Genomic DNA, 69,933 nt, shown 5'->3' with positions numbered 1-69,933 from the left:
AGCTCAAAGTGTGGGATCCCATCTGGAGTGTCTCACACCAAAAGCTGTCAGGCCAGCAAAGCTGCTCCAGCAAACTTTCAGCAGTTGTCTCAACCAGGTCCCATGTTGTGGACTACGGGGCTGAGAGAGACAGAAAGTCTGTGGATTGTAATTCTCCACGCAGATGGCTCACTGAGTGCACCAGAAAAAGTAGTCATATTATTTGGAAAAGTCTTTAAGGGGAAAATTAATGAATATTCAGCATGGATGTAGTGGACAGGAGCTGGCGAATAAAAAATGTATTACAATGAAATGAGGTTCTCATATCAACAGAAAAATAATTCCCAAAGTATGAAAAAAATGTATATCTCCTTCCAGCTTTTAATTATTTATCCATATCAAATTGCCAATCATTACGAAAAAATCCAATTGTTACTGATTAGCATAAATAAATGAGAAGTAAATATTGACACTTGGAGCCTTGACAGTTATGCAGGCCTAAAAAACTTTCCATTTGTAGTCACGCACAGTAATGTCATCACTTAAAGGGAATTTAACCCTCCCGAGTATTAACAATGCCAGAAAGTTTTGCAGAGCAGGTTCAAGCACCTGACGTCACAAGCTGTGGTGGGAGTAGGGTCTTTCATATAGGCTGGCAAGGGTGTGGTTCTCTGAGCCCAGAGACCATTAAACTGTCACCACTCTATTTCTGTAGTGGGACTACAGAAGGGGTTCTCTCGTCCCCTGCAGCACTGGTAATGATGAGATTTGAGGCTGGGCAGCCACTTTGCCATGTGTGCAATTTAAACTCAAGATTGTATTTGCAGCTACTGTTGAGCTGTGGCAAGTGCGTGCATGCAAGGTGTTACGGGCACACTTTGCTTGCATGTTTCTTTTGCAGATGCATGTTCAACACTTTAAGAAAGTTGAATTATAGTTGTTCAAAAAGGGGCAATTAAAACCGATTGAATGTAATTGCCAGGTACTGTATGTGAGTATATCCACAGGCATCTCTGTTACACACTCTGTTAATCGGTGGCTATAGCAACCAATGTTTTTGTGTTAATCACTGTCAACTTACAGTTTACAATTTACTCCAATCAAGGGTTGCATTGCAAAGAGCAGTTTTGCTCTTGTTATACCTTCTTATTTTAAGACTGGGATGTTGTTCGTGAAGCCTTTAATTTTCTTACAGGAATGGAAATGTAAGTTTAATTACACAAAAGGACACATATTGAATCTATGACTTCATAAAAAAGAAACCTTGACTGAATGAAGAAAAGCACGAAACTGTAACCATTGAGAATATTTTACACCAATGGCAGTATAGTCTTCAGTACAGGAACCTTTAATAATTTTGCTCCTCTAAGATGTTGAATTGGTTGCTTAAATTAAACATAAGCCCTGACCTTAAAGACATGGCCTTTACCCTGTTAGTCCTTTGTCTGCTACATCAGCAAAATAGCACAAAGATACTGTAGCACCCCCTTGTGTTGTGACACAGCTAAAGGTTAAAAGGTCTAAAACAATGGGGGTTTTAACGTTATCAAATGTAACGTTCAAAATTAAACTAAATCACATTACTGCATTATCACTGCTGATAGGGGCAGGGAGGACATTAAACATTGTAACTCAAAGACTGAAAGAGACCACAAACATAATATGTAACCTCACGACTTGGTTATACTTTTTCAGCACATTTCGCTCTGGAGAATTTCACAAGCACTCAGTGACGAAGCTGGGCGGTATGAGGGCATCCCCTTGGCCTTTATGGCTTACGCACAGAGAAGAGTAGAATGGCTTGTGTTGGCTAATCCTCTAGCCAAACACAGCCAGACACTGAGTTGTTCTGGCATAATTAGAACCTGCTGTAGATGTCTGAAGTATTACCTCATTGCAAAGAACATGGCTTCCCCAGCTAACAGCCCCAGCTGGCTGGATCTGGATTCTGTTCCACTACTGATCAATGGGGAGCTCCCTACAATAACATTTACCACTGGTGCTGTATATTGACCAAATCGAACAAGAGGAGAGGTATGGTGGGCAAGATTCGCTTCTCCGTCAAGCTCTTTGCTGAGGGGAGGCCAGTTTTCCGTGTATGAAACTGGCTTTCATGCAGTTATAAGGGTCTTACCCCAAAGGTCATGCAGTACAAATGTATATGGATATGGACTCTATCCAGAGCTGGGACTGGGCACTCCTCGTTTTTGATGGATGTTTTTCTAGTATCCCAGTGTTGTAAATGTGCTTACACTTTTATACTCACCAGGGGAGACTGTAAAGTGCAGAGTAAAGTCGGACTTTGCAGTGAAACAGTATTTTCTTCCATAACAGCTGATAAATGTTTGATGTATTAATAAAGGAATTATTACAGAACTTATATCACATAAGACTATGTTCTGTTATCAATACACAAACACAATACTATTTATGGGTGCTTCCCACAGCTCTGCAGAGTCTCAGTCAAGCACTTTGGCTGAATTGTTCCTGTGTATTTACACTGCAAATAGCAATACAAATACCAATCACATAGGCTGCTAGGGATTGATTTTGTACAAGTTACAAATGGGTGATAGACATATGCATGCCTGCAAGAGATTTATCTTCATTTCTTTCCCCAGTTTCATAATGATTTCACTGCTAGTCTGTCTGAAGCACATTTTAATAATTTTCATATCTCAGAGGAAATGTGTAATTACTGGCTGATATTTTCTCAGGGATATGAGTGTTTTTAATATTCGAGACGTGGTGTCATTGACATCAGGCACATATTTGTGGATGTGCTTTGCTGGTTGTGAGTCATGTCATGACTCGTCTGTGTGCGTTCCATAACCCCTGGTCCCAACAGAAAACCACATCACAAAGAAAATGGTGGTAATTGTTTTTGTGACGGGAAGAAAAATCACATTTGTCAGGAATTCTGAAGTGTGCAAGTCATATTAATCACCAGATATAGCCAGATATAGCCTAATGCATTGGTGGTGATGTCAGCTCAGGTCAGCTGCAGAAGACATGGGTCCGATTTCTCAAATCTATCACTAAATGATTTATATCTGAGGTATGCCTTGGTGGGAAAAATTCAGGATTTGGCAGTGATTGTACACAACTAATGGGAGAATGAATAAATTTACATGCATCAGTTGGATGGAACATTAAGAGGACTCCCTTGGTGTTTTCTCCAAGCGGCAACTTCTGGGACTGAAAAATTTAGTCAATGGAAAAAGTCTTCACAGGCCCACGTTAAAATGCCAATTTGGCCTGAAACTAACATGGTATAAAGACTAGCTTACCAATTCATAATAAATATATGCATTTGTTTTTGTTTCTTTCTTTTCTTTAACAACTGAAATTTTTAAGATTTAGCAAGTCACAGGTGCTGCTAGACCTCACTAGCACTAGTCTCCATTGTGTTTTGCCATTGTAAACTCTTTTTAGTGTGGTTATTTGACAAATATTATGAGTTGCTGTGTGGTAGAGCAAATCCAAAACATCTTTCCTGCTGTTTTGGTAAGTCTTATTCTAGTATTTCTTTATTTTGTTGGATGATATCTTTGTATAGATGCAACTAGCTAACCAAGCTTGCTAGTGTTTGATGGAATTGCTAAGGTAACCATTAGCACTAGCACTGTAACACCAACACTGTATCACAACACACAACACAGATATCTGCTAAGTTATTAGTTAGTGCTTAACCATCTTATCGTCTTCTATCTATCTATCTATCTATCTATCTATCTATCTATCTATCTATCTATCTATCTATCTATCTATCTATCTATCTATCTATCTATCTATCTATCTATCTATCTATCTATCTATCTATCAGTAAGTCTTCAAAATGGAGTGGGGCACAGAAACCAGTGGGCAACTTTATTGTGGTTCTATCCATCTATACTGTCTGTGAATTTCTGTGGTATATTAAAATGTTTTAGTTGAACACTTAATGGTCACTTGGTTTAAAAATACATTACTCAAGTACATAGTTCAGACTGTAAATCCATTGGTGCACAAAAGCTCATGTGTAGCAATGAATTTAGCTTTATTTTAAAATGAACATGGTCCTTTACTATCGAAAACCCCTTGACAGAGGATGTCCATTTTGATTTATGGAGAGGAAATAGCAGCTTCCTCCTTGCGGGTGGGCCTGTAAAACGTCCCACCTCATTCTGGTATGGTGGCCTTGTGTAAGCAGCAGCATAAGCCCAAATCACAAGAGGTCACAGTCTCCAGGAGTGAGTCGCAAGCCTCGGATTACAGCTTAGTCACTGTAGAGAAAAACTCCCAGATGTAGCTTCACTTTGACAGGCGAAACAGAGCGAAGATACTTGATCAGCGGAAAGGAAGGGCTGTCCTTTGCATATGTTTAAAGGCCATAATGGAGTGAATCCCTCAATGATTGAGAAGGTAACAGAAATGTCTGATTGAAGCAAGATAGTTTAAAATCATAGCATGCGTAGAAGTTACTTTAAATGATTTGGAAGACAAAAAGCTCTGGTATTCTGGTATTCTTTATAAGGGAGTAATGAGTGAAATGTCATATGAAGGTAATAATAAAACCAGACATGGTCTCATAGCTGAGTGCTCATTTACTGCTTCGCTGGTTCTCAATACCTTTTTCAGTAGACTATAAAAGTGCAAAATGAATTCACATAATCGATGGTGGTTACTACCTCCCCAAAGACTTCAAGGAGAATGTATCAAGCACAGGTGTGCACATGTAAAAACCATAACAAAATCACAGTATGTGACTTTATAAAATGATAACTTTATTTGACACCTGGAAAAAAAATTTAATATCACTGCTCAGTGGGCATATAAAACTAAAACAATCATCCTAGGAGGTTAATAGGGGTCTATAACCATGAATATTTTTGCAAAGCAGTCCAAAACAGTTCAGATCTCATGAGTGCCTACAACAAAGCAACTAATTTTCTTTTACATGGTCAGGTTTGCTGCTTACGCAAAGCTGTGACGTCTATGCTCGGTTGATTTCAGCATCACCTCAGCGAGATGTTCTCATGCCGTCATTGAAAAATATGTTTCTGTAGGACTGGAGACTGTTATGTCTCTAGCTGCTTCATAACACTGCAACTGAGCTAACAACCACAAAATTGACTTTCTCAGAGGTCCGTCATATCTCTCCGGAAAACAAATTGTGAGGACCAAACTAATAAACTCAAGCTCTTAAACACAGTGAAACGTTAGAACGCAATAAATCAAGTTAAGGATCTTGACAACAATGGGTGTGAACAAGTAAGGGACCAAGCAAAACTCTGGTCTGTCACTCATTGGAGTTTAAGAATGAATTGAAGTGCATTAAATGCAGTGTATCGTCTGTAATGCTTGCTATATAAAACTGAATGTAAGTTTCTGCTCATAAATATGGGAGTATATTGCTTTTAATACTTCTTTTAAAAAACAACAACAAAAAAAACAATGAAACGATAATGATTGTGTGCTGTAATTCTACGAGGCATTTTCCATTACTATACCAAAGGTTGTTCATTTTTCAATGGCCATAATCACTACAGAGCTGGATGAACTCCACTGTAAGAAAAAGCAAGCAAAGCATTTGGAATGATCTGCCTTTAAAATTATAATTTAATTTGTTATTTGGTACTCAGCTAAATCCACCCTAAAGTCATAAAGGTAAATGCTTAATGAGGTAAGGAGAAGAAGCCAGATCTTGGCGCTTGATACCCATTAAAACTGTAATTGCTGGTGTGATGTCATTATTAAGCATGTTATTAATATTTAAATGAAGATGAGCATTTAAAAAAACGAATGCAGAAAGCTGGGGAATCCTGTGTCTAAATACATTATCTTTCCCCTGTATATGTCAGCCAGTTGTTTTATGAAAAGGGAAAGACTCATTATACGTCTTCCTGTTTACACATGAAAGCAATTTTTAATGATTTACCCCTCTAATTTGGAGATTGAAGCTTACCACTAATGACAGAACACAGTTACATACGGATCTCACTGTAGTCCTGAAAACCACAGAGGATGGTGGAAAGTGACTCATTTTGTTACATATATAGACATAGTGATTCCACCTCTCTTTCACCAGAATGGAAGGAATGTTTTGATAGACCCATCCCACACACGCATCCATACAGAGTGAAAAACAGCCACAAAAGAAGGCCCTAAAATGATTCTGCAGACACTCTTATTACACTGTTATTAAATAATAATATCATACAACTACAATACCTTTAAACGTGCGAGTTCAAGCCTAAAAAAATCATTTTAGGATTTGCATAATGGCAAACCAGCAGACACCTAAACAATGCAGACAGAAAGAACATACCATAAAGGAAACATAATGTTGCTCACCAACAAATGCTGCTCAGTAATTGCATTTTCAGATGCAGAAAGTGGCGTGATAAAGTAAAGCAGTGACCCTCATAGTTTTAACAGAAAGTTGGCAAGAATTGTTGAAGCTGTTAGAACACAGACAGGAAACTCTGGCTTCCAACTTGAGGTGGACTGACAGCAAATATGAAAAATGGTAGATGAACAAAGTGTATCAGTGCTGACAGCAGTAGTAGGGAATAAAGCACAAACAGGATTTCCTTCACAAAGCCACCCTGAAACAACAATACTGGAATGCTAGATGGTAGTAGCAGCTAATATTGAATGCCTTTTTCTTAAGGGTATGTTGAGTATACGTAGCAAAGCAAGTCCAGAAATACTCAAGACCCAGTGCTTCAGCGATAAAGAATACATCAAAGAGCAAAGTAGATGATTGTACCATCATTGTCATCTTTGTCATCTTGGAACATTTAATGTCTGCTGGTATTAAATATTTTTAAATTCATTTGCAATTCAAGTATCTTGTGGTAAATTAATGGTTAAATAGTTGGTCCGTGGTTGTGATAAATGACAAATTATGCTGCGCCATGAGCCTGAAAAACTCACAACCAATTTGTTCCAGACAATCCTACACATCAGCTCCAGTCTGGAATTGTTTTTTTGGATAAAGCCGGGCTCTTTCTCAGAAGAAAAGAACGCAAATATTCAATGCTTCTGACTTTCAAAACATTGGTCTACCACAGGTGCAAGTTTTCCATACCAATTAGCAAGTGCTCCACCCACAAATTTTCCATCAAAATAAACTGGGAACACATAAAAATTGCACATTAAAATGGGAGTGATTGTCTTTGATATTCAATGCTTTAATTGAAACCAGGCAGCTAAATTACAGAGCTCTGTTTTGACGGCTTCATGGTTTCCATCAGTAAAAGGGGATTCCTGAATGATATCCTGAGGAACACTAGATTTCCTTTTAGAGGAAAACCAAACAGGGTAGCACGTCATTGTTTTGCACTGGCTCCATGGTCAACTGGCATTATAGTTTTTCTTAACCTGTAATGGACACTGGGTCAAAGGTTCATAATGTTTCTGTCTGCCAGTCACACATGTTGTGCATAGGTTTAGTATCCACTTCACATATGGCATGGCTGGGTAAACATCTGTTAATCTTTGTTTCAGCTTCTCAATAGTTCACCAGACTATGGTCTCGCTGTGTGTACTCAATCTTCTCCAATTACATAGTTGCTGGCTGCTCCCTTGAGGTTACGTGGACAAAACGTTTGGGTATTGCGGAAGGAGTTTCCACAAAATAGGTGTTGTCCAAAAATTCCTTGCACTTATGGAAATAAACCCACAAAAAGAGGACACGTTATAGAGACTGAGAAAAGTAGAGAGAAGAAACTTGAAATTTGGTTGAATCAACTCGAGTTTGTTTTTTTCTTTTTTTCATTGGTAGCTTTTCTTTTGCAAATTCTGATGAAATCAAATAATTTATGAGGAAACCTCTTTCAGCAGACATTCAAGTAAAAACATACAGAAAATCAAATCTGTCTCTTAGTAGTTGAAGGACATGTGCACACAACAGAAGTTTCACTTCATTTCTAAATTAAACGCATTCTTAAACCAAAATGATTGCAATTATTCTTTCCATTGTGGTTGCGTTGACTTCATAAATCACAAGTCCTGGATGGTATTAGCCTGGCAGCTTCCTTTTGGAATTTTCAAAAGAAAATGTCACAATTATTCCAGTCTCAACTCGATGGTCCCCACCCTCATTACAGACCCGGTCTATTGTACTGGCACGGTTTAGTCAAACATCCTTCAAGCTTTGTGTTGATGTAAAGCTATCTGCGTTCACAAACTGTAGCATATGGACAGTAACTTCACAGGCCCCTCTGACAAGGCTGTTTTTACCATGTTGGCAGGAAGCCAGACCAGGCTGTCAGCCCTGGCTCCTTTTCCCAAGTTCCACCCAGACGCTGCATGCGCCGTCATCCTGCTGAAATGTAAACCCCAGATTCAGCTGTGTTTGTTATGGTTGCGCCGGCCCTCGGTGAACACACAACGCTGTCACAACGTACCTATAACAGCGGGGCAATCTTTCAACAACAATCTATTTGGTCAGCTGCAATTACATCACTAGGTGGTCAAACGCATAAGTTAGCTGGAATGATAATTAGGATTATTACATGGGCACTCTTAGAGAGGGTCAAACACGAAGTTTTTATTTTCTAACACACCTCGACATTTAACGCAGCGCTTTAAGTCAAATGCTTTTAAGTATGTATTCACAGGGGCTCAACTTGACCCCAGTGGACTGTGTTCACAAGAGCACCATCATCATTGTTTTTGCTATTTAAAAGCATGTCTCCTGTACCCCATTGGTGCTTTTAATCATCCGACTATAGCATAAACAGTAGTTTAGCCTGAACACTAGTGTTGCTCTTGAGATCATTGGCCTGCTGCACTAATGGCTATTTACTTTGCAGAGAAAATGAGTAACCAACAAAGTCTATTTTTATCCCGAAATGACCCCCGAGTCAGACCCACTGAGGTGACGGGTGACACATCCGTAACTTTAATCAAACCATTGGGCCTGCAGGCTGCACGCTAGTGCAACAACCTTTGTGTGATTAATTTTCTTTTCCTCTTTCTGTCCTCTTATCGGTTCATGGGACCCAGAGTCACCATAGCATAGCAAATGCCAAGAGAAACTAATGTTGAAATATAAATCCATAGTATGTCTGCAACTAGCTGGGGGTCTGTGCAGTGTGGCATCAGTCGGGTGGGTAATTTATCGTGGGAGCTAAGTGTTTCCATTTGCAGTAAGAGCCACTAAAAACAGCCTCGCTGAAGATTTCTGGGGGGCCTGCTTGTAAAAGTTCTGATGCGGTACGAGCTGGCTTATGGCCTGACAACCTGTTTGGGGAGCTGTATAGATGGACTTTTAATGAATACATAATCCAGTCATCACAAAAAGGAGCCCTCAAACTTGCCAAAGCTGCAGGTCTGGATTGTTGTGTTCTCATACACCTTAAGCAGAAAAATGAAATGTATTTAGAGATTTGGTTTTTCCAAAGAAAATAAACAAGACCTGCAATGAAATTTTTATTGCTACTACTACTACTACTATAAGTATTACTATTGCTATTATTACTGCTGTTAGGGCTATTATCATTTTTATGAAAAAAGCGTGGAAAAAATGTACTGACTTTAAAAATAAAACCATTTCTATGATGATATACTGTATAATAACAGAGTGTAACGTAAACATTTAAATGCATTTCATATACCTGGTGGACACTCCCCCAACACACACTCTTTCCAACACAACACCAACCAAATAAATTATGGTAAATTAATTTTTTTTATTCAATGAAAATTTCATGCTGTGATTGACTGGTAACGAGACCAGGACCAGGTTCTCCTCTTAGGCTCCAGCACCCCCTGTGACTCTGAAGCTGCTAAGAAAATGGATGGATCAATGGATGGAAAACTGACCATCAGCAACCCACTCCTGCCATCTACTGATTCCCATGAGTACACATTAAGGATCATTTTGCTAGAACAATATTTTCGTTTTTCACCATATTATCAGACCCTGTATTCGTGCGTGAATGAGAGAATGCAATCCTACATGAGCACAGAAATCATGATAGATAAGAATATGATCTGACGTACAACTTCTGAGTAATGGCACACAGTGCTTTTAAACACTTTACATTTAATATAGCCCCCCCCCCCCCCCCCCCCAACCCAATTTGTGTTCTGTACAAAATACCGTCTAAAAAGTGCTGCAATATCTAATATCAAATTCTTGTTTACATTTTCATCTTATTCAGTTATAGTTCAGTAAGTAAGAAGAGCTTATTTATGAAGCAGTTTTCAAAGTCAAGCACTCACAATGAACTGTACAGAAAAAAAGAGTAAAATAAATAAGAAAATGATGTACCACACTAGCATAATCAAGTTGAAAACTGTTGAAAACTGTTTCAGTCAATCAGTACATACATTTGTAGTCTGTTAGCTGCACATTGCACTCGATATAAACTGAGCCATTCTCAGGACTTGCGTGTATATCACTATAAGTAATATTATGCAAGTTATATAACATTCATACAAGAAATGCAAACACCTTGGCAGATTTCAGGTAGATTGTAATGTGGGGTTTCTCTTGGAGTTCATTTGAGGCTGATACTACTGTATACAACCACAACCATGTTTAGTTTGGCCGGCTAGCTGTTAACTCTGTCTTGCAGAAATGGGAAAGGTTGGTGAAACAAAAGCCAGAAAACCAAAGTACCAAGGAAAGCATAATGATGTGCAATGGCATATGATATCATCATGCAGCTCAGCATTTGGGAAAGTACCGCATAACCAAAGCACATTTATGATTGTACTAAACTGAAAGAAAGAACATTTCCAAAGAGCAGCTTCATAAACATTGTGTATTTCTATTTTTAAAAATAAAACTCAAATTCAAATCTACAGGTTACCTCATCCCTGCAAAAAATGTTTGTATCTGACCTAAGCAAAAGAGGCAAGGTTATCAAACTGACACGCACAAACAAGAAGAGGATGTTTGATGTCATCTCATTTTCTGTTTGAGACTACATACACACCGCCTAGTTGGACTCAAGCACCTTCCCTACAGGAATGTTTTCTCCCAGTTCTAACATTAACCAACAGGCCTTATTTCCTGAAACCAGAAACTCCCTCAGCAAAAGGAAACCCAGCAACACCTGCACTAGAAACAGGCTGTCCAGGACGTGAGTCAAAAATCAGGCCATTAGACTCAGACATGGTCTAATAGAGCAGTGGAAGCTAAATTTCTCTAATATTTTATTTATGTATAGTAGATCTGCTCCTCGTCAACAATTACTCATGAAAATAGATGTGTAATACTAAAACACATTTATATAAAAACCCATTAATTTCAAACTATAATTGCTGCATCATTTACACATTGCCAAGCAACACAAAGAAAAGTGCTTCAACTTTAACATAAATATAAAACACTGAAGAGCTGGATGGTTTTTTCTGGGATGATGAATACACCCTTTTCTCTTGCAGTCACATGACTCCATATTTTGGAGTGCAGTGCAACCGACTTGTAGCCCACAAACTTTGGCTGGTTTTTTTTTCCCTGCAGCAGTTGATTGATTGGCCATCAGTGCAGACACGCTCCTTGAATGAGAGCGCTCACCACAGAACTATCAAGTAAACAGATTGGAAGTCAAGGCCAGCAAAATCTCTTGTGTCTTCATACCATCCATTGGGAAAGTAAAGCCGGATCTCGTGTATCTGTGGTCAGACAAGACCGCCACCACTTCCTCGTATTGCTAGGCTGCTTGAAAACCACGCCAGTGTGTGTTCTATTTCCCCTAACCTTTTTTAAGGATTGGAATTCACATAACCATGTGGTATGCTTCTGGAGTTTGGGACTTTCAAAACTCTGTTTATCACAGAAATCAACCAAAAAATGACCCACAGTAAAAACATTCTCACTTGTGCAGAAGAAAGCATAACATCTCACTGAGGCCTTCCTTTTTTTGTTTAGTTTTGAGTGTCACATCTTTCCTGGTGGGCTCTGTTTAATAGAAGTGATAAGTTCATGCTAACTGGGACCAAACTGTTGAATGAGGCTGCCAGTCTTTCAAACCTCTTTATGAAAGACTTCTTCCTGATTCATAATTAATTACTCAGACACTTGCCAAATCAAATGTGGTCTCCTGTTGACATGAAGTAGTCCCCCCTTCTGGTAAAAGCAGTCCAGCTGGGGTGGTCAAACCAATGCCAACAGCCCCGGTGCCAACAGGATGTTATAATATTAGAGGGAATAAAGTGAGCGACTTCCTCACAACAGCATGCACAGCGACCGATACCATAATGAACTGTTTTCAAGTCTTCTGTTACAGTTTGTCACATGTGAGCTGACTGTGAGGGGTGTTTCCCAATTACTTTCTGTTAAGACCTAAAGCCTGGTTAAAACTCATTTCACTGGCCCATTTCACAAGTCCCCACAAATAGTAATCCTATTTTTTCATCTAAAAAAAGTCAGTCGTATCTCATTCTTTAATGGTCATTTTCTCTCTAGACGCTATATAGGGGAACACTTTTTAGAAGAGATGCAAATTGTGATGAATATAGTTCATGGGTATCATGGAGCAAAACACCCTGAAAAACTACATTTTCAGACGTTTGCCATTTCCCATCATCAGTAGGCTCCAATGTGACATTTTATAGCTAGAAAGAATGACATATACGTTGGTAAATTAGATATGATTAATGCGTTGGTGAAGTGATGTTTTTATAGCAGATTTAATATTACTTTGTTTGTCATTTATTTTTTATTATCAGAAAGCTCCATCTGGTCAGATGGAAAAACAGACAAATGTGGGAGAGTGGATTTGCACAAAAGGAAATGGCTTTTAATGGACAGATGCAAGGTTATCAATGGCTACATCCAAATGCAATTAAGAGGATGTATGTTGTATCACAAGACAACTGATCAGTTTTATTCTCAAAATGATCAACAATATATATATATATATATATATATATATATACATATTTAAACGTGGCCCTAATACTCCCCAGAGCTTGGACATCAACATCATTGAAGCAGTGTGAGATCGTCTTGAGAGTGAATGGAACAAAAGGCAGCCAGTCTTCAGTTCCTATTTCCCTAAAAAAAAAGGGTAACCCAAGACATTTGCACAGCACTATAGCTAATGCCGTCACCCCGAGTGCAACTAACAAGCATGTTGGTGGTTGTGTGGTGGAGAAAAATGATAAAAATGAAACCAGACTCGTTAAACAGTGAACGGAATAATATACAGTAGTACAGTACACATCTTAGTCTGGACAGTATACATTACACTTAGTTCAAGGGGGTGTTATTTGAGGTAATGAGTATAACAAGAACATGCTGTAACAAGCTGCTTGTCGAAGTAATGTCACCCTGCACTGCTGACAAAAGTACTGAGGGTGAACCAAAACAAAAGACTCAAAGACGCTAAGAGGCCTGCAAAGGGAGACTGCAGTGTGTGATCGTATAATTGAAGCACACGCCTTTGACAAGCACAATGACACAGATTACGGCAACTGTAAGCAGCAGTTTCAAAAAAGAACAAACAAACTACTTGTTTAACTTCAGTTTTATTTACATTATATGCTTTCCAGACCTTGAATGGTGAAAGGAATTCATTCATTGCTTATAATGGTAGTATAGTGCAGACGGTCTTCCCTTGTATTTAGAATGAGCGGTTTAGTTTCATTCGTTGTCACGGTAATTATCACAGGAAAAAGTAAACATTGATAAGATTTTTAAACTAGACATATATTTAAATTAACCTAGTGTCTAATTACACATTCACAGCGACAACAGACTGTTATAACATTACAGAATTACATTGTATGTATCATTTACAGATAATACAGGCTTAGAGGAGAATAGAGGTATATACAATAGATGTGGATCGGTAGTGTTTTCTGTTTAAAGGTCCAAGAACTTGTTGCAAATTTACATTTTTCAGCAATATATTGATATTGATGGAAGATTTTCCCTCGATGTTATGCAAAGCAGCATTATTGGGACATGCAACACTAAAAGGGATACGTGATACACAGAACCTGAGAAAGACAGAGACGGTTATAAAAGGAAATAATGGCAGTCGATTATCAAAGAGAGACCCAACATGCAGCTTGTTTTAAATGAGTTACTGCAGAATGAATGTACAATATATTCTCTTTTCATTTCAGGATGTCTTGTTCTGTACTGCTTGTATCCGCGATCTCGTTCTTTCGGTCACTACCCACAGCTCGTGGCCATAGGTGAGGGTAGGGACGTAGATCGACCGGTAAATTGAGAGCTTCGCTTTTACACTCAGCTCCCTCTTCACCACGACGGACCGGTGCAGCGTCCGCATTACTGCAGCTGCAGCCCCAATCCGTCTGTCCGTCTGTCCGGACAAAGCGGATGAAAATGGATGGATGGATGGATTGTTCTGTACTGCAGATGTGGAGGGTATATACTGCTGCCTGTCTACCCTGAAATCATCTGCTTATTTTTCACCTGCCAACTTCACAGGGAGCGCACGACGTGCACTTGAGATTCCTGCCAGCTCCCACTCAGGTGACATGACTGATCAGTATGAATCACTGGGGCATTAAAATCGATGGGCTCCATCATTGGGTTCCCACTGGTAATATTTTAAATTGGGGTTAACTGGCTACATTTTTTTTCTGTCATGTGCTGATTAGGCTTATATACTAACACCTATTTGCCAGTATTCAGAGGACATCTGTCTTTCAAAATGTTGTGCAGCTGAGAGAATTAAAGCCAAATGCAAAGGCCACAGCTGAAAAATATGCATTCACAGGGAGAGCATTTACTCGTGCTATGGCCAATTAAATGTTTTGACCATTTCCAACAGAGAAGGGCAAATTTAGAATTGATAAGATGCAATTTAGCAAAAAGTTCAAGTTTTCTCATGTAGAAATGTGCACAGCCACATGTTATCTACTTTCTCTAAAACAAACAATTGTGTTCTTTTTAATACCAAAGTGAAAACTTTAAAGATGTCTTGTTTTAAGTGGCCATTGCTGTACTTCCCAAGAATTGGTGGCCATCAAATGCAACTAAATTAATTTTGAGACTACACACAAGTCCTTGTTGATGTGCGTTTTTCATGGTTCTCAAACTGCATGTGAACAGTAAAAAGGTGTACGGTGTTTTTCTCAGGACACTGAGCCTATGTGCATCTCCTTAAGCGTCAGGACTACAGGAGTCTTTTCATGCGACAGGTGTGCTTCTCTATGTGCATGGTGGCCCGGTCTGTGGAGCTCGTCAGGACATCCAGGGCTTCATCCTGGCGTTCCAGCTCAGTTTCAGCCTCCAAGGCAAGGTTCTTTAGCTGCATGAGCATCTGAAAGCACACCCACACACCACAGCACAATAAAAAGACACAACGTTTTGTGTTAATAAGAAGTAAGGCACATTAAAACAACACCACATATGGAGAGACATAGACATTGGTCCTTTCTAACGCTTAAACCATCTGATTTAAGCGTTAGAAAGGCTTGCTGTTAATTGTGCGCTGATCAGAAAGGAACAATGGAATTCACCACAATAATAGCTGTTATTCATTTTGCAGATGAAACTTGATGACACACAGAGGGGGAAGTCTTGGCTTGATTCTTGGGATCGGTGATATCATACTGGGTTTTTTCCCTCACTTTCAGTGACTTTAAGGGATATCACAACTACATGACCATGATCCAGCAACTACATATGCTGTAGTTGATGGAACAGTTTTAATATATTGTGATGTGCCAAGCAAAGCCTAATAAACACTCACCTCAAACCCTACCACTATGGTTACTTAACTGGTAGTATTTTATGCTACATGATCTGCCTCACGCACGCACGCACGCACAAACACACACACACACACACACATTATGTCATTATGTTCTCTGGCTGGTTTATGTGGACATTTCAGCTGAGCACAAAAACAGCTCGAGTTAGCAGTTTGAAAAACAGATAATATGTCAATACACACCAAGGAACAACGATATTCATTCACTCAGGTCTGTGACTTTACAATTTAAACTGAGAGGACATGACTGAATCACACCTTGCAGTTAACATTCACAAGAGCTTCGGTGTGTCATAGAAAAACAGTAAAAATGAACACTTCTTGCCGCTGTTTATATAATGGCTAGGGGACTTAAGTCATGTAGAAACCCTTCAAATCAAACATTTAGGCTAGAGCTAAAAGAAAAAATATATTAGCAAAAAAAAGTCTGAGTGTCTTGTGTATTAGGTGCGGTAACTTTGGGACTGTGCATTAGCAGCACACTCAATTTCATATTCTTACAGCATATTTTTAGCAAGTGGGAATTTCCAACCACAAACAATAATAAAACATACAAATGCTGACACCAAAAAGACTATTTGGCACGGCACTTAGGGCAGGACATGAAACTGAGTACAAGTTATCAGTACCAGTTGGCCCACAGTGATTCTAATCTTGACATGGATTACAGTAAGAGCAGGGTGTGTACAAAAGCATAGCATTAAGGCAAAACTGGCACGCTTTGAAATGTAACCCATTATCAGCCGCAGATAACATGCCATTTAAAGCACAATAGGCTAGCCAGTGATTGGCCTGGTGCTATTATTGCTATGGTGTGCTTGTTTCTTTTTTATATTATTATCCATCCATCAATCTTCTTCTGCTTATCATGAAGAAGGTTGGAGGCAGAGGAGGGGGCTGGAGCCTATCTGTCATGGGGTGAGAGGTCAGGTCAGCAGTTTACTGCAGAGCGAGACAACCGTTCACGCTCATATTCACCTCTACGTACATTTAAGAATCACCAATTGACCGAACATGCAGAGCAGTGGTTAGCACTGTTGCCTCACAGTAAGAAATTCCTGGGTTTCATTCCACTGGCTCGCTGGGGCCTTTCTGTGTGGAGGTTGCAGGTTTTCCCTGTGTACATTAGTTCTTGCCAGGAATGTTGTTAGGTCCTCAGAGATATTATGTTATATACTACTATAAGGCTGCAAGCAAATCTTAAATGGACTGGTTCTTATATAGTGTTGCTTTAATCTACTGGAGCACTCAAAGCGCTTTATACAACTTGCCTCATTCACCCATTCAAACACATTCATATAAGCACTTTTTTCTATCCCTCTATCTATAAAATTCACACTCCAATAAATGCATCCGAGAGCAACTTAGGGTCTTGCCCAAAGATACTTTGGCAAAGTGACCAAACAGCCAACCTTTAGATTAGTAGATGACCTACTCTACCTCCTGAGCTACAGCATGAAGCTATTTGTTAACCCCAACACAGTATTTGTCTATGGTGTCACTGCTGCTGTTGACAAGACATTTGTATGTTGTTGCTTCAGTTTTTGATTTGAGGAGTTGAGGGCGGTAATGATGTCATGAAAAACTTTGAGTTAATATGTTTATGTGTTAATATGTAATGCAAAGCCATCTTTGTCTGCTACATATTTCAATACTGGCACATTTGCACCATTATTAACTGTATTTGCTTGGTTTCTTCTCACTTGTAAATGTTAATATAGTTTTTTTCCTTTACATATAGTAGAGCCTTGTAGACTGAAGTCACTCATTAACTTTGATCATTTAAACATTATATGATAAAACAAAGAGCAACTTTCTGAAAGTTTTACATGAAAAATCCTGGTCTAAGCAACCTGTAATAGTGATTCACACACACATTATAAAAAAATAAAAAAATAAAACTTGCCCAAATCACGGGTCTGAATTTGCGTCACTGTGTAGGTCTTGCCACCACAGACCGTGTCTGTAACAGCATTCAGCGCTGTGAGGTTCTGAATGGAAAGACATTGTAGGTTCTGACCAAATAACTAACCGTGTTTCTTTTCCTCTCTTAAAACCAGGATGGACATTGGTTTGTGGTCTCACCAAATAACATTTTAAACATACAGGATGAAAAATAAAATAAAAAATCATTATGGTGAATTGTGGTTTGGACTGGAAACATCAAAATACGTGTTGCTGAGACTCTGGGATTATTTACAATAGCAGCTACCCCTATTTGAATCAATCCGTTCCCGGAGCACACACGGCTTTTCATTTGTGTTACTTGTCTTGTGAATACAAATATGAAACATTTTAAGGCCACGGTAGTGTAGTCATAAATTTGGGAGTCCAGCTTTTCTCACCTGTTTGAGTTCCTGGGCCTCAGCCTGACTGACAGATGGCTGGAAGACATGCACCTGCAACTGGGACAGCTCTCCAGCGGGGACCTCCAGTGGGAGCTCTGTCTCTTGGCACGTCTGCCGTAAACCTGACTCCATGGGTGGAGATGGTGAAAAAGTGCAGAGTACATATGTTGTTTATGAGGAAACCAGACAGTAAACTCAGAGTACAGCAACTGAGGCAATCAGGGTGAAGTGACTCATCAAAATACATTTCTGTCAAGGAGACACCAATAACCATGATGAAATGTTTTTACATGTGGCTGCACACTTATAAATACACAGAGGTGGAAATGCAGACCTTTACTGCCACTTAGTGGTCAAATCTATACCAGGCATGGAAACCACTGTGGAATAAGAGTGTCTTTATTTATTTTTTGATGTGTTCCTTACCTTCAGTCCAGCTTTTCCCTTCTGTGTCACGTGGCGATGAAACTGGAGTTGTCTTAAAATCTGTGTATTCGCTTGTGAACTCTATCTTCTTTTTGTACTGCATCTCTAACACGGACAAAGCCTCTGGCATCTTGGCGGACAGGAGCCTGTAACATATGTCTGGCTTCCCGATGAAACGCTGCCTGACGGTAATCTCATAGGGGCTGTGCACCCTGATTTCATCAATTTCATTTCGCTCAAATCTGTGAAGGAGCTGGCAGTTTGTGTTTCGCACCTCCAGCGAGGACACTAGCACCGACAAACATCCTGGCTTCAAGTCCGATTCTCCACCTTTGGACAGCACTGCTGGGATGCTTGTGATTAACTTATTTCTGCTGGAGCCCCTGGCTGCTGAAGAAGAAGCAGTAGCTGCAGCTCTCGCAGCATCATCGGCCTTTGCATCCTGCTGGGTCTTCCAGGGGAGTTTACCAAAAGGCCACCAGGAAGGAGACTCCAGTTCTGACAGAAGTCTGTAATACAGAGGCAGGAGGAACTGATGTTAGTCATAAATTAGGCCTTGTTATAGTTAGCCAAGCAATATAAACAAGACATGTGCAAAACTTCAATAACTAAAAATATCTTAAGATACTTGTCAGCCACGCCCAAGTCAGAGTCAATCTTCTCCAGGCCCTGCATCATATTGTCAAACTGCTCTCCCTGATGGCCAAGGACTCTGCCAGTGTCCTCCAATCTTTTCTGGGCCCCTGCCACCAGGCTGATCAGCTCTCTTCCCTTCGAAGGCTGAGCCTCAGCCCGCTGGGCTTCTGAGCTGGGAGAGAGAAGCCGCTCTCTCCAGAAATGCTCTAACACATTATAAACCACCACCCTGTTGGGCTTAAGGGAACCAAACCAATGTTTCACGTTGCCTTCTTCAAGTACTGTGAGAGTGCTGAAGATGAAACTAGATGACTCCATCTTGATCTCCACGATCCTCGAGAGACGGAAGCTTGCAAGACTCTCCTTGCTCTGGTTGGAGACGAAGCACACCGTGGTTCTCGTGAGAGAGAGGGTTCCGTTTTCCCACCGTTTCTCACTGTTGATGTAATAGGAGCCTGGCCAGCTGTGGATGGGAACGTCCCGGCTCATTGTGATGGAAGGAGATAAGACAGGTTCACCTGTCAGGGGGACAAATAGGTATCAGTTTAACATGCACATAGGTACTGCTGCAGGTTAAGATGAAATTACATCAGAAGCACTTTGTACTGAGTGATCTACGAGTCGTGATGAAGAACATACTTTCTTTTGAGTGTAATCCAGACAGCAAGATGAGCTCAGTCGAGGCGTTCACACTGGCAGCTTCAGCTCTCTAGCCAGCTGACCGCATTACGCGTGCGTCATTATAATGTTATAACCCTTTTAACGTGTTTTATATCCTCTCGGTGCAATTAAACCCACACCACATTAATCGTCAACACCGGGCTGGGCATTACGTTACCTCGTAGTCCTCTCAGTAACTCGGCTGTTTGTTGCGGAAGTGACGTCACGCTCGAGCACGGCCGTATTTACCGTCCGACTTGGGGGGGGAAAAAAACTTGCTGTCAAAAAAAAGAAGCACTATTGCGAAAATGTCTGGCGAAAAATAATGAAAGCGGCGGCGGTTTCGGCGCTTTCCAAGCGATACGAAAAACATAACGTTAATATAATGTATTAAATATATATATATGTATGTGACGTGACAAAATATAAATAGCAACGGTTTTATATGTGCGTCGTTCAGGAGTCCCAACATGCGCTAATGTGTAGCGGCTTGTCATAGTGGAAAATTGCGTTTTTCTTAGCTTAGTATCTTTTTCTAGCTTAACCAGATTTTCAAATGTGGCAGAAACGTGAGAATACGTACGCGGTGTAATGGCGAGTTAATCTTCCAGTTAGCTTTTCCCCCTCACAGTTCCCCCGCTGTCCAAACCCTGACAGCTGAGCTTGCTAAATAGCTAGCCGAGGGCTTGTTTACCATCATGGACAGGGAGGCGTACCGTAACTGCAGCAGCCTGGTCAAAATACCAAGGCAGTCATATGAACAGTTTTGGTCTTCGCATTTTGTAGATTACATTGACAAGGAGCTTAGCTATTCCAAGTTTTTCAAGAAATATCTGCTCCCCAATCACCCTTGTATGTTTTCAAGGAGATTCACAGAGGAGTGGAAGTGTAGGAAACAGTGGGTGACTGAGGATGGGAAACCTAATTTCCAGAAATTGCTGCAAGAGTTTGGTAAAACAAACATGCATTACTGTGTAAATGTCTGCAAAGATAATCTGTGATAATTCTTAATAACTGTTACTGTTTCAATCACAGATGAGACTCCAGTCCCTGTTGCAAACTGCAATGCGAAGGAGTACAATGCCAACCCCAAACAAGTCATGCCTTTTAAAGAATTTATACACTACTGGAGGGAATACATCTTGAATGGACACTCATCACCCAAAGGATGCCTCTATCTTAAAGACTGGCACATGTCAAGGTATCACAGTAATATTAATCCAAAGAAAAATGTTTACACCATTGTATGAAAAATATGTAACTATCCTTTGTAAATTTCTCCACAGGGACTTTCCAGAACATAATGTTTACACCACACCAGTGTTCTTTACTTCTGACTGGCTCAATGAATACTGGGACACCCTCGAAGTGGATGACTACCGATTTGTCTACATGGGACCTAAAGGGTCATGGTATGAAAACATTATTTCAAAAAAACCAAACAAAACATAAGCTTATATAAAATGTTTCATGATCTGACCCAGTGCACTTCCTTGTTACCAGGACACCATTCCACTCTGATGTGTTCCGTTCATACAGTTGGTCTGCAAACATCTGTGGCAGGAAGAAGTGGCTCTTGTATCCTCCAGGTCAGGAGGAGTTTTTACGAGACACTCACGGCAACCTCCCTTATGATGTTACGTCAGCTGAACTTCGAGACAGAGGCCTTTTTCCACACGCTGAAGAAGCCTGCCAACCTCTTGAAATCATTCAGGAGGCAGGAGAAATCATTTTTGTGCCTAGTGGTTGGCATCATCAAGTTTATAACCTGGTAAGAGCTGTAGAGGGATATCTACTGGTGATCTAGAGGAAAATGGTCTGCCAAGTATTATAAAAGACAAGTTGCATTTCTTACTATGAGAAGTGTTCTGTTAGACTGAATGTAAACACCAGCCACAATGTTAGGTACACGTGTTCAGCTGCTCGTTAACACAATTATCTAACTCAGTGCATTAAGGCATGTAGACATGGTCAAAATGACCTGCTGAAGTTCATATTGAGTATCAGAATTAGGGAAAAAGGCCATTTAAGTGGTTTTGAATGTGATTGTTTGTGCCATACCGGCTGGTCTTAGTATTTTAGAAACTTTTCCCAGCTTAGAGAATGCTCTGAAAAACAGAAAATATCCAGTGAGCGACAGTTCTCGATGAGGTAGCAGCAATTCAATTAACCACTCGTTAGAAACAAGTTTTGCAAGAATAGCACTTCTGCCACACCTGGCTGCCCCTGGGTGGGTCCGGGATGGGCGTGAGGTTCTGGGGGCGCTCCGTCTCTGGGCTGGGGCCCGGGCCGGGCCTCGGGGGCTTGGGTCCTGGTTGGTGTGTTGCCGGGGTTGTGGGCGGGTGGGTGCATGGGGGCCCGGCCCTGGAGCAGGGTGCCGCCGGTGCGTCGAGCCGCCTGGGGGGCTCTTCAACTGGTGAGGGGGATGGTCACATCTTGCAGGAGCTTTCTTCTCTTCAGGAACTCTCTGCAGGAGGGGGAGATACAGGAGAGGTGGAGGAAGATCTCAGCCTGGGCGTTTACCGTCTTATGTAGTCTGGAAGATGTGTGGATGGTGGGGTGGGTGCAGTTTTCTCTGTGGTGGGGTTGGGTGGACTGTCCAGGGCTCTGTGGAGCCGGAGGGCGCTACTGTACTGGGCCCCGGTCTGACGGGCCTGGGCCCCCCTTCCCTGGCGGGTCGCGAAGGGTGGGAGTGCCTACTGGGGTCAGCGGGGGAGCTGGCCCCAGGGAGGGGTTACCTGCCCCTCCCTTCCTTCCCTCCCCATCTCCAGCTGCCTCCCTCTTCCCGCTCCTCCACAACCACTCACACATGCAGGGCCTTGGAGTGGGGGTATGTCACCAGGGTGCAGAGGAGGCTACCCCCCCCCCCCCCCCCCCCCCCCCCCCCCTGTCCCCTTCTGGCTGCCTCTGCCTCAATTTTATCCCACAACTTAGACATTCACATTATTCACACTCTCATTACACATACATATAGGATCTTGGGGGTGGGCACAATCACGGAGTCCAAATTACCATCAGGGTGTATACCTCACCCCTGACGTCGTTGCCCACCTCTCAATTTTAAATACACTTAGTCATTGAGGGCTAGCAGGAGGGACCATGCGCTTACCTGCTGCTCCTTGGCAGGTAGCTCCATGCCCTCCTGGGTTTTAATTGCACCTTAGAACACATATGCATCAACACTACAATGAGCGGGTGGAGGGAGGTTTGGAGTCTTCTCCCACCCCCATTCTCTGCGGCCTGCTGGAGCGGGAGGGCTAGTAGGAGGAGTTGGCCGTCCGACTGCGGTCTGGGGTGTGGGGCCTCCCTGCTGCTGCGGAGTCGGGGTGGTCTGCCTCTCCCCACCGCAGGGAAAAGGGTAACACCACCTGGGTCTGGGTGCAATTCCCCCCTCCAGGGGCAAGGGTACCTAGACCCGGTTTGTAGAGTACGCTTGGGGAGTGTGATTGTGTGTACAGCGTCTCTTTATGTCTGTCTCCACGTTGGTTGAGTGTGGAGTGAGTGCATATGAGAGCATGAGGGTGGGAATGGATGTTTGTGTCTGTGTGTGCCTGTATGTCTGTGTCTATATGTCAGGTTGGGTATCAGACGCCACCTCTCTGGGGACACCTCAGGCCCTCCAAGGTTTGGAGGCCTATCTCCACCCACCACCACTTCCCCTGCCGGTGGCGGACTCCCTCAGGTGTCGGTGTGTTGGTGGTTCTTTGTATCTGGGGGTGGGCGTCCGGGTACACACCGGCTCACTCCTTGGCGGCCGCTTATCGGGGCCTGGGGCCTGGGGCTCGCTCGGGCCCCTTTGGAGGTGGGGTGCCCCCGGCCTCTCGGCCTGGGGCTCGGTCACTCAGGCGCAGCTGGGGGCCGGCGGAGCTCACGGGCGCGTCACTGCAACTCCCCCTGACTTCTGCTCCGCGGCTGCTGGGCGAGCCCTCATCTGGGACTCTCCTCAGCTCTTACTGGAACAGTGGCGCGGCTGCCCCTCTGTTGGTCTTCCATGGTCTCTTGTATTCTGGGGGCCTCTGGATGTCTGGAGTTTTGATCTCCTCCATACCCGCTTCACACCCTGGAGGACGGGGCTGTGGCCCCCCCACACTCCCTAGCAGATCATTACATGGAGAAACCTTTGGAATGCAAGCATGCTGATCCACACAGGTATGCACACATGGGTATTCACAGACGCGGACTAAAGCTTTCTTGGCTGCTACCTCAAAGCACACTGTGCGCTGTCTATCTTGCGTGCTGCACAATATCGTTTATTATTTAGTAAATATTGATATCTATGACTAGCTAGTTTATTGTGATGGTGCTTTGTTTTCTCTATTATTATGTTGCTCTTTGTTGTTTGCTGTCTCCTCTGTTTGTTTTTTTTGTTTGTTTGTTTTTTTTTCTCCATACAGGTGACCCAGGAGTTCTTTTTTTTTTTCTCTCTCTTCCCCCCCCTTCTCACCGTCTCTTCTCCCCTTTGGTTTTCTTTCTTTCTCTCCCCCTCTTTCTCTCATTCATTCCCCCTGTCCTATTTATTAAAAAAAAAAAAAAAAAAAAAAAAAATGACAAAGGATGAACTGAAGCTCTGCCATCACGTAATGTCGCATACTGCTGTTTCTGATGTCATTTAAAAAAAAAAAAAAAAAAAAAAAAAGAATAGCACTTCTGAACTTAAAACATGTCAGACAGGGCTACAGCAACAGAACACCATGCCTGGCTACTCCTTTGAGCTAAGAACCCTCAAAGCGGCCCGTGTGCGCAAAAGAAAACGTCACACACAACGCGCTCTGTTCAGACCCAGACCAAACAGTATTGTTTGACTGATGGCCCTTAATATAAAGACTTGTTTCGGACTTTACGTTTCCCAATTTTGCTTTAAGTTATGAAGTTATTTTGTTGTTTGCATATGGCCTAATAATTATCCTTATTGCTGTTTTAGAGAGGAGCGGTGCTTCAAAGGATAGTTGCAGATTGCTGTCAGAATCTGCAGATTATGCAGTACAAATAAAATGTTCACGTTTCTCCACCGTTGTCTTCCCAACAGTTTCACTGGATGGCCAGGAAGCGTTCTTGGGCGCTTCTCTGGCGCTGACAATTGGTGTCTGTCTTGTATCAGTGACGTAAAAGACGGATTTAATGCGACATGACCATTCAAACAGCAGTCGCTTTCTAAAACATCAGATATGTATTGGATTCAGTACCACATACGAAAATATTGGATTTGTGCTGTTCACACAGTCATACCATGATCGGATATGGGTCGCATAGGGTCAAAAAGTCAGATTTGATGCGCTTTCGCGTGCAGTGTGAACATACCCTAATAGTCTAATGGACTGGATTACTTACTACGTACTAGATGACAAGAGCCCTAATAATGTTTTTTCAAATTAGGTTTTAAACAAAATTCATGTTTTGTTTAACATTACACACATTTACAGACACACTCATGTTTCAATACAGCAGCTCTGGTTTATCTCCTCCAGTCAACATATCTTTCATAAATTTAAACCTTGTGTATATTTTTTGGTAGAAATATGGCTTTTTGCAGGAAATGATGACATCACAGTTACTCTAAGTTGTATAACACTGCGTTTTATTTATCACCAGTTTGACATATTAAAACATTCTGTTTCATACAGGAGGACACCATCTCTATTAATCATAACTGGCTAAATGGCTGCAACATTGACATCATGTGGCAGTTTCTTCAGACTGAACTGTCATCTGTTCAAAAAGAGATAAATGAGTGGAGAAACACGATGGACTCGTGGCATCAGCACTGCCAGGTACAATGCATGGAAATTTTCAGTCATGTCATTTAAATGTGCTTCTGCTCTGATCATAATAGCAATTGCTTGGTGCGTTTCATTTTAGGTAATTATGAAGGCTTGCTCCGGTATCAATTATGGAGAATTTGCCTCATTTTTGAAAATCATTGCCAACAACAGAATGGCTTTCCTTAACGCTTGTTCCTCTGGGGATTCCTCCGATTACTCACGTCATCTCTCAGAGATTCTCACCACGTTGGGACCTTACCACGCGGCCTTTGACCTACAAAGAGTAGCTCATATAATCGAATGCCTCCTGTGCAATGAAGACTTTAAGCGACTCGATCACTCAACATTGACTCTGCAGCCAGAAACAATGTTACAGCAAATTCGTAACACCATACAGTCCACAAGAGGGCAGCATCTCCTTTATCAGGAGTAATGTGTTCGGCCTCTCACCATTGTTATCGACTGGAAATAGCTTGAATGAAAAGTGCCCGTTTGCAAAAGTGCAAAAAAAAAAAAAGGATGATACATCTGTTACTGCATCTTTGGGTTGAGTTGAACTGGAATCTCAAATATTGTTTGTGAATGTCTTGCATTTGTTTTTGCACTGACAGATTAAACACATTAAATATCTGAGTTTTCTCTTTTAAATATTTATTGAATAATCACCAACACTATTTGTGTCCAGTATGAACAGAGCTGTGATAAATCTATGATAGTTCAGTGGTAAATAATACTTAAGCAAAAAATCAAAAACACACAAACTTGGGCTTTATTGCAAAAAAATAAAATAAAAAATACCCAAACATGGACCAGTGCCACACAGCTGTTAAGCAATGACAGTGTAACATACTGTACTTGAGGGTTATGTCCATGAGAAGTCTGTCAGATGTGATGCATGTCATTTTTAGGGAGCTTTAAAACATTCCCTTCAGTTACATTTCGCATCTTCAGGCCACCAGTCTGGCACGGAGGCTTCGAGTGTCACTGTAGTGTCGTCAGAAGATCTGAGCGTCAACACCTCTTTGGCGTGCGCCATGCGGATCAGACTTAGGCCCAGTTCTCCTGTCCCTGCTCTGTGCTTCCCAGCTGGCTTGCCTGACTGGGTTAACAGTGCCGTTCCTTCCTCGAGGTGTTCCACTGGAGATGACAAGCGTACTGGCATCAGGCGTTTTCGAATCACACCAGTGTGATGAGTCCTGGCTGTGAGTTCCTGGCCAATGTAACAGCCCTTGCTAAAGCTGATACCCTGCATGTAGACAAGATTGGACTCTAGTGGTAATGCAACCCCAGGAGGAAGGTCTTTGACTCCCTCAGGTAGACCTAGACAACAAAAACAGCAAAGGACACAAACATGCGTCATAAAATAAGAGTACTTTTTCAGACAAATAAATGCTTCTCAGAACCACCCCCTCCTCCTTTTGTCTGTGCTTGTCTGTCTCTTTGTTAGCAGTCTAGCATCCACAGCTTTCAAGATATCATGTTTAAATTTTGTGTGATGGTAGATTCCAATGCCACCTCGAGCCGATTTTAACTTTGGTGAGAATACAGTAAAGGTCACACCAAAACTAAAAATCAGCAAAAACTTCATATTACCCACAATTTTTTTATAGATCATTGTCAAACTTCGCAACAATATTCCAGGTCTTGGGGGACACTGAGGTTGGCTAAGCATTTGACCTCGACCTTCATTTCTCATAGCCCAAGGTCAAAGTTGACCTAGAAAAGAAATTGGAAATAAAAAACCCCATAGAGTATAACATATCATATGAAAGTGCATGGAGAGAGCTGCACGATACTTTTTTTCAATACAACACCCTATGACCTCACAACAAAAATCACACACTGCATGAATTTATCTTCATCTCAGGATCTAGCTAGCAGGTTTTTTTTTCCTGGAGCCTATCCCAGCTACGGTAGGGCGAGAGGCAATAACTAAGTAAGTAAAATGTCTTTATATAGCGCTTCTTAAAACAGGAAGTTTTTTCAAAGTGCTTCACATGGGAATAAAAGCATATCAAACAAAACAATAAACACTATAAATAGGGTATAATAGCATATCCAATAAAACAGTTTGCTACACGTGGCAGATCTGTCGCAAGCCTAACACAGAGAGACACAACTATTAACACTCATGGGCAATTTAGAATGGCCAATTAAACTAAACCCACTAACTGCATGTCTGGACTGTGGGAGGAAGCTGGAGTACCCAGAGAGAACCCAGGCAAACACGGGGAGAACAAAACTCCACACAGAAAGGCCCTGGCCAGGTGGTGGAATTGAACTCAGGACGTTCTTGCTGTGAGGCTAATCACCATGCCACCGTGCTGCCCATACGGGTAAATCTTATTTTTGTCCTTATCTGGCTAAAGATAATAGAGCATATTGTATTAAAAGCAACCTGTCCTCCCACTGTTATAAAACCCCCCCCCTCCCAAAAAAAAAAAAAAAAAAAAAAATTCAGAGCTTTAGTAAAGCCCTTGCCCTTCGGAATAAGTTGCTCTCTCTCTCCGGGTGTTCTTGTTTGTCTTTGTTCAAAGCTGGTGTCATACCTATGGCATAGCGATGTCTGTGATAGTCTTCAGTGTCTCCTTTCTGACAGGACGCAATGACTTTGAGAGGATCAACATCACTCTGTAGCACAAATCTCCAGCCCATTTGCTGAGTTCTTGGATCAGCCTCCCATGCCAGAGCTTTATCAGGGGAAGAAAGCTCAGGCTTACTGAACTCTTGACCTGGCTTGTTTTGCTGGGACAGCACAGCCCACACAGAGAGCTCTGAACAAGGGCTAATGTTGACTTTTCTGCGGAGGTTGTATACTTTCAAGTGTTTCAAGATGGAGTCCTTAATTGTGTTGTCACACTCCAGGAAAACACCGTATCCTCCTTCTGTTTCTTTTAATCTGAAAGCAAATATAACTGGATGAGTGACTCAGAAGAATGCAAAACAACATGAAAGCAAACACACGCAGATGTTTTCACTTATTTTGGTTGGGTGACCTTTGGTGGAACTTTGATGGAGCATCTGTGGTCACCCACTGTGTCTTACAGATGGGAGGGCTAATAATTCTCTCCTTATGAGAATGTAATTTTTAACAGGATTTGCTGTAACATCAAATACTGTCAAACAGAGCAAGGAGTTTTTAAACACAGCTTTACAAAGTACTACAAAGACTAGTAAAAATGCTGTTTAGATATCAAGATGAGTTATGAGTAGTGAGAACTGCAACAACTGCAACTTTTCAAAACTGGGGATATTTACAACCAGGTGTACAAGAATATCATCTTAAATAGTTTAAGGTATAGAAAACGTGGTTCACCCAACAATGTACATCAAAACTAAAAGAACATTGATCATGTGTCAGTCACTAAAAATTTGAGATGCTAATATTGCAAAATGTCTTTTTGCAGTTTATTAGAGAAGTTATATTCTATAATTTAGATGTACTCAAGTACAGCATACATGACAAACGCTTTTTAATATAGAATTTTAAAAATGGTTTCTACTTCAACCATCAACATTAGTCGTTTTTGCTTTTTAAAGTTTTATTAACATTATTTTTAGTAACAGTAAAAAATAGGCAAGTGATAAAGAAGAGCTGTTGTTGTTCCCGTGCTGAATTTTACAGCTTATTAAATAAGGGTTTGTCAGCCTGAGCTCGTTTTCTGTCATACAATTTGGTTTTTTCCGGGGTTTAAAAAAATAGAAGGAAAAAGAAAATAAGCTTATGTCGGCCAGTGTGACGCCTCGGGGAAAAAAAACGCCTTTACGTAAGCAGTAAGCAGACACACCCTCTTGATAACGCGTTTACTGAATGCACTTATAAGCGTTTGAACAGTGCTCTAAGTTTGCTCTTACCTGTACAATATGATGTCATATAGTGTCCTTCCTTGCACGTTTAGCATGTGTGCGTATAAAGCTCTGTGTTCAGGCTCATCCAGCACCGCCATGTCATTGGTTATAATACCTTGGAGAAACGCGCTCGTGTCTTGTCCCTGAATTTTCAGCAGGCTCCTGTGCGGAAGGTAATAGCACACAAATTGCCCCTGGGAGTGTTTAGGATTACCGGTGTCCTGGCTGTACCTCCTGACACGGATCCCAGCTGGAGCTAACACACTTGAGAGAAGGGTTACACACAAACCTCCGGGTTTTTTCCTGGCGTAAACACCGAGCCCGGAGGCGGACGCCAGCACTCCCCGAGCAAAGCACAAAACCCCCATGATGTACAGTGGCACGGGAGTGTACTGAGTCGTAAAAAGACTGCCTACTCCACTAAAAACGACAGTGGACAGCTAAATACCAAGGATATCACAGCGTACTCTGCACAAACAGCTCCATTTTGAAATCCCACAATGCATTGCTCGATAGCACGTGTGTGTCAGTGAGCGATATTTGATCCGGTCGTTTTCTCGTGAGGTATGGGACGCTTATTGATAGAATAAAAGCTCTCCTACTATCTCTTTATAAATAGTTATCAGATTGTAAAACATAAAAACGACACACAGAACAGCAAAGCAGCAAAAATCAAAGTTATTAAAGTTGCTTGTTTGCGAGTTTTTTGCATATTCCTCAGTAATGATATCATTTTCAAATTTTGAGTGATAGGTAGACAACAAGAACAGCTCGAGCTGATTTAATTTTGTCAAACGTCTCACCAAATGTAAAAATAATCAGTAAAAACTTTGTATTACACACATTTTTTTTATTACAATCTTCAAACTTTACAAAGGCCTTGAGGGACATGAGTACCTAGGTTGGCTAAATATATGACAGATAGTGCTCAAGGTCAAAATCGACTTTGAAAATAAAATGTAAAGAAACCATATTGAGTAATATAGCATATGAAAGGGCATGGAGAGAGCTGTACAACCCTCTGTAGAATGACACCATAACAGGCTGATACCAGTTTGTAATAAAAACATCAAAGTTTTAGTCTAGGCCAGGGGTGTTGAACTCCAGGCCTCGAGGGCCGGTGTCCTGCAGGTTTTAGATCTCACTCTGGGTCAACACACCTGAATCAAGTGATCAGTTCATTACCAGCCTCTGGAGAACTTCAAGACATGTTGAGGAGGTAATTTATCCATTTAAATCACCTGTGTTGGATCAAGGACACATCTAAAAACCTGCAGGACACCGGCCCTCGAGGCCTGGAGTTCGACACATGTGGTCTAGGCCTTGGCCTTCAGGGGGAGTAACGCTCTGTGAATGTTCTTGTTTTAATACTATCGTGGTGCTGTGAATCTGTAAGTCAGCGGAGTAGCCAGCTCCCACATTGTGATGTTGATCTTTCATTAGCTGTGATTTTATAAGACAACAGATTAAAATAATTAAATGTAGGGCAACTAATATTATTTGGGCAAATGGAATGAGAGATAGTCTGAAAATTTCCTATATGTACCTTAATAGATGCATATGCACAGTCTGTAGAGCTTAAGGTTTGGCATTGATTACATAAAAAGGAGAAATAGCCTTTATTTTATTTGAATGCAGTTTGCCCAGATTAATATGAGCACAAATAGAAATGAAACTATGTCAGTAAGTAAGTGAATATACTCATTTATTTACTTAAGTAAGAATATCTAAAAGCTAAACAAACAAACAAAAAAGGTATCTCTTCAGCTTAGGTTTAAAAAGGTTCAGAGTCGATGCTTGTCTGAGGTCACTTGGGAGAAATTCCAAAGTCCTGGTGCAATGACAGGAAAGGTATGACCCCATTTTAAGATAAGGCTCAACCAGCAGATGGTCAGAAGTGATTGAGAAGGACCTGCAGTAACATCCTAACTTTCTTCAATGCTCTAATTTTTAGTCAGACTTCAATAAAAAAAACAACTTTAAAGCGTTTGCACTTTTAGAAACACTTTCTTTATTAGCACAGAGTGACAAAAGCAGAGTGCTGCTGTAAAGACAGAAATCTGAGGTTTCAAACAAGTTTATCTTTGTTTCATAAATAAAATACTTGAACAGTCTTTTAAGGTTTGAGGCACTTTGTTGTATGAAAACAGCGAAGGCAGGATTAACCATTATTATGAAAGCAATTATAGAAACAGAAAAAAGGTAATAATCTCATTTAACATGCCAAGACTTAGGAGCTTATTGAATAGCTAAGGACAGGATTTGTACTATAGCCTATGTCTATGCTGTATGTTCCCAGCTGCAAAGCATGCATCATCTGCTTCAGATTGCATAAAATCAGTATTTAGTCTATTTTCTATTTACTTACCTCTTTCTGTTCAAATGTGACACTGCAAGGCTTTGGGACACATTGATTGGCGATGACACTAAAAAGATTTAAAGCTTTCAGTGTCAAACAGTTATATGTATATAATTTTACATTTAATTTTCTTGAGGGGACACTCATCCATACTACATCCAGAAATACTTCTAATTTTAAACATGCATCTTTCTAATAATAATAACATTCATCATTCTTCAGAATGAGCCATTGTGCATGTGTACAGTGTCTTAGACTGCATTTTCAGGTTTAGATCCACTTGTGTCCTTTCAAAGTAAAATTTCTTCAAATCAGTCATGGTAATTCGCTTGAAGCAGTCTGTTTATGCTTTGACATTTTAATTGGAAGTAGATGAATAAACTGAGCAAGCATTTGTTAGCCTATAACCAAAATCTATTGCAAGAACAATATGACACGCTACAGTAACAAAGAAGATTTATGATACTGGAGTTAATAATTCCTTCGTGTTTATTTTCTATTCCCCCAAATTGTCTTCCTACTTTGTACTTCTTTAAAATAGTGAGACTGAAATTTCACTTGTTATCGTCCAAAGTTGTATCTCACACAAACACATCCTCCACCTGGGTCACTTTGAAATTCTGGGGACTTGATAGTTTTCACTGTTATCTACTAAAGGAAATTTATCACTAGATCCAGACAGAAGTCTTCCCATTTTTTACAATGGATGCAGCCTTCTCTGTGGCTGACTTGGGTCTTGCTCCTTGTTTCTCTTGGACTGTATTAACTCGATTCTGCTCAGCCATAGTGCCTCCCGACACAGGACTACTGGTTCTGGAGGTTTGTTGGTTGTTTTTGGTTTGGTAGGTTTGAAAAGCCATATCAAGCTGCTCTTGTGCAACCCGTAGATGCCGGTGCAGACTTGCAAGATCAGAGGGGATATTCTCATCTGGGCTGGTGCACTGCTGCTCCTGGGCCACATTGGCCATATTCTGCTCATGTGTGATGAGGCTGTTGGGGATCCTGCTAGGCTTTTCTGTCTTCATCACAAGATTGTACCCTGGAGGGGACGCTGGGATGTTACGGGAGAATGGGTAGCCGTATGACATCCGCTGGCCACGGTTCCTCTTCATGCGAAGAGTATCCCGAAAAGTGCCAATCCCCAAGTGAAGCATCTCACAGACATTTAGCACGAGACAAAGACAGCTTACCACATACATAATTAGGAGGAAGATTGTTTTTTCTGTGGGCCTGGAGATGAAACAGTCCACTCTGTGTGGGCAGGGCACCCTGTTGCATACATACGAAGGATTAACTCGAAAACCATAAAGGAGGTACTGTCCAGCAAGGAAAGCAATTTCAAAAATAGCTCTTGACATGAGTTGGAGGACATAGATTCTCATCAGGCCTTCTTGCATTATTTTTCTGCGGCCATCGTATTTTGGTGGGTCTTTGCTAGTACTGCTTACTGGTTCAGGTTTGGCCTCCTGCACCTCCAGTGTATCCTCATAGATCATTGGCTCCGCATCGTCATCTTCCTCCTCCTCTAAGACTTCCTGCAGATGGTGGCTCTCTCTCCATCTCAAGTGAGGAGGTGGCTTTTTGCGAAGTCTTTGCTGCTTCCTGCGCTCCTCCTCTGAACTTCGGGCAATCTTGTGGATGGCATAACCCATGTACATGACAGAGGGAGTGGAGATCATGATGATCTGGAAGACCCAGAAGCGAACATGCGAGAGGGGAGCGAATGCGTCATAGCATACGTTGTCACAGCCTGGTTGCTTGGTGTTGCAGGTGAACTTGGTCTGCTCGTCCGAGTAGATGGACTCACCTCCGACTGCTGTGAGCACAATGCGAAAGATGATGAGCACAGTCAGCCACACTTTCCCCACGAAGGTGGAGTGGTTGTGGATCTCTTCCAGGAGGCGAGTGAGAAAGCTCCAGCTCATGTTGCTCTAAGAAGCTTTTCAACTAGAATCTGTTAAAAAGAAAACAAGATAAGTAATAATTAAATGTAAGTAAGGAACTATTCAAGAGATGTTTTGGACTGATGATGTGAACATTTTACATTTTAGCAAACTGTCATTTAGAACTGTAATGAACTCGAGTCTTTGACTAATCAACCCATTGTATTCATTGTGTGGTGTTCTCTAACTAAAATGGTTTTAAGTGACAATTAAATTAATTTTTTTTTACTCTGTATAAAGATACAATTACCAAAAATATACCAAAATATTATTAAAAAAACCCCGCAGCTTTTTAGATCCCAGGAAGACGATGACAAGAAAACAAACCCAGAAGTAATTTACAGTCCCTGAACAGCAAAGCATCTGAGTTTCCTTAAACTTAAGACCAAATTATAGTCTTAAAATATTTTCTGTTAGTGAAGTTTTTGCTGAAAAGTGTGGCGTCATTTTTCAAGAGAAAGGCAATTATTGCAAATTAATTTTAATTTTATAATGAAGGTGTTTCACTGATTTTGTTGCTATCTCAGACTTAAACAGTCACTTTGCAAGCAGACTTGCCGAAACATACAGTGTGGACCTGTGACCAGCTCACTTGACTACTTCTTTTTGTAAAGGCTATTTCTCTTTTCAAGTGATTGCACAGCCACAAATAAACAAAGGCTTGTGTTGATGCATAGGGTAAAGTCATTAGGACATCCTGGAATAGTTTTTGACATGGTTGAAATAGTACAAAATAGCTCAGGGAAGATTAAAAGACAAAAAGAAAGCATTCCATCAGCCAAACAAACAAACGCGCCATCAATCATTTGATTAGACAGAACAAAACCGATTGCTACAAGAAAAGAACTCGAGCCAGTTCGGAAACCAAAGAGCGCCTCTTCAGAAACATACTGCAAGCTTTGTTTTAAAACTCCACGCCAATGATCCTACACAGAAATGAGATCTCACAGTGTCATACTCTTCTCATAGCCTGCATCACAACTGACTCAGTGAGGCAACTGTAATGGAGGGAAACAGCGTAGTACTTCTGTCCCTTCATTCATGGTTCACGGTGATCTCATGAATGCAACACTGCATTCCCTGGCGTGTGATGTGCCATCTCTGCTGCCATCTGAGAGAACAGGAGAGGCTTGTTGCTCTGCCACGAGGCCTCCCCTGCAGATCCAGCACTGCTGACGCTGGGGAGGGCTACGGCGTCATGGAGGCAGATGGCACCTATGGTGGGCAGTTCACTTCTGCCCCAGGATGGCATGACAGAAGGGCTGTTTCATGTAGGATGCAATGAATTTGCTGTGTAGCTTAACATCAACCTTATTCGTATAACAACTCCTATACATTTACACTCGCTGCTGATGTGTTTTGAAAACCGTTTTAGAAAATTTTATATAAGTTTTGTGCAGTTTTGTTTGTATTGCAGAGCTGCAGCAATTTCAGCCCAATGAGCCCCTTGAGCTTTAAATGTCTGTAGAACCTGATAGATTTTCTTAGGTTATTTTTTAGGATTAATATAAATTGGCCTACATTAGTAGTAGAGTAACTATTCTTATTAATTACATGTAAAAATTAAGGTTGGATATTTAATTTAATTTAATTTAATGCTGTAATATTTTTCCAAATCATTAAAAAGAGGAAGAGCTGCCATGTTTTTTGTCAAATGTCCCAGAATCTGTTTATTGTGTAAATAACAGGGAGGTATTTAGTGAAGCAGTTAGAGGTAGTTATATAGGACATTACACAAAATATTTAAAATGTGTGGTTTATGCATCTTGACAATAATGTTTTACATAAAACCATATTATGAATGGGAACTCTGGCTAAATTAGAGTAGTATCGTAAAATATTTTTAGTGACGAGCTTCCTCTTGGATTGGGACATATTTTTTGCACTGTACAATATAAAACAACTGCTACACATTTTTCCATTTAGTTGCTTTGCATATGTCAGAGTGTTTGATATTTGAAAGACTGCTGCAGTAGTGTCAAAATGTCTTTCAGCAAGGTTTTTTTTTTCTGAAACACGTCCACGCAAACACATCCATGCTGCCATGATGCAAGTCTGTAGTTGAAAAAATATTAAAATATCTAGTTGGTTTAGACTAGAGAAGAAAGTCGGCTAGAAACAACTCACCTGGAAAAGTTGCACGTTTCCCCCATCCTGAAGGTCTCCTTTGCCCTCTCTAGATATCCCCTCCACAGTCTGATCCATGGAATACCACTTCCATCCTAATGTCCTGGCCTTCTCCGTCTTACTGATCACTTCCAGAATCACAAAAAAATAAGAAAAATGACTAAACCTGTTGAACTGGAATTTCTTTTCATCCCGTTTTTCCACTCTGTTAAGAAGTGAAGTCTCGCCGCTGTGAATGCCTCACATTCTAGCCTGTGTCTGGTTTCTATTACACCAGCCTCCTGCCCAAGAAGGAAGTATAAAAAAAACAGAGAGGCAGAGAAGAAAAAATCCTCCTCTGGCAACTGACCCTCATCCAAGGGTTCAGACTTGAGGATATGGTACTGCAGATTGAAACGAACACCCAGCTGAGGGAGGACGTTAATCTCAACACAGTCAACCTCCCCCCAACGCTCGTGTGCAACATTTGTAACACAGATGATGGAAGTATCGCTCTCTCTCTCTTTCTCTACTTTTTCTCACTTTGTCATCGTCTTTATCACGTTCTGTTTCCGATAACATACAATAAGCACCTCAGCTTCTAGCACCTTTATATTTTAATGACTGATAAACACTTTTAGTTCTCTCAAAAGATCATTTAAGACATCACTACATTTTCCTCTATCCCACTCTTTCTGTCACATACAAGCATATCAACAAAAAATAAATGCAGACAGGCAACCTCTCTATTATCTTTTTTTTTTTTTTTTTTTTTTTTTTTTCCCTAAATGACATCAGAAACAGCAGTATGCGACATTACGTGATGGCAGAGCTTCAGTTCATCCTTTGTCATTTTTTTTTTTTTTTTTTTTTTTTTTAATAAATAGGACAGGGGGAATGAATGAGAGAAAGAGGGGGAGAGAAAGAAAGAAAACCAAAGGGGAGAAGAGACGGTGAGAAGGGGGGGGAAGAGAGAGAAAAAAAAAAAAGAACTCCTGGGTCACCTGTATGGAGAAAAAAAAACAAAAAAAACAAAAAAAACAAACAGAGGAGACAGCAAACAACAAAGAGCAACATAATAATAGAGAAAACAAAGCACCATCACAATAAACTAGCTAGTCATAGATATCAGTATTTACTAAGTAATAAACGATATTGTGCAGCACGCAAGATAGACAGCGCACAGTGTGCTTTGAGGCAGCAGCCAAGAAAGCTTTAGTCCGCGTCTGTGAATACCCATGTGTGCATACCTGTGTGGATCAGCATGCTTGCATTCCAAAGGTTTCTCCATGTAATGATCTGCTAGGGAGTGTGGGGGGGCCACAGCCCCGTCCTCCAGGGTGTGAAGCGGGTATGGAGGAGATCAAAACTCCAGACATCCAGAGGCCCCCAGAACACAAGAGACCATGGAAGACCAACAGAGGGGCAGCCGCGCCACTGTTCCAGTAAGAGCTGAGGAGAGTCCCAGATGAGGGCTCGCCCAGCAGCCGCGGAGCAGAAGTCAGGGGGAGTTGCAGTGACGCGCCCGTGAGCTCCGCCGGCCCCCAGCTGTGCCTGAGTGACCGAGCCCCAGGCCGAGAGGCCGGGGGCACCCCACCTCCAAAGGGGCCCGAGCGAGCCCCAGGTCCCAGGCCCCGACAAGCGGCCGCCAAGGAGTGAGCCGGTGTGTACCCGGACGCCCACCCCCAGACACAAAGAACCACCAACACACCGACACCTGAGGGAGTCCGCCACCGGCAGGGGAAGTGGTGGTGGGTGGAGATAGGCCTCCAAACCTTGGAGGGCCTGAGGTGTCCCCAGAGAGGTGGCGTCTGATACCCAACCTGACATATAGTCACAGACATACAGGCACACACAGACACAAACATCCATTCCCACCCTCATGCTCTCATATGCACTCACTCCACACTCAACCAACGTGGAGACAGACATAAAGAGACGCTGTACACACAATCACACTCCCCAAGCGTACTCTACAAACCGGGTCTAGGTACCCTTGCCCCTGGAGGGGGGAATTGCACCCAGACCCAGGTGGTGTTACCCTTTTCCCTGCGGTGGGGAGAGGCAGACCACCCCGACTCCGCAGCAGCAGGGAGGCCCCACACCCCAGACCGCAGTCGGACGGCCAACTCCTCCTACTAGCCCTCCCGCTCCAGCAGGCCGCAGAGAATGGGGGTGGGAGAAGACTCCAAACCTCCCTCCACCCGCTCATTGTAGTGTTGATGCATATGTGTTCTAAGGTGCAATTAAAACCCAGGAGGGCATGGAGCTACCTGCCAAGGAGCAGCAGGTAAGCGCATAGTCCCTCCTGCTAGCCCTCAATGACTAAGTGTATTTAAAATTGAGAGGTGGGCAACGACGTCAGGGGTGAGGTATACACCCTGATGGTAATTTGGACTCCGTGATTGTGCCCACCCCCAAGATCCTATATGTATGTGTAATGAGAGTGTGAATAATGTGAATGTCTAAGTTGTGGGATAAAATTGAGGCAGAGGCAGCCAGAAGGGGACGGGGGGGGGGGTAGCCTCCTCTGCACCCTGGTGACATACCCCCACTCCAAGGCCCTGCATGTGTGGGTGGTTGTGGAGGAGCGGGAAGAGGGAGGCAGCTGGAGATGGGGAGGGAAGGAAGGGAGGGGCAGGTAACCCCTCCCTGGGGCCAGCTCCCCCGCTGACCCCAGTAGGCACTCCCACCCTTCGCGACCCGCCAGGGAAGGGGGGCCCAGGCCCATCAGACCGGGGCCCAGTGCAGTAGCGCCCTCCGGCTCCACAGAGCCCTGGACAGTCCACCCAACCCCACCACAGAGAAAACTGCACCCACCCCACCATCCACACATCTTCCAGACTACATAAGACGGTAAACGCCCAGGCTGAGATCTTCCTCCACCTCTCCTGTATCTCCCCCTCCTGCAGAGAGTTCCTGAAGAGAAGAAAGCTCCTGCAAGATGTGACCATCCCCCCCACCAGTTGAAGAGCCCCCCAGGCGGCTCGACGCACCGGCGGCACCCTGCTCCAGGGCCGGGCCCCCATGCACCCACCCGCCCACAACCCCGGCAACACACCAACCAGGACCCAAGCCCCCGAGGCCCGGCCCGGGCCCCAGCCCAGAGACGGAGCGCCCCCAGAACCTCACGCCCATCCCGGACCCACCCAGGGGCAGCCAGGTTGCCAGGTCAGTAACCCACGTCCGTCAGCACAGACCCTCCCCTAGCCCCGCTGCACGCAGCCGCGAGGAAACAGTCACCTGAGAGCCAACAGAGCCCCCAACCGGACGTGACCGCTACCCCGGGTTGAGCCCCCCAAGGAAGATGCCTCCGGGGAACCCCCCGACGCCCTAAGCCTGTCCCTACCCCCTCACCAATCACAACAGTGAAGGCGGGACCAAACTATGACCCCCCACCCCCACTAGGTGATGGAGCTGATAAAAGGGGCCCAGAGCAATTGATCTAATGTGGTGGCAGAGGCTGTATCAAGACTAATGTAATCTAATAGATAATTTCTATATTGGTTAGAATTAAGATTATTTTTATTTTTCCAGTTCATGAGGACTGTTTTCTTGGCTATGCATAGGGCAGTGAAGATCATATGGGCTATATTCTTTTCTGAAGTGACATTATCTAAGCTGCCCAACAAACACACTAAGGGGGAAGTTGGAATGTTACATTTCAGACACTTTGATAAGTCTTCACATATCTCGCGCCAAAACTTTTGCACTGGTGGACAGAACCAAAGAGCGTGGATGTAATTGTCTGGTGTATTGCCTTGACAGTGTGAGCAGTTGTTGGAAGATGTAAAGCCCATCTTGAACATCCGATGACCTGTATAGTGCACTCTATGAAGTATTTTGTATTGTATTAATTGCAGACTGGGATTTTTAATTAATTTAAAAGTTTTTAAGCAAATCTGAGACCAGAAGTTTTGGTCTAGGTTGACTGATAAATCTGCTTCCCACTTTGCAGTAGGAAGGGATATTGATTCATCTAATTTAGAAAGTGTTCTGTATATTTTAGATAATAATTTGGGGGATTTAAGAGTAAGAAAATGTGCCGCACTTAGTGGTGTTTGTAATTCAACTTGACTGAGGTTAAATTTCTTTTTTACTATGGATTTAATTTGTTGATATTCTAAAAACCTTGTCTTGTTGATCCCATATTGTTCAACTAGTCTGTCAAATGGAATAAATTCTGTTCCCTCTAATATATGTTCTAAGTATTTAATTCCTTTACAACTCCATTCTGGGAAATTAATCATATTATTGTTTTGTAATATGTCAGGGTTATTCCAGATAGGTGTACGTTTGCATGGGATTAATGAAGACTCCGTTATTTTTAGAAACTCCCACCATGCTGTTAGAGAAAAGCTGATGTTGATACTTTTAAAGCATTCATGTCTTTTGATGTTTGAGCTAATAAATGGTAGGTCTGAAATCTCTAGATCCTTGCATAGTGCCTGTTCAACATCTAGCCAGGGCTCAACTAAGAAGGTATGTTTTAACCATTCTGAGATGAACTGAAGCCTGTTGGCTAAGAAGTATTGGTGAAAATTAGGCAGATCTAATCCTCCTCTATCCTTGGTTCTTTGTAGCGTTTTTAAGCTAATACGCGGGGGTTTATCTTTCCAAAGGAATTTGGAAATATATGAATCCAGAGATCTGAACCAATCTTGTGATGGTTTGTTAGGGATCATCAAAAATAAGTAATTTATTTTTGGCAAGATCATCATTTTTATAGTGGCGACCCTTCCCATGAGTGATATGGGTAAAGATTTCCATCTAGTCAGATCGCCTTCTACTTTCTTTAGAAGTGGGATGTGGTTTAGTTTAGTTAAGTCTGAAAGCTTAGGAGAGACATTAATACCTAAATATTTAATATTTCCGGATTGCAGTGGGGCAGAGGAAGAATTATGGAAGGAGCAGTTAATGGGGAGAACTGTAGATTTTGGCCAGTTAATTGAATAATCTGAAACTCTTGAAAACCAGTTTATTAAAGTAATTACCTCAGAGAGGTTGGTTTGTGTGTTTTGCAGAAAAAGCAACACATCATCCGCATAGAGACTGATTTTATGTTCTATGTTCTTACATTTTATTCCCTTAATTGTTGTAGCCTGTCTAAATGCTGCTGCTAGAGGTTCGATAAAAATTGCAAAAAGTGAAGGGGAGAGTGGGCATCCCTGTCTGGTGCCCCTCAGGAGACAGAAGCTGGAGGATGTCTGGTCATTTGTTCTGATACGAGCCGTTGGGGAATTGTATAATATTCTTATCCAGTTTATGAAAGAGTTTCCAAAACCAAATTTGTGTAAAGTTGCAAATAAAAATTTCCAATTAACTCTGTCAAATGCTTTTTCTGCATCTAGAGATAATATTATGGTTTCGATGTTTTTATCGTATGAGTAGTCTATTAAATTAAGTAATCTACGAGTGTTTGTTGAGGAGTGCCGACCTTTTATGAAACCAGTTTGGTCAGGATGAATTAAGAGGGGGGTCATTTTCTCTAATCTCTTTGAGAGAGCTTTGCAGATTATTTTAAGGTCTACATTTAAAAGAGAAATTGGACGATAGCTTGAGGGAAATAAAGGGTCTTTGCCTGGTTTTAGCAGGAGACTAATGTTGGCAGAATTCATATTTGGTGGTAGTCTGCCCTTTTCCTCGATTTCCTGCAACATGCTGTGGAATACTGGTGCCAAAATTGTCCAGAATTCTTTGTAGAATTCTGCAGGGAAGCCGTCTGGACCTGGAGCCTTATTATTGGGCATACTTATCAGGGCTTCCTGGAGTTCACTTGGCGTCAGTGGCGAATCCAGTTCCATTGCTTGACTGTCTAGTAATTTTGGAAGAGTTACGTTGTCAAGAAACAGATCAATTTCATTTTTAGATGGGTTTATTTGTGGTGAGTATAATGTTTCATAGAAATCCCTAAAAATGTTGTTTATTCTTCCAGGATCATATATTGTGTTCCCCGATAAATCTTTAGCAGCACATATAGTTATTTTTTCTTTATTTATTTTTAGCTGGTTAGCTAGAAATCGACCTGATTTGTTACTGTGTTCAAAATTCTGCAAGCGAAGTCTTTGTATAAGGAATTGTGTTTTTTTATTAATAGTTTCATTTAATTCTAGTTTTGTTTTGCGTATTTTGTTCAATGTTTCCTGATCTTGGTGGGACGCGTAGGCTTCTTCTAGTGATTTGATGTTTTTTTCTAATTCCTGAATATTTTTGTTTTCTTCTTTCTTTTTGTGTGATGAGAAAGAAATTATTTTACCTCTCATCACAGCTTTCCCTGCTTCCCATAGAACAGAAGCAGATATTCCGGAAGTGTCATTAAAGTCTAAATATGAAGTCCATTCCTTTTTAAAGTATTTAATAAAGTCTTCATCTTTAAGTAGTGATATATTAAATCTCCAGTTTTTACTTGGCGTAGTATTATTCTTGTGCATTAGTGTTAAAGATACAGGAGCATGATCGCTGACAGCTATAGGATGAATCTCAGTGTCTGAAATGTCACACAGCAGTGAGCTGCTGACCAAAAAATAATCCAGACGAGAGTAAGAGTGATGAACATGCGAGAAAAAAGTATATTCCTTACTGGTGGGGTGAAGAGAGCGCCATGCATCGCAAAGACCAAAGTCGTTCATATACTGTTTGATTATATTTGTGGACTGCCAATTACGCTGAGTTCCTGTTGTGTTGAGCCTATCCATTTCTTCATTTAGTCCAAGGTTGAGGTCACCGCCAAGAATGAGTGTGCAATCAAGGTGTTCAGAGAGTGCACTAAAAAAACCGTGGAAGAATGAGGGTTCATCAACATTTGGACCATATATACTAACAATACATAGTTTTTTGTTCAATATTGATAGTTTAATAATTAGAAATCTACCCTCTGGATCTATAACTGTATCGAGTACTGTAAAATTAACATTTTTATGTATTAAAATTGCTACTCCCCGTTGTCTAGAATTATAACCGGCTGCAAACACATTAGGAAACTCAGGTGTTTTAAGTTCATTTAAACCTATGACAGGTTTGTGAGTTTCTTGTAATAAAACAACATCTGCCTGTAGTTTTTTAAGCTGGTTAAATATTTTTAACCTCTTTCCTCTGGTGCCAGCTCCATTTACATTCCATGTGACAAACCTCAGCATGCCCTTAATTGTGCGTGTATGTCTAATGATGTATGCTGGGTGTTTCGTTTAGACAGGTGGAGAGAATATGGAAACATCCCTTGTTTGTAAATAGAAAGAGAAAAAGAAGTGTGGTGAGAGACTCCATAAGTCTGACTATGTGTGTGAATATTCACTAATATGAACAAGCGTGGCTTGCTTATGTGTCCTGCAAGTCTGTGCGTGCTGTGAGGTTGTTGTGAATGTGCTGCCGTTGAGCTGATGTGTTTGCGTGATCGTGTTGTGAAAATATGGAGAAATAGAGGGTGTTGTTTGTAGGTGAGTGGGGAAGTAGGTGACCACAGCAGTGAAAGACAAGAGAAAGAAAGAAACCACATGAACTGTGAGCGACAACAAAAAAAAAAAAAGAAACGAAACGGAAACATTCCAATTAAAGCAATGACGGAGGGTGACGGTGTTATATCTGCTATGACATCATATTGATATTACTAGCTTAAACTCATGTTAAAGGAGAGAGTGTGAATGAATAAGAAAGGAGTGTAGCGGGTTCTTATCTGGAGTGCAGTTAATATAACCAAAATAAATGCAGACAGGCAACCTCTCTATTATCAATTACATAACAGTTTACAGTGGGTGACGGTCATGAAAAAACAACTTTGGGGAGGCCAGTAAGTGTAAGGACAGCAGTGTCACTGAGATATAAGCCACCTTGCCTCAATACAGATCCGCTAGAATGTAACCAGCAGGTATGCTCAGTTATATCAAGTGTCATAATATTTAGATCTTCTGTCCAGGCAGATGGCCAGATAGAAGCAGTGGACAGGTCGCAGTCATTGCTGCGGCTACACGTCTTTTCCCAACTTGGTGTTTATACTTAAAGCTTTCACCTTGGTCTGTGAAGTGCAGCGGCATACATTGTTACTAAAGAGACGTAATGGCCTTTATTTTATCATGATAAAAAGACTTGTGCTATATGAACAGAAATCTCACACACATACACGTGCATTACATTAATTGCTTCAGAAATGAAACACCAAAATACAGATGATGAAGTGATTCATGGAAGATTAGAAGTAAGAATTCTTCCATCAAGTTTTGGAAGAGATTTAAACTCGACTACTTTTAATAGAAGACAGATAAACTGGTTAGTGTCTGGCTTGCATTAATGAAATGTGCCTGGTCATTGTCACGTTGGCCATATTATTATAAAGTTACTTTCACCAGATCCCCAATAACTCTTTAATTATGATCTGTGTACAGCTATAAAGCAGAGAATAACGTTCAACAACATCAGCAAGTCCACCATCAATCAAATCACAGTTTCAACTCAGAAATGATGCAAAATTCTTGATCTCCAGTGTCTTTAAACACTGTTGCAATATTATGAGCGCAGGAAGCCAACAAAAATAAATGCCCAGATTAAAACAATAGCAGTAAAAAAGAAGTCTGCATTAAAATCTCATTCTTTTTGAGTCATTTGTGGTCTTAATAAATCTTTGAGTGCTAGCCATCTGGGCCTGTAGGAGCCTTCCTCCAGAGGCCTCGCCTTCAAGGCTCGCCTCTCCATTTGACTGAGGAGATGCGGTGTAGCAAGCACCACTGGTGCAGCAGTGAGGAAAAGAAGATAGGGGATGCTTCTGGAATGGCTTGAGCATTTGGCGTTTGGACATGTGCTTTCCCTAAGGGACCATTAAGCACGTGCTTTTAAGTTGTAACGCACTGCTCTCCCTCTAAAGTCCTTCCATCATCCAGAAGACGCAGATGGTCCAGTGAAGATAGCTAAGAAGTGAACATTTGTGTGACTTGAAATTGAAGTCAGTTAGAGTTTATGTTCCTCAACAGTTGTATAAATTGCTCACTGTTGATGTGAACTGCATTTATCACTCTGGTATCATAACATTCTGAGCAAAGGAAGCACTCAGAATATTAGAAGAGATTAATATGCAGATGTATTCAGTCAAGATATTAGAACCATTATCTACTAAAACACCTTATGTAATCAAAAATATATGCCTGAGTATTACCTTTTTCATTTTATTTATAAATAACTGTTTGCAGGATTACTGGTTTTACAGCAGAAGATTAAGAAAAAATTGACATGATATGAAAATTGATAGTGGCAGTGACAAACAATAAAAACTCAGCTTTTGCGTGCATTTAAATGCATGAGATGCACAAAGTTACTGAATAAAAACAACCCATAGAGTCAACCCATTGGCTGTTTAGCTTTGGATACACAGTCATTGTGTCCTTGGACAAGTCAGACTGTTCTAGCTTTGGGAAACTGAAGTTCATGTTGATAAGTATTGATTGGACTGCCCTGAGCCAGGAAAATATCACAGTATTCCCCTGTAAGACATTGTTTGACTTTGCTGTTGTTACAAGGACTGGCCACATGTAACAGCCAAAAGAGGGTGTTTAATATTCATTAAGGTTATATTTATTGTTATATGTTAAACAGATCACTTAAAATAAAGAGAAAGACACTGGAATGTCTCATGAATTTACCAGATTAAAAAAAGGTTTTAAAAATACACTGAATTGAATACTCACTATATAAACCATTTCATAACCATTTTCATAGCCCCTGGTTCATGTATACTGTATACTTATACTTCATGCATCAGTATTCCAACCAAATAAATGTAAGTTTTGAGTCGCAGACGGTTACGTCTTAAGAGGTCACTGCAAGCTTTTAAGTTTTGTGGACTAGTGACTGCTGAATGATGCAGCATGGAGGAGCGAACATCTCAACAACTGTCCTTGGACGCCGCTAATGACATCACAACAGGTTTATCCGCATGTATTTACTGAACAAAGTTGATGCGAGTAGACTGGGGGCTGTGAAGGTCTGTGTTTATGTAACAGATCGAGCTCCACCATGTGACTTGGATGTGTCCCACCCTCTGGGAGAAAAGAGTGACACAAGACACCCGAGCAAAAACATGCAACTTGGCTCTTGGACTCCTCCTCTCTGATCCTCTGCTACCACTATCATTAAACTACTCTTACCAGGCTGTGAAGGGCTGTCCCACAGGCAGCCTGAGAGTGGTGGCAGTCCCATCGCATTTGTTCATTTTTCTCCCAGTTTCTCAGCTGAGCATCTCCTACCCCCGGGGTGAGTGCGTCCCGTGCCAGTTTCACTAAGGCTGGACTCCACTGAAGCGACTGCATGAAAAGCCTTGAGGAGGATGCCAACAACTTCCCTCAGACAGGGCTCTGCGTCCCCCACACATGAGCAAAGCAACTCGTATTGAGTGTGCATTACATTACGCTGACAAAGGAAGTGAAAGTTCATATTTGTTTAGTTTCAATATTAAAGTGTCGACTTGGTTATTATTTTTGAATGTGTTAAATGAACAGAGAAAATAAAACATTAAGAGTCCGATATGCAGGTAAAAGCTCTCGTCTTCATGCACGTCCATATTCACTTAAAGATAAATATGACAAATAGCATGCAACACTGCAGCAAATCTGGCAGTCACAGGGATTTTAAAGAGCTCTATTACTAACAGAGATAATATATCCACACTCCCATTGATCTATAGGGGGAAGATTAAAACATTATTATTATGTAAACTTCAGAGCTATATCAGGCCAGCCTTCATTGCCAGTTAAAAATTAACTCATTAGTAGTTGTCTGATTAGGTAGTTTACAATATTGAACTATTCTCACCTGTAGAACTGACTGTATGGCTGTGGTGAATGTGACACGGATGAATTATGCAATGTTTTTAGTTAAATCTTCTCAGATATGTAATTTGATTTGAGTTTAAATAAAAATATTTGCATGGAACCAGTTGTCTAGTTAAATTTGAAAGTGAGTAACACATCTTAACACAGAGTAATCTTTATTAGCCAAAAGAGCTATAGAGCCCTATAGAAGAAAACAAAGCAGCTGAAAAGTTTGGAAAGCAGAAGAAAATTTGCCGTCTTAAACAAGAAAAGAAATGAAATCGTAGGTTATCCAGTTCACAATCCCTCACAGTTCACAGGTTAGTATCCATAAAATGACCTTGACCTTGACCTTTATCTCAGGCACAGTTTGGATGAAAACACACTGGGAGATTACTGAGTGCAGGTTTCACAAAAATCTGGCCAGTGCCCTGGGAGGAGCAGAGATTCTTGTGAAATATGACCTTGAACTTAACCTTGATTTGTGTAACAACTGATTAGGTGATCATGTGTGTTTATTCTGACCGATACTGTTGAGGAAGTATTGACAGATACCTCCTCCATGGGCATGAGCTCATAGGTCTGTTTGTAAGCTATAACCTAATACAGAGTTTCAGTGTTAAATTCTGAAAGATAACCGAATTTTAGAGAAATTTTAAAAGTTTTCAAAATGTTATAAAAAAATGGTAGCAACATAAAAACTGACTAATATTGTAAAATTCAACGTATAAACATAACGACATTCACTGTGTAACTTGACCACCGTTATTCATATGATGACTTTCTGATTAGGTTTTCCATCAGAGCAATACAATCCAACTCACAACTAGCCATCAAAAAGAAAGAATTGAAATAACAGTGCTTTGCTTGCAGAGCTGTGAGGCCTTGATCTTTGACATTATCTTGTCTTAAATGTCTATGTCAGGGAATGAGCTGGGGCAAGCTCAAAGGAGCAGCAGACCTAGTCAGGGGTATGTTAAGGCAGCTCCTTCCTTCTTCTGGGCATCTTAGTGCCGTTGCCTTTCTCTAACTGAGTGAACTCCAGACACTGATAGCAACGCTGCAGGACATCCTCAGATAACAGCAAGATACTTTTTTAAAAAAATCTTTAATCTTCTAATGTTGTAAATTAATACAATCAGGATCATAACTCCACCTATGGTTACATTGTATAGTACTATAGTACTTAACACATATAACAATTAAAGTCTTAATCTTGTGATAAGAAAAGTTAATCTACTCCGGAGAATATTAACCTTCAAGGTCACTGTGATTGTTACCAAGTAAATATGCAACTATTCATGCAGCTATTCATTATACCACTGAATGCATGTTAAGTGTACAGTAGTATTCATATTTTTTTAGATTTGAACAACTACATGTGTTAAATCTTGTTCATTTTATCCTTCTGGCATTGCCATTATTAGCCACTAGATGGCAAGCATGTACTCATTTAAAACACACCAAGTTTGACTCCTGCTGAACTCTTAACAGACATTTAAAAGGTGTTTGACTGTTGCACAACCTAAGGCAAACAGGTGACTGACCTATTTAGGCTTTGATTAGGTGGAATACTAGCAGCCCTGTTTCTCTAAGAACTTTGAAAGCGTGTGCAAACAATAAAAATAACCTGTTCCAGAGTTAACGACTAAATCTTTTACGGAGGGCTCTGGAAGAATATTTTAAGGCATTTAATGCATCAGATTATATACCAAGGAGTGCAGAACAGTTGAAATTGATGTTATTATTTTCTATCACAGTCTATGTTAACATGGCACAAAAACTTCAGACGGAAATCCCTGCAGAGACTGCCTAGCAATCAACATTTAGATTTAGAGTAGAGCAAGCGAGGTTGTTAGGCATGACTGCGTGCTTTTTCAGGCTTTCACACATTGCTTCCCTGAGAAACTCCCCACATTTCTGCACTATTGTTTTTTTCTTGTTGTTCAGTTTTTCTGTTTAAGAAAAGTAGGAACTGCAATATAGCACAAAATATTGAAGTAACAGTACTGTGAAAAGGTTTTGAGTCATGTCTCATTTCTCTCTTTGGCTCTCCGAGGATTCGGACGCATCTTTCACCCTCTCCCTCCCTTATCTTCCCTGCTGCTGCTTCTATGTCTTCGTCTAGTCTCGTCTAACTCTAACCCTCAAATAGTTTCTCAGTCTTTGTTGTCTAATACCTAAAGAATTATGGATTTGATCAACTGGTCCCATAACAAAATTCACACCCTCCTGGGTTTGGGAGTGCCCGATTGTCCTGCGGGGACGGTTGCTGCTGGATATTCGATGGTCAGTTGCGTCGTGTGTCTGGCGACACTCTTGGTGGAGGACATTGAATGACATCTACCAATTCGGAACCACGATAACAGAGTTCTGGCTGATTGGAGCTGGCTCGGACTTGGCTTGTCGAAGAACAAGAAGCGGCTACAGCTGTTCAAAATCCCATAAAGCTGGCCGACATGATAGACGATGGGCAAGGCTGTGAGTAAGACTGTGTTAATGAACACAATATGGATAAGATCTTGGAGAAGAAGAACAGGAATTAAGGGAATTGAGAGAATTGGTGACCAGTGACGGACATTAGACCAACTATAAAAATTGGATGCAGTTGTTCGCACTAACTCAAACATTCACCATCTTTACTCATGTGGCTATCCCACTGGCGCCAGCTGAAGACCTGCCAGGGTCGAAGCGGACTGGAACAAAAAATTCTTCCCATTATAACAGATTGTTGTCAGAACTCTTTGTCCCTCCATCAAGGCCACCTACACACACACACACACACACACACACACACACGCACGAAACATGTACAGTGATACTGATACTATCACCAACCCTCCCCCGAATCTAACGCCTCCTCCCATGCTTACCTCCCATGGACAGCGCATCAGCTGGAGGCGCGATTGAAGATTGCAGCGGTCCCAGATCCAGCTGTACACACTGGAATATTCTCCCATGTTGCTTGTCTGTGTTTTATTGTGTTATGGTGTGTTGATATCTGTGCATTCCTAGATTATCCTTTTGTGTTACACATTTCAATGTTTTTTTTTCCCGTGACCCATCTCCCCAATGTGATGTGTGTGTATTGTATGTACGGTTGGTAAGGTCTGTCATCTCGATTGTGGGCAACTGCAGTTGACAAATAAAGGCTATCTCATCTCTCTCATCATCTTCATATTTTACTTCTAAGGAGCCAAACTTTCTGGGGTCATTAAAGCCATGTAACACTCACCAATGAAGCCTTCAAGCATAAAAAGATACCTGAAGCAGGGATGAACGGTGTTGTGTCTACACATAAACAGAAAATGTAAAGAGACTCCCTTTTAAGTTGTATCTTTAGGCACTTTGTTATTAGTAGCCTCTTGCAAAACACATATTTTTATCCCATTTCTTTTGTTGAATATATCAAATATAAAAAAAGATAAGGTAATTCACCTGGTATAAAATAGTATTTTTCCATCAACAAGTGATTCCCAATGTGCAAACTTGTCACATCTCAGTACTTTTCATAGTGTGTTCCTAAAAATCAGAGGAAATTGGATGTGTGGAGGACAAAAGAACAAGTGGCAGGCCTAGAAAACTACAGCAGATGAAGAGTATCTGAAAGTAATGTCTTTAAAAGCTCTGACACAGGACCTGAGAGATGCAGCTAGCCCTGCAGTCGGTCCATCAGTTGTTCACTGACACCTCAAAAAGAAATGATCTTGGTGGAAGTGAGACCATTTCAGTATTGAAAATCAGTGTAAAGAAGAGGCCAGCAGAGAAGTACAACAGCAGTGTCTACAGTCATTGGTAAAATATAGTTCAGTCTTTGGTTCCATTTCAGCCAAAGTAAATATATTGCACCTTGAAGCATGGTAACAGTCACATAGTGTGAATAAACGGTAGTGTATCAATTTCTTAACCACAGTATGATGTTACTTTGCCTTTTGACGACAAAAGGCATAACGGTATCTCACTGGCGTCACTATCACCGTAAAAGAGGCTACAGTGCATAATTTTTCCAAGACTATTATAGCACAACAGCAACAGTATCATCCTGAAGAACGGTAACTTACCATAACACGGTGTCACGGTATGACGCTGGCAACAGTGACTCAAATATGTTACCGTAAAGTGGAGACAAAACTACGGTGGTGTTGGGGATCTTGTAAAAAAAAATGATGGAATTATGAGCCCAAAAAGATACCGTCAGATTTTGATCCACCATGTATGTAAGCATTTAACTGACAACAGCTTTATTTTTCAGCATCACAATGATCTCAAACACTACCAATCCAGTAAAGCATACGAGGACAGAAAAACACACAATGGAAAACTATCAGTCATGGACTGACCTCCCCAAAACATTATCAGTATTATTATTTAAGAAGTGTACAATCATCTTGCCAGAGGATAGAACAAAAAACAGCCGACACCCAAAGAAGAGCTTTTAAAATCCTTCAAGAAAACTGGAGAACTATCATGAAGGTTACTGCCCAATAGAAGCTTGAAGCCCTTCTCCTCACATACAAGATTTTGAATTATCAGGCCCCAACTTATCACCTGATCCTTCACAATAGGTGAAGGAACTAATTTTCTACAACGTCTTTTAACTTGAGAAGGCCAGCGGATGTTTTTTCTCTTGGTAATGGTTAATTTGATAACATTCACTCGATTGACTAAAACTCAGAACAATGGGACACAATGAACTCAGCAAAGACGTAAGAAGGAGAACTTGTTGTGCACAAGTTGAAAAGGTCACTTGAAGCATTTTCTAAAAAAAACTGCAGAATCCCAGATCATCAGTTCAAACAATTATGCATAACTGCAAGTTATTCAGATGTGTCACCACTTTGCCAAAGTCTGGTTATCAGTAGTTATTATTCATCTTTGGCTCTCTTCCACAGCGTGTCTTTTTTCCTGTCTCCTATTTAATGAAGCCAAAAAAGCTATAAAGTACAAAAAAGAAAAAAAGAATTGACTTATTCTGAGGGGATCAATGGGAGGCACTCACTGATTTCCCGTCTACTGATGCATAAATTAATTTTTAAGCTTTAAAACTAATGTTCAGCATAATCCACAGCACTACAGTCAAAGGACAATAAAAGACTTGCACCTACCTGTCCATGTGGGTAAAGAAGAAAGTGTGTTTAGAATTTATAGTAACGCACGCTGGGCAGGCATCCAGAAGCATCCTTTCATTGCTAAAGCTCAGAAGAAGGATGAGCAAGACAATAGGGGCCTTTTTATCCAAAACCCCTCACCACCAAGTACAGGCAGGACACTCAGGAAAGCAGCATCCTGCCAAAGGCCCCATTGTTCCCGGCTCATGTGCCTCTATTGCCATGACCATCGACAGTTTATTTTGTTTCCAGGAACAGGCCTATTTAACTTACTGAGAGATTTATCAGTTAACATTAAACCTAAGAAATATTTGTGGGTGCATGAGTCAGATTACTTCCCCAAATTATAAACTGTTATCTGCTGGTTAAAACAGCAGATAACCAGTGTTAGTCAAGTTACTTGAAAAAAGTAATCAGTAACTAATTAGTGATTACTTCCCCCCAAAAGTAATCCTGTTACTTTAGTAAGTAATTAGTTACTTAGTTTCTTAGTTACTTTTTAAAAACATGATTTAGAACCTGAATAGGTAATAAAGCGATAGATCCTTCAGCCCGATTCTACTAAAATGTAATCAAATGAAGAAGTCTCTTTTTAAAACTTGTTTTATTAGTTTTAATATTTTAACTTTATGCATCAAGCAAAAATTAAATTATGTGCAACATTCTCTGACTGGAAGAAATTTGTTTAACATTTAAACCTATTTTCTGCACATTCCAGCACATAAAATAAAATAGTTTTTTTGTGTTTACACTCACTCTTTCAAATAGAAGTAAGTAAAACACAGCAGAAAATAAATAACATCAAAGACTCAGCGGTCCTGTTGCTCTATTTTTTATCTGTTGAGCAGGAGTTGAGTAAGGAGTGGGGCAGGCGGATGTTTGCCCTGGTGCAGGTGTGTCGCAGCCTTTATGTCAGTGGAAGAATCCACGAGTTTCTCTGTGAATTTCACATTCCCGTGGTAGCGCACTCGGTGCTTGCTTGGAAGTTTAGGGGGGTTTTTTCGCTGTAAAAAGAAGTTTTCTTCCCACGCACGATGGACGCTAATGTTTTTGTCACTTTTTACGGAATTAAACTCAAAGTAAGGTCAGTACTTCCACGCTTTAAACGCTGCACGCTCATACTCTCGCCGCACTCGATATATTATCCATTGTTGATCTGCACACAGCTGTTGTCACGAACGTCGCACTCGCTTACGTCATTGACATGAGACACTCTCGCAAAAAAATCACGGTTTTAGTAATGCAGTATCGCAGCGTGCTTACGGGAAAGTAACGGTAATCGAATTACCTTTTTTGCAATAGTAATCCCTTACTTTACTCATTACTTGAAAAAAGTAATCGGATTATCTCTGCAGATAACACTTATCACTTTGTGTTGTTTTAAGCTGAAGAAATTGTGATTAAGTATGTAAATGTCCTGAGCTTTAATAACAATAATACTTTGAAATATATATGTGCCTCATGTTAATTCCTCCTCAGTAGCTTTTCTTTTTGTCTTTTTTTCTGTCAGAAAGGTTAAACAAGAACTAAAACCTGGTGGCAGCTGCTTACCTATTTCCCAACTAGCTGCCAGATCGGGTGGATTTAGATGTGCAATTCTCCCATTTATCTAGGCTTGGGACCAGCACTAGGAGTACATTAACCCTGAGGTTGGGTAAGAACTACCAAGCCACAGTTCATACAAATTAATGCAGATGTGAAACACAGGCAAAGGAATAATCGAATTATTGACTGGTGTGGAATCATTGGCACAGCTTCTTTAAAACCGTCCGATAGGGCCCTGCTTTTTTGTCATAATAGTGACGGCACTCTGAGCGGAGAGAAAGGAAAAAATTTGTGTTCAAGACAGAAACAACTGCTGACCCCAGTCCAGCAGCCAGACCCTAAACTTCAAAAGGACACAAAAGCAGTGACGAGCAGTCAGGCTTGCAGAACTGTGGCCTCCATTTCTACCTGTTTCTAAAATATTACATGTTTATAACATATGATATTTCTGTTCATACCTAAAGCTTGTGACAGCAAATGTGTCAGCTTTTTTCTTTTTCAATTCAAATGTTTTGTCCTGTAGACATTACTGTGTACTTTATGATGTGTTTTTTTGCCCTACATTTAGCCTAAAGTATATTTTTTATGTATAAAGTCTTACTGGGTGATCTCTTTTCTTGCCTGTGTAAATTCTTTGTTTTATGTGTATATGTGTTGATGCTAAGCTTAGTTTAAGAGATGTTAATCTCAGCAGACGTTTTGTTTGAAATTAAGGCGTAATAGATAAATAAAAAACAATGTGAAATAGGTCCGTGAAGGTTCTCAGTCAGCCAGGTCTGTGTAGTCTAGATGCTTTTCTTTCCAAACTCCTTAGATTACAATGTGAAATAGGTGTAAAAACAATAGCAGTGAGACTCAAAGAGAAGGACTAACATGGATTGGGAAATGTACTCCTGATGTGAGAACTGCATCTGAAATCTGAACCTCCTTGCTTTGCTTTGATAATTATGACCACTTTTAGGTGAGTATTGTTCCCTACAGTTGAAATAGATCTAAACACCAAAACAGAGCATATAGCAAGCAGATCTCTGATGTGTGTGCTCAGCAATAAACAACACTAAATATTTTAACCCTCAAGGAGCTTGTAAAACATAGTGTGAGAGTGAAGTTAACCTCTCCTTTCTTCAAACTATTGAGGCACTTTTGAGTTTCTAAATGAGACCTGTATTTACAATGGTAATGTGAATTTAATTTATATAGCACATTTCATTCCAAGTAAACTCAATGTGCTTAACATATAAGATTAAATCATTAAAAAAATCTATGTAGGTCTACTATGCCTTAAGGCAACGAAACAACAAAGCAAGATTTAGACCAAAAAAATCTTGCTTAACAAGGTTTTATATGTAAGATTTTAAACACAAGGCTGTGTGTTATGTAACAATATAGTGGAATTTAGGGTATAAAGTCACTTCCTCTGTGTGTGTTGTTGTGCATTTGATCCCCTCACAGCTTTAATAAATACCTGAAACATTCATTAATATGATTTTTACACCCAACACTTAGACATTTAGTCCATTTTAAACCAAAATCTTAAATCAATAGGATGAAGTTAAAGATCTCATTGGACATAAGACAAATGGACTGTTAATATGACCACACTCTAAATACTTTCAGAAATCACTGAAAGTTTTTTAAGCCATCATGTTTACAAACAGAAAGATTGACGTTCATTCAAACGCTACCAAAAATATAGTCTCCATGGTAGTGGAAGGAAGGAAAGTTTCAGGCCTGCTTTAATGAGCAGACCTTTGCTCCTCCCCCAGCACGCAGGATGGGTTTCTGGAAATTTTTCACTAAATAAAAACTATGTCCTCAAGTAAACAGTGTTAAAACCTGTTTACTTCTTAGTTATAATTTGCTAGAACAACATGTGATGTTGATGTCCAATTCTGGTGAAAATAAACCAGAATGAAGGACTTGTCACGCCTTCGCTGGCAGATCCGTGGAGTGGAGAGAGCGTGGACCCAATTGCAGACAGTGACGACAGACTGAAACTCAGAGTGTATTTTTATTGGCAAAAAGAACAGAATACAAAAAAAGCAGAAAGCAACAAACTTTTTTTCTGTCCTTTGACAGAGCCACCATCGAGTGTGTAATAATCTATTGCATCTAGCTGCACGGTGGCTCAGAGGAAAGCACTCCAAAGGGGTCATTAACACCGCTCAAAGGATCACTGGCTGCCCTCTCCCCACACTGGAAGATCTTCATAATACCCGCTGTATTAAAAAAGCTCAGAACATAATAAAAGATACCCCACACTCCCTGTTTGAACTGTTGCCCTCGGGCACACAGTACAGAGCAATCAGTGTAATGACAAATGGACTCAAACACAGCTTTTACCCAACCGCAATAACATGTCTGAATGCTGCTTCTGAAAAAATCACACCACTTTTATAATGATCTATGCACTGCCTGAAGCATGTGTGGGAATGTATGTGAATGTTTGCTCATACTATTTTTTTTAGCACTTTAAGTATTTTTTTCATTGATTTTATTCAATTTTGTTTTTTTATATTTTTATATTTCTATGGATGATGCACTGATCAGAGACCACGTTTAATTTTGTTGTACCTGCGACAATGATAATAAATAAAGGGTGGGCCATTTATATGGATACACCGTAATAACATGGGAATGGTTGGTGATATTAAAGTCCTCCTCAAGGGTTGCATTGACAATCCAACACAATGGGCAGCACATTGAACACATTTTATGAGTGGTCAGAAACTTGTAAATAAATCATGAAAGAAAAAAGTTACGTTGAAACCAAGCACACCATTGTTTTTCTTGTGACATTACCAATAAGTTTGATGTGTCACATGGTCCTCTTCCTATTGAAAAAACAAAGTTGTATCCAAGATGGCCGACTTCTAAATGGCCACCATGGTCACCACCCATCTTGAGGAGTTTGCCCCCTCACATATACTACTGTGTTTGCAGATACACCATACTGCCAAAAGTATTTGCTGGTCTATCTTCCCACTCATATGAACGTGAGTGACATCCTATTCTTGATAAATATGGTTTAATATTAATTTAACTCCCCTGGGAAGGCTTGCCATATTGTTTAGGAATGTGTTTAGGGGAATTTTTGAGCATTCTTGCCTTCTTTCCACTGGATTTACGGGGGAAAGCCCAACTCCTGAGAATCACCCCCACATCATAATCTCCCCTCCACCAAACTTTAGATTTGGCACAATGAGAAAGGGAGAGACTGATCGTTAAGACACAGAGCAAAGAACGAATGCATTTCAGCGGTCTTGTAGATCATCACCTTCACAACCAGAGAACTAAACTGGTGCCTGATTTTAATCTCTGAAAAGAAAAAAGGCATGGCCCGAATGAGCTGATATTTTATATTTTTATTTAGCTATCCTAAACTCTTCTGCAAAAAAAATAAGGCCATTTGGCAGGCCTAGTGTCAAAACCTGTTTTTTTCATGGTTGGCTGTGTGGCAGGCAGGAAAAAGGACCCAAAATGCAGGACTCTCAGAGACAGGACTTAAACTGAAAACGCAGCTTTATTGCTGGAAAAACTCCTCAAAATAAGACTCACAAGAACAGAACAAAAACTCTGAACAGAGGCGCTGGAATACTGGACCACGACAAACACACAGCATGGAGAAAGTACAACACGACAGAGAGCACAGGAAAACACAGGGCTTATATACACAGGGAAGTAATCAGGGAATGAGAAACAGGAGGGAGACACAGCTGGGAGAAATTAGGTTAACAAGACAAGGGAGAAGTAAAACTGAACACACTGACATGAGACATGAACTTTCAAAGTAAAACAGGAAACCAGAAACAATTCACAAAGATGCGGACTGAGAAACATGGACTTTACACAGAGGGACACACGAGCAGAGAAGACTAAGCACAGAACTAAACCTATACTAAACATGAGGGCAAGAGAACAAAGCCTAAATCAGAATAATTATAATAAATGTCAAGAGATTTATTCTAAAAGACACTTCTTCAGCTGAAGAGTGAAGACACACACACGCTGCAGATTTTTCTTGCAAGGGTGTGTGTGTGTGTGTGTGTGTGTGTGTGTGTGTGTGCGAGGTCAGAATTGGGGAAGATTCAGATAGAAAAATCAGAACACGTTTTATAAAGGACAATCAGTTCTAAGCAAGGAAAAGGTCATCATGCAGTATTCTATCACATGTAAACTTATATCACTAAAAGCTTATACTGGCTACTTAGTACAATTTTCCATTGACAATAATCAACACAGGATAGCTAAGGAATCAGAACATAAATATAATGAACATAATCTAGAAAAACACCAAAATAAAAGAAACCGAAAAAGCTGGGTCAAAATTACCCAGAACAGTGACAGTTTTCTTCTTAGTTATAATTTACTTGAACACTGACTGACTGTTCCTAAACAATTCTGGTAAAAAATAAACCAGAATCACGCATCTAGTGTCAACAGCATGCAATGCCATTGACCCCTCAAAACTTTATTTTTCTTACTTATGATTAAATAGAGTGATATTTGTTGCCAGTGTGCACTCATTGCTCCACAATCTCTTCATACCTGCTGTCATAGAGCTGTTAACATAAACATAATATCACTGCAGGCTACAGTATGTTCTTTTGGATTTCGAAAGAGGGGAATCTCTAGGACAATTGGAAAATCGTGTCCTCAATTGATACTTAAGTACATTATTTTTTTTTTTTAGTAAACAATTCCAAACAAATTCGCAGAAACCTATCCTGGGGGAGGAGCAAAGGTCTGTTCATTATAGCAGGCCTGAAACTTTCCTTCAGATGAATCTGTGCTGGTTAACTGAATCAGTCATGGAGCTGCTGCTGCCGATACTTCTTGGCTTTCTTGCTTGTCTGGTCGGAGGGCTGTACCTTCTCGGAGTGTTCAGACAGCGGCGACCAGGAGAACCCCCCCTCGATAAAGGGCTCATTCCTTGGTTGGGTCATGTCTTAGAGTTTCGCAGGAACACCTTGAAGTTCCTAGAGAGAATGGAGAAGAAGCACGGTGATATATTTACAGTACAGCTGGGAGGGTTTTATATTACATTTGTCCAGGACCCTTTTTCATTTGGGGGGTTCATTAAGGAGAGTCGGGACAAACTGGACGCTCGAAAGGTTGCTCTGCATCTGGCGCACAGAGTGTTTGGATATAAAGCTGTTGAAGGGTGGCACGGTATTCTCCGCATTACCAGCAACAAGCACCTGAAGGGGGAAAGTCTGCAAGAACTGACCCAGTCTTTTATGAGTAATTTGCAGAACATGATGTTGCACAACATTGGATCAGCTGCAGAGGACAGGACCTGGAAAGAAGATGGACTGTTCAGGTACAGCTACAATGTTGTTTTCAGAGCTGGATATTTGGCCTTGTTTGGCAATGTGCCACCCAAGTCAGAACAAAGTGAGGAGAAAGCCAAAGAGAAAGACAGAGCTGAATCAGAAGCTTTGTTTCAGGAGTTTCGTAAATATGACCAGCTCTTCCCCAGACTGGCGTATGGGGTCCTCCCACCGATGGAAAAGTTGGCTGCAGAGAGGTTGAAGGCATACTTCTGGGATGTTCTGTCAATACTGAAAATGAAAACCAAGGACAATATCAGTGGCTGGGTGTGGGACATACAGCAGGGTAAAGAGGAGATGGGCATCGATATGTCAATGATAAACAGATACATGTTTGTGCTTCTTTGGGCCTCTCAGAGCAACACAGGGCCTTCTTCATTCTGGCTGCTGCTCTTCCTCATGAAACACCCAGAAGCCATGAAAGCAGTGAAGGAAGAAGTGGATAAAGTTCTGAAAGAATCTGGACAGGAGGTCCGGCCTGGTGGTCCTTTGGTCTACCTGACCCGTGAAATGCTGTTGAAAACACCGATCCTGGACAGTGCTGTCGAAGAGAACCTCCGACTCACTGCTGCACCCCTCCTCACCAGGGCAGTGATAAAGGACATGACCTTCAAGATGGCTGATGGGCGTGAATATTTACTTCGCAAGGGTGACAGAATTGCAATCTTTCCTTTCAGTTCTGTCCACCATGATCCAGAGATCCATCCTGAGCCGCATTCATTCAAATATGACCGCTTCCTGAATCCAGACGGGACCAGGAAAACTGATTTTTACAAAGCAGGAAAGAAGGTAAAATATTACACCATGCCCTGGGGATCTGGGGTCTCCATGTGCCCTGGCCGTTTCTTTGCCACCAATGAGCTGAAACAGTTTGTTTTCCTCATGTTGGTCTATTTTGAACTTGAGCTGATAAATCCTGATGAGAAGATTCCTGAAACTGACCTCAGTCGATACGGATTTGGAACGATGCAACCTGTCAGAGATGTCCAGTTCAGATACAGACTCAGATATTAAGCCAATCAGATAAAAACAAAAGTCTTATCTTTAAACACCTTTTTTTGTATAATTCTTTGGATGATACATGGAGACTTATAAAATGAAGCATGGGAACACATGTATTGCAGATTTTCTGTTACATTTTCCATATCCAAATTAAGTAGAATTTTTCTGAAAATCAGTGCCAGCCGTCCATCTCCTTCTATTTATCCAGTCCAGGATTGCAGTGGAATTGGAGCCTTTTCCAGCTGTTATAGGGCAAGAGGCTGGATACACAATGGAGAGAAAACAGATTTGTTTTTTTGTTGTTAAAATTTCAGATTTTTGAATTTTTTTTTGATTCTGCTTCTGCACACTTTGTTACTCTGTGAACAAGTCTTTAATTGGAATAAGTCTACATGTGTATTGCATTTGTACTGGTCTCATTACATATGTATATCTGTGCATTTAGTCTGGTTTGTTGAGGTTAGCAAAGAGTTTCATATGGAGTTCTCTTGTTTTCTTTGATTTGATTTGTTATATTTGTTATTTCTAGGGCTTTGTATCTTCTTCAGTTTTACCCATTGCCATGCAGAACTGCACACATCTGCAAGCCACATGGTCTGTTTTGTCATTTGCATTATCTATAACTGAACTGACTCCTCCCAGGTGCCAGCTTCTTTATTTTGATAGTGCAGCAGTCAAAAGTATATAGAAAAGAGGGGAGTGATAACAGGGAAAGACACACAGCAAAGGGCCAACATTGAGCTGTATAGAATATGGTCACCTGCTCAGCCAGTGGGGTTTAATCTCGGAATTCAAAACAATAAAGTCATGACCCAAACCTTTTTTATCTCTTGTGCAGAAAATTACCCGAGTCGAACTTGTTTTCTTAATAGAATGAACTAGAACAACAGCTGATGTCAATGTCCAACCCACTTGTCCTCATTTTCCTGATACCTGCCGTCTGAGTTGTATGTTTTGAGAGAGGGGAGACAACCCCCCCCCCACCCCCACCCCGCAAATTGCATACATATGCAATTACAAGGAGAGCATCACAAAACAAGTTAAAAAGGGTCACATATAACCAGGCTGAACAACAACAACCCAAATTCATCAAGAATCTAATATGGAATCGCGTCATACTGTATCACTGTCATCAGGTGGGGTCAATGCAAAGCAAACATAGCCTATGTTTCACCTGATGGGGTAAAATGTTGCTGTCGATCTGTGACTGTAGACATTAAAAAGTCCATAGGAAAGATGGTAGCTGATTAAACAAGTGCACACACGCATGCGCATACAGTGACATTTTATACCTTCTCCAGAACACTGTATATACTATGGCCAAAAGTTTCGATCATGATGCTGATCCAGAATTCTTCCCTTTTTATATAAAAATAAAGTAATAAAAATTTAAAAAAAAAGCAATAAATATAAAATAATGTATTTATGATGATTCAATTTGTACAATATTTAAACCGTAGAGATACAATAATTTTTCTGCTGAAGAATCATCATTTTGTTATATTTGAAATATAAATCTAATATAATCTGTATTTTCTTTAAAATACTGTGTGTGTGTGTGTGTGTGTGTGTGTGTGTGTGTGTGTGTGTGTGTGTGTGTGTGTGTGTGTTTGAATATCGTAATTATAATAAGAGCTACAAACCTCTGACACCCTTACCCAGTTAGCTAGCGGCTAATGACTACCACTACTTCTGTAGTTAATAAAAGGACAGGTAATGTTTTGTTGCTCTGTCGCTCAGTGCACATACAACAATGCTCATTTGTTTCAATTCATCAGTTGCCACAAGAGAACTTAACCACGTGTACATAACAAACGAATACTCCTGTGGGCTGTAGACTATAGTCAGTGTTGGGAAGGTTACTTTTAAAATGTATTACACGACAGATTATAGAATACATGCCCCAAAATGTATTCTATAATGTATTCTGAATACTTTGGATTACTTAATATATTATCATGCTGTTTACAACTACGTGAATGTACTATTGCTGTGATTTATTACTGTCACTGAAGGTCCGCGGCTCCGAACGTAGTAAAGGGACCTCTGGCTAATATGGTAATTCTGTGTCGGGCTCGTAGCCGAAAAATAGCTTTACTTTGTTGTCTGGGTCAACTTTGCTTGCGAGAGACAGAGAGAGGCGTTGAAAGGCTGCTCCAACAGAACTTATTGTTTTTGGAGGAAAACACGAACACGGTGTACAGTCGAGTCTTAATAGCTTACTTACAACTGGGCTCCTCAGGCACTCTTCTTGGCTGCAGTGGTTATTATTATATTTACATGCTTCCAGCTCCCGTTTTTGCTTGATGACAGCTTTTACTTTTACTTTTTCTCCCTCCCTCGCTCACAGACACATAACGTGTATGGCAGTCCATTCTCCCTGCAGCACGGACTACACTGCCTATGATGCTACATTCTTTAGAGCTATACCTGTAGCATTCTGCCTGTTAGCTTAGCACAACAACAACAAAAAGGCGCTCTCTCACCCAGGAAACACGCAGAGAGAGAGCGTCACCCTGTAACCATGGCAACCGTAACGCTGCCGCCTGGAACAACAGAACATAGCTGTCGAACAAAACCCAAACAGTCCTGACCCGCGACAATATGAAACAGGGAAGTACCGCCGTGTAATCCATTTATTTCAACAAAGTAACTGTATTCTAAATACCACATTTTTAAACGGTAACTGTAACAGAATACAGTTACTCATATTTTGTATTTACACACACATTAAAAAAAAGGCTCAAGAAAAGGGCACCCATCAGGAAAGGGGCAGATGCTCAAGCCCCTGCCGGCCCCTCTGCACATGTCTGGTAGATAGTCGAGACAGTCTGCTGAAGTTCAAAAATGATTGACTGGCTTTGCATGTTTTTACATATTTGATAAAGATTTCATTTCACTTTCTTTTGCAGTGATGAATCTGTGTTATTAAAAATGTCTCAACTGTTTTCATTAGTGGTGAGATTGAACTTTCCTGATGAGAGCACCAAAGGGATCAAGAAAACACGTGAAAGCTAAAAATCGATATGGTGCAACATCGGGTCAAGGTCACGGAGTTCAGGGGGAGTGTTTTTGTTGGTTTTGCTAAATGAACTTTACAAAAGATGGTTCACAGCATCAGTCATAGACCAAAGAACACTAAAGGCAAAGGCAAACAAAAACATGTCTGGCTTACTCCAATTAGACACAGAAACTGTCATGTTTTGGCCTAAAAGAGCAGCACTGAGCTGAACCACAGAAGACAAACTCCTTGTTTTTTTTTCTCCCCACGCTGTCCTAGAGATTATCTATGTGTGCGTGTTTTATGGTTGTAAAAAAAATCTGACCCTGATTTGCATTTGAAATCAGACTTGCCTTGTGTGAATGACCTTGAAATAATTTCTGTTCATGATTAATTTGTGTTTGAATGTCAAAATCCTTCTTATTATAACCTTCTAAGTTATTAATCAGGCAAATGCATTTATTCTTACTATTTATCTGCAACTTCAGCAAAATTCACAAAAGCATTTTTGTAACTGAGGTTTCATCACTAAAGTGGTGAGCCAGCCATTCTGTGAATGGAATTTTTTAACCTGTAAAGCATGAACAATAAAATAACTGCCAAAAGTTTCTAATTTTATTTTTATTTTTAAACTGGAGTATGTATTTAAACTCCTGACATTCATTTTAAAATAAATTAAATATAAAATCACGTATATTAGTTTTCATTTGTATCATTCTTCTAAGATTCTGTGTTTTTGTACAATTTATTGTTTATTTTAAAAACATTGGGAATGTGGGAATCTGCTGCCATCTATTGGATTTTGTTGTAGGGAACAAGTAAAAGAATCTATGTCACTGAGTTGACTGAAGTCAGCCTATAACTTTGTTTTTGTTTGTTTTGGTTTTTTGAGTTTTAAAAGAGGCTCACATAAAACTCCAAAATCTGACATTTACAAAAAAAATTTATTTTGGAAAAAACAAAAAGCAAAAACTTGTAATGTACATAGAAAATTGAACTAAAAATTTAAACTGACTACGATATACATGAATCGTCTAAATTTCTAAGTGCACATGTCACATCAATTACAGAAAAAAAGGGAACATTCACAATAATAATTAATAACCAATAATCATAATTGTTGTTATCTTAAACAATGCCCATCAATATCATTTCTAACTGGATTTAATCTGATTGCTGATCTGCAAATTACTTAAAGAAGAAGAGTTATGATCAGAATGTGTTCAATATACATATACATGTCTAGAATATCAGTGCATTTGCATATTGAATTGTTACAGTTGACCAACACGTCAAAAACTTTAGATTTAAATCTGCTTCCATAGTTTGGAAGTGCTCATCAAACCATCTTGATCCAAAGAAAAAGAAAATCACAGTTTTATTTTCATCTGACTGTCTTAATATCTGAGTCTGAATCTGAACTGGACATCTCTGACAGGTTGCATCGTTCCAAATCCGTATCGACTGAGGTCAATTTCAGGTATCTTCACATCCGGATTCATCAGCTCAAGTTCAAAATAGACCAACATGAGGAAAACAAACTGTTTCAGCTCATTGGTGGCAAAGAAACGGCCAGGGCACATGGAGACCCCAGATCCCCAGGGCATGGTGTAATATTTTACCTTCTTTCCTGCTTTGTAAAAATCAGTTTTCCTGGTCCCGTCTGGATTCAGGAAGCGGTCATATTTGAATGAGTGCGGCTCAGGATGGATCTCTGGATCATGGTGGACAGAACTGAAAGGAAAGATTGCAATTCTGTCACCCTTGCGAAGTAAATATTCTCGCCCATCAGCCATCTTGAAGGTCATGTCCTTTATCACTGCCCTGGTGAGGAGGGGTGCAGCAGTGAGTCGGAGGGTCTCTTCGACAGCACTGTCCAGGATCGGTGTTTTCAACAGCATTTCACGGGTCAGGTTGACCATAGGACCACCAGGCCGGACCTCCTGTCCAGATTCTTTCAGAACTTTATCCACTTCTTCCTTCACTGCTTTCATGGCTTCTGGGTGTTTCATGAGGAAGAGCAGCAGCCAGAATGAAGAAGGCCCTGTGTTGCCCTGAGAGGCCCAAAGAAGCACAAACATGTATCTGTTTACCATTGACATATCGATGCCCATCTCCTCTTTACCCTGCTGTATGTCCCACACCCAGCCACTGATATTGTCCTTGGTTTTCATTTTCAGTATTGACAGAACATCCCAGAAGTATGCCTTCAACCTCTCTGCAGCCAACTTTTCCATCGGTGGGAGGACCCCATACGCTAGTCTGGGGAAGAGCTGGTCATATTTACGAAACTCCTGAAACAAAGCTTCTGATTCAGCTCTGTCTTTCTCTTTGGCTTTCTCCTCACTTTGTTCTGACTTGGGTGGCACATTGCCAAACAAGGCCAAATATCCAGCTCTGAAAACAACATTGTAGCTGTACCTGAACAGTCCATCTTCTTTCCAGGTCCTGTCCTCTACAGCTGATCCAATGTTGTGCAACATCATGTTCTGCAAATTACTCATAAAAGATTGGGTCAGTTCTTGCAGACCTTCCCCCTTCAGATGCTTGTTGCTGGAATTGTGGAGAACAATGTGCTCCCCTTCAACAGCTTTGTATCCAAACACTCTGTGCACCAGGTGCACTGAAAACTTTCGAAAGTCCAGTTTGTCCCGACTCTCCTTAACGAACCCCCCAAATGAAAAAGGGTCCTGGACAAATGTAATATAAAACCCTCCCAGCTGTACTGTAAATATATCACCGTGCGTCTTCTTCATTCTCTCTAGGAACTTCAAGGTGTTCCTGCGAAACTCTAAGACATGACCCAACCAAGGAATGAGCCCTTTATCGAGGGGGGGTTCTCCTGGTCGCCGCTGTCTGAACACTCCGAGAAGGTACAGCCCTCCGACCAGACAAGCAAGAAAGCCAAGAAGTATCGGCAGCAGCAGCTCCATGACTGATTCAGTTAACCAGCACAGATTCATCTGAAGGAAAGTTTCAGGTCTGCTATAATGAGCAGACCTTTGCTCCTCCCCTCTGACAAGCCCAACGGGTTTCAGCTTTCCTGGAACTGATAACTAAATAGTCCTGGGGAAAAAAAGCAAAGGTCTCCTGAATACAAACAACAATTCACATTGTGTTCAATCAACAATGTACTTTCGCGGAAGAATAATTTTCATCTTAATTGCTTATAATTACCGTTATGCAATCCGATAATATTCAAACATCCTTAAAATCAAGATCAACAACCCGTAAATGGTCTTTGAAGTCAGTGTCAAATTTCTCTGGAACTGAGTTCTTCAATCAGTTAACATCTGGCATGCAGCAGAATTCCATTCTCATCCGTTTATTCCCCGACGAAAGATCGGAGGTATCGAGGCCAGCTGATTTTCATTACAGACTGAATGTTTCATAGCACCAAACAAAGAAAGAAAAGAAAAACTGCAGATTTCTCAAGGCAAGCAAAACAAACCAATACTCAGAAACTGTTTTGTCCAAAAGGGAAACTATTGAGCTGAAACATGTGGGAAGGACGCGTTTTACAGATTTTCCTGGAGATTATACATGTTCTAGTTTCATGGTTGCGATAACTAGAAAGAAAAAAGAAAAAAAAGCTGACTTCGGCCTGCATTTGAAAGCTCGCATGCATTGTGGGACTGACCCTGAAACCCATTACCGATCATAAATGATTAGAGATTTGTCTTTGAACGTTAAACTCTATTAATTTAATTGCACGCTGATCTACTGAATTCAGTGGGAATGTTGCGCCATCTAGTGGACTTTTGTTTTAATGGCGAACAACAAAAAGAATCAGCATAATTGAGTGCTTAACTGTTTTTCAGCTTTTATTTTATTTTATTTTATTTTATTTTTTAAAAGAAAACAGCACAGGTGTTAATCTAAACATCAACACAAGTGACAATGTGGCTTAGAAGCAGGGTATGCTGCTATATCAACTGTATAATGTAGCATATATGAACTGTATGTGAACTACATTAATTGTCTGCCATTAAACACAACTGTGCACATTTCTGTGTTACACTGTTTAACCGAAATAAATTTTATTAAAATAATCAAAAGAATATTGATTATTTGCTTCCTTCCTACTTCCCCGCTGGTCTTATGTTCTGGACTGTCTCATCGTTGCAGGGCCTGAAGCTTGGGTTTTGTCTGCTCTATGGATCAGTGTGAGTTGCTCTCTGAGTATTCTGGCTAAACTCACCTCTGGGTAATCTGGTGATCTTTCCACTGTCTGAGTTTGCTCATGCTCTTCAGTACTGTCATGTGCTGTAACTTTTTATAGCTACATATTACACCCTACGACTGGGTATGAAAAAGCTTCTTTTTCCTGTTATTGCCAAATAACTGTTAGAACAGCTTTCCAGTCTGAGTGTACTCTGTAGTTTCTTTAAACTGATATAGTTGTTATTGTTTTGCAGCCAGCCACTTCCTTCCTTACCCTATTTTTTTTTCCTATTGACTTATTGTTTTGGTTTAAACTGTAACATACTTACCCTGTATTTCAATGTACTTAGCATTGTGCAAAAAGAAACTTTATGTACGAAGGTGTGCAAGTGTATGAGATTGTTCAAATAAGTTCTTGAAATTCTTTAACACTTCTTTTGGCTTATAATAAAATATCTCCAGGATTAAATTGTCTGGCCCACTTATGTCCCACACCATGTAAAATGAGTTAGACATCCCTGACCTACAGCAATGACAGTATAGTAAACTGAAACAAAACCAGAGCACATTAACACATACAGAGAGTGCTCCAGCATATCCTTTGTAGACACACATTACTCTAGGTCACACTGGGTCGTGTTCCACATGTTGTGAAAATGCTAACAGGACCTCATCCACTTTCTCCGCCTTCTTGAGCTTGTAGGTCCAAGGCTTTCGAAGATGTTGCCTGTATTTACTACATTCTGTTTGAACGTAAACACAGTACAGCGGTTGCTGACGTTAGGCATGCATACGAGGGAACTGTTAAGTAGCACGCAGAATGTATCACGTAGATGCCGGCTTATTACTTCCTCCATAACTACAGGCTGCTGCTCGGAGGAGACGTAGATCTCCGCGGATAATTCTTTCACTGGTGCTTCCAGCTAACGACACCTTAAAGCAGGTAAGAGGGAGCCCTCTTCAGTTCGGTGGAAGTGTCTTTACGTGCTTTTTAAAGTGTAGCTCATCTTAACTCTAGAGTTGTTGCTTTTCCACATTTTTCTCCCGCACCACACGGAAAGGCCTCGCAGCTGAATAAAAATTCTTCCCTTTCAAAATATCTAATATTTAAATATAATACTACTTAAAAGTGTCGCGTCATATCAGGCACAGTTGTTTAATGTTAGGTCTGTGAAAGATGGGTCTAGTCCGTGCCCTTCATCTGTCACCTCTGAAGTTTTCATGTCCTGTTAATAGCGACTCTCGGACCTCTTTCGTGGGAACGACTTTTAAAGCCTGATTTTGGAGATTTTTTTTGTGTGAGGCACAGCCTGATACTTCCTGACATGTTTCTCTATGCGTTTTATTGGTTTCTATCAGCACTGAATTAGCTTGCATGCTGTACTGCTACACGGCCAACAAACGTTTGAACTCAATCGACCTCGTTCTTGTTTCAGGCGAGATGTCTTCTTATGAGGAGAGTGAGTCCAAATTCTGGCGAAAGGCAAAGGAGAATCCATTTGTCCCAGTCGGTGAGTACATATTATGACAAGGACAAATAAAATATGTGCTCAGAAAAGTTTAAGTTTTGGGGTTTATTGAGTGAGTTTTCAGAGGATTTGGGGGATATGTTGCTGTCTTATTTTTGTTTTAGTGACTTTTGCTTTTTGCAGGGATGGCTGGATTTGTTGCTATTGTTGGCTACAGGCTGATGAAAATGAAAAGTCGTGGAGATACAAAAATGTCGGTGCACCTGATTCACATGCGTGTAGCTGCCCAAGGCTTTGTGGTGGGAGCAATGACTGTTGGTGGGTCATCTTTCAGTTCTTACTGCCAAACTGCAACCAGTTCTTTATTTGTGATTTGTGGTTTGAACCTGAAATCATAATACTATAAACACGAGTCATTTTACATGCTTCTTTTGTTTTGTTGTTGTTTTCAGGTGTCCTGTTCTCCATGTACAGAGATTACTTTGCAAAGCCTATTGAACAAGAACAGAAAGCAACCCAACCCAAGTGAACATGGCCTCTTGGACTCATATTTTATGTCCCTTAGTATTGCCTCATATTAAGGTGTGCACAAGATTTGTTTCACAGATGTCCTGACGAGAAGAAAATCTATATAGCCATTATGTTGAAACTGTGTGGAGAAAAAGGCTTTAATTCTGTAGCTTTTATGCAGTTTCATTGTAATGGTGAAGTTCTTTTATTTATTTTTTCACTTCAATTTAGCACTGGCTTCCGTGGAACAGCTATACACTGTGTAGCAGCCTTGTGTTTAAATAGTTGCCTTGTGAAGTTATTCTCTAAGCTAAGTTGTACACAAGTACAGGATGTCATTTTAGAGTTGTTGTTTTTTTAAGTGTTAAAGAAAAAAGTTTTTTTTTGTGTATGGATTTTGGTACCTTGATGTGTTTTGACTGTTAAATGTTGTCTTTGTGCCATTATATTGTTATTGATCACCCATCTTCTGGGTTGTGTAGTACACCTACAGCAGCTAAAACCCTTACAGTTAACAGGAAAGGCTCACAACACTGTAAACTAATGAACTCAGCAGCATGAAAGGACAGACTCTACAGTGATCATAAAGTTCTCCCCAAGTTTGAACCACAATATAACATTGCAGCTTTTTGTTGTTAGGGTCTTTTTTTAAGCTTCTCACTGATGACACACATTCTAACAGGTAATCTTCTAACCCTTTCCAATTCTACCAAATAAAGCTTCTTTTCTTTGCTCAGTCATATGCTGTTTCTATTCACTTTCTTATCAGGGAATGGCTGCCAACATTTTAAGCTGGAAAAATGATTTGTCACTGTGACTTTGGAACCAGTGTGTAAACAGGCATTTCAATAATAATTAATAACCAATAATCATAATTGTTGTTATCTTAAAAAATTCCCATCAATACCATTTCTAATGTGTTTAATCTGATTGCTGATCTGCAAATTACATATGAAGAGTTATGATCAGAATGTGTTCATGTTACAGGAAAAATGTTTCTATGTTTCTTTACCTTCTTTTAAATGTGCAAGCATGCCCTTTTGTCTATGGTTAGATTAGTTTAGAATTATCTTCTTAGACTTTCTCAGCAAAGACATACTGTTTTGGGACATATTGTTTTAGATTGTTTTATCTCTCACAGCCTTCTCCCAGCTCTCTGCTGACGAGACTAGCGCCACATATGGAGTTGTTTATTTTATTTGTTTTGTATTTTCTTATCCTGTTCTCACTGTCTTTCCTATAAAAATT

At 40.7% G+C, this 69,933-nt stretch overlaps 7 protein-coding genes across 12 annotated transcripts; 3 read left to right on the top strand and 4 right to left on the bottom strand.

Moving 5' to 3' along the window:
* Positions 1-13,442: 13,442 nt before the first annotated feature.
* Positions 13,443-20,393, bottom strand: snap47 (synaptosome associated protein 47). Of its 4 annotated transcripts, none has more exons than XM_085438375.1 (5): positions 20,331-20,393; positions 19,080-19,605; positions 18,452-18,960; positions 18,023-18,147; positions 13,443-15,224 (listed from the first exon to the last, which is right to left on the bottom strand). In XM_085438375.1, exons 2-5 carry the CDS (start codon positions 19,574-19,576, stop codon positions 15,078-15,080), a joined length of 1,278 nt encoding a protein of 425 aa, XP_085294501.1. In that variant the 5' UTR covers positions 19,577-19,605; positions 20,331-20,393; the 3' UTR covers positions 13,443-15,077. The 4 variants fall into 4 exon arrangements, with proteins under 4 accessions (XP_085294501.1, XP_085294500.1, XP_085294499.1 ...); XM_085438374.1 differs by lacking the exon at positions 20,331-20,393 and adding an exon at positions 19,926-19,983; XM_085438373.1 differs by lacking the exon at positions 20,331-20,393 and adding an exon at positions 19,727-19,784.
* A 46-nt stretch (positions 20,394-20,439) lies between these two features.
* jmjd4 (jumonji domain containing 4) lies at positions 20,440-26,139 on the top strand. Its single transcript, XM_085438372.1, has 6 exons — positions 20,440-20,698; positions 20,783-20,948; positions 21,034-21,159; positions 21,251-21,518; positions 25,369-25,515; positions 25,604-26,139. The coding sequence occupies exons 1-6, from the start codon at positions 20,446-20,448 to the stop codon at positions 25,937-25,939; spliced, it is 1,296 nt and encodes a 431-aa protein (XP_085294498.1). The 5' UTR covers positions 20,440-20,445; the 3' UTR covers positions 25,940-26,139.
* Positions 26,140-26,252: 113 nt separating this feature from the next.
* iba57 (iron-sulfur cluster assembly factor IBA57) lies at positions 26,253-29,860 on the bottom strand. The gene is made up of 3 exons (XM_085438377.1): positions 29,362-29,860; positions 28,056-28,405; positions 26,253-26,826 (listed from the first exon to the last, which is right to left on the bottom strand). Exons 1-3 carry the CDS (start codon positions 29,721-29,723, stop codon positions 26,435-26,437), a joined length of 1,104 nt encoding a protein of 367 aa, XP_085294503.1. The 5' UTR covers positions 29,724-29,860; the 3' UTR covers positions 26,253-26,434.
* Positions 29,861-31,320: 1,460 nt separating this feature from the next.
* On the bottom strand, positions 31,321-51,742 carry gjc2 (gap junction protein gamma 2). 3 transcript variants are annotated; one of them, XM_085438671.1, is made up of 2 exons: positions 51,659-51,742; positions 31,321-33,668 (listed from the first exon to the last, which is right to left on the bottom strand). In XM_085438671.1, exon 2 carries the CDS (start codon positions 33,637-33,639, stop codon positions 32,383-32,385), a length of 1,257 nt encoding a protein of 418 aa, XP_085294797.1. In that variant the 5' UTR covers positions 33,640-33,668; positions 51,659-51,742; the 3' UTR covers positions 31,321-32,382. The 3 variants fall into 3 exon arrangements, 2 of the variants coding, with proteins under 2 accessions (XP_085294797.1, XP_085294796.1); XM_085438670.1 differs by lacking the exon at positions 51,659-51,742 and adding an exon at positions 35,785-35,799; XR_014916335.1 differs by lacking the exon at positions 31,321-33,668 and adding an exon at positions 35,792-35,912.
* Positions 51,743-57,744: 6,002 nt separating this feature from the next.
* Positions 57,745-59,981, top strand: LOC146687593 (7-alpha-hydroxycholest-4-en-3-one 12-alpha-hydroxylase-like). Its single transcript, XM_085439320.1, has one exon. The coding sequence runs from the start codon at positions 57,988-57,990 to the stop codon at positions 59,551-59,553; it is 1,566 nt and encodes a 521-aa protein (XP_085295446.1). The 5' UTR covers positions 57,745-57,987; the 3' UTR covers positions 59,554-59,981.
* A 3,486-nt stretch (positions 59,982-63,467) lies between these two features.
* Positions 63,468-65,562, bottom strand: LOC146687592 (7-alpha-hydroxycholest-4-en-3-one 12-alpha-hydroxylase-like). The gene has a single exon (XM_085439321.1). The coding sequence runs from the start codon at positions 65,503-65,505 to the stop codon at positions 63,940-63,942; it is 1,566 nt and encodes a 521-aa protein (XP_085295447.1). The 5' UTR covers positions 65,506-65,562; the 3' UTR covers positions 63,468-63,939.
* A 1,926-nt stretch (positions 65,563-67,488) lies between these two features.
* Positions 67,489-69,425, top strand: LOC146687591 (HIG1 domain family member 1A, mitochondrial-like). Its single transcript, XM_085439323.1, has 4 exons — positions 67,489-67,649; positions 68,143-68,217; positions 68,359-68,493; positions 68,628-69,425. Exons 2-4 carry the CDS (start codon positions 68,148-68,150, stop codon positions 68,702-68,704), a joined length of 282 nt encoding a protein of 93 aa, XP_085295449.1. The 5' UTR covers positions 67,489-67,649; positions 68,143-68,147; the 3' UTR covers positions 68,705-69,425.
* Positions 69,426-69,933: the final 508 nt, after the last annotated feature.

Source organism: Copadichromis virginalis, linkage group LG18, assembly GCF_057382275.1.
Source record: "Copadichromis virginalis isolate Kocher_CV1m ecotype Utaka linkage group LG18, C_Virginalis_male_GT1.1, whole genome shotgun sequence".
Classification (NCBI taxonomy): domain Eukaryota; kingdom Metazoa; phylum Chordata; class Actinopteri; order Cichliformes; family Cichlidae; genus Copadichromis; species Copadichromis virginalis.
The sequence above is the reverse complement of the archived record's forward strand: the minus strand, read 5'-3'. Positions and strand labels throughout refer to the sequence as shown.

Excerpts from the sequence above, each read along its gene's own strand:
- LOC146687592 (XM_085439321.1), bottom strand. The coding sequence starts at position 65,505 with ATGAATCTGTGCTGGTTAACTGAATCAGTCATGGAGCTGCTGCTGCCG.
- LOC146687593 (XM_085439320.1), top strand. The coding sequence starts at position 57,988 with ATGAATCTGTGCTGGTTAACTGAATCAGTCATGGAGCTGCTGCTGCCG.
- gjc2 (XM_085438671.1), bottom strand. The coding sequence starts at position 33,639 with ATGAGCTGGAGCTTTCTCACTCGCCTCCTGGAAGAGATCCACAACCAC.
- snap47 (XM_085438375.1), bottom strand. The coding sequence starts at position 19,576 with ATGAGCCGGGACGTTCCCATCCACAGCTGGCCAGGCTCCTATTACATC. Across the intron at positions 18,961-19,079 it reads GACTTGGGCGTGGCTGACAA|ACTTCTGTCAGAACTGGAGT; the intron begins GTATCTTAAGAT and ends TCTGTATTACAG. Across the intron at positions 15,225-18,022 it reads AGGCCCAGGAACTCAAACAG|ATGCTCATGCAGCTAAAGAA; the intron begins GTGAGAAAAGCT and ends GTGTGCTTTCAG.
- iba57 (XM_085438377.1), bottom strand. The coding sequence starts at position 29,723 with ATGGGGGTTTTGTGCTTTGCTCGGGGAGTGCTGGCGTCCGCCTCCGGG. Across the intron at positions 28,406-29,361 it reads TATGACATCATATTGTACAG|ATTAAAAGAAACAGAAGGAG; the intron begins GTAAGAGCAAAC and ends ATTTGCTTTCAG. Across the intron at positions 26,827-28,055 it reads CAGACATCGCTATGCCATAG|GTCTACCTGAGGGAGTCAAA; the intron begins GTATGACACCAG and ends TTTGTTGTCTAG.
- jmjd4 (XM_085438372.1), top strand. The coding sequence starts at position 20,446 with ATGGACAGGGAGGCGTACCGTAACTGCAGCAGCCTGGTCAAAATACCA. Across the intron at positions 20,699-20,782 it reads GAAATTGCTGCAAGAGTTTG|ATGAGACTCCAGTCCCTGTT; the intron begins GTAAAACAAACA and ends TTTCAATCACAG. Across the intron at positions 21,160-21,250 it reads ATGGGACCTAAAGGGTCATG|GACACCATTCCACTCTGATG; the intron begins GTATGAAAACAT and ends CCTTGTTACCAG.
- LOC146687591 (XM_085439323.1), top strand. The coding sequence starts at position 68,148 with ATGTCTTCTTATGAGGAGAGTGAGTCCAAATTCTGGCGAAAGGCAAAG. Across the intron at positions 68,218-68,358 it reads GAATCCATTTGTCCCAGTCG|GGATGGCTGGATTTGTTGCT; the intron begins GTGAGTACATAT and ends TGCTTTTTGCAG. Across the intron at positions 68,494-68,627 it reads GGTGGGAGCAATGACTGTTG|GTGTCCTGTTCTCCATGTAC; the intron begins GTGGGTCATCTT and ends TGTTGTTTTCAG.